Source organism: Poecilia mexicana, unplaced genomic scaffold (assembly GCF_051168715.1).
Source record: "Poecilia mexicana isolate PSO_F unplaced genomic scaffold, ASM5116871v1 scaffold_6, whole genome shotgun sequence".
Lineage (NCBI taxonomy): Eukaryota > Metazoa > Chordata > Actinopteri > Cyprinodontiformes > Poeciliidae > Poecilia > Poecilia mexicana.
The window spans coordinates 4,280,575-4,351,876 of NW_028263375.1; the positions used below are offsets into that span (position 1 = coordinate 4,280,575).

At 41.0% G+C, this 71,302-nt stretch overlaps 3 protein-coding genes across 4 annotated transcripts in view; all 3 read left to right on the forward strand.

The window, feature by feature from the left end:
- Window positions 1-7,841: 7,841 nt before the first annotated feature.
- On the forward strand, window positions 7,842-16,122 carry LOC106926160 (monocarboxylate transporter 13). Of its 2 annotated transcripts, XM_015000880.2 has the most exons (6): window positions 7,842-8,180; window positions 10,794-11,066; window positions 11,973-12,116; window positions 12,189-12,889; window positions 13,692-13,932; window positions 15,372-16,122. In XM_015000880.2, exons 2-6 carry the CDS (start codon window positions 10,820-10,822, stop codon window positions 15,545-15,547), a joined length of 1,509 nt encoding a protein of 502 aa, XP_014856366.2. In that variant the 5' UTR covers window positions 7,842-8,180; window positions 10,794-10,819; the 3' UTR covers window positions 15,548-16,122. The 2 variants fall into 2 exon arrangements, with proteins under 2 accessions (XP_014856366.2, XP_014856363.2); XM_015000877.2 differs by lacking the exon at window positions 7,842-8,180 and having other exon boundaries at window positions 10,519-11,066.
- Window positions 16,123-22,059: 5,937 nt separating this feature from the next.
- wfdc1 (WAP four-disulfide core domain 1) lies at window positions 22,060-37,471 on the forward strand. The gene is made up of 6 exons (XM_015000883.2): window positions 22,060-22,621; window positions 33,259-33,454; window positions 33,528-33,611; window positions 33,896-34,036; window positions 35,527-35,577; window positions 35,658-37,471. Exons 1-6 carry the CDS (start codon window positions 22,529-22,531, stop codon window positions 35,714-35,716), a joined length of 624 nt encoding a protein of 207 aa, XP_014856369.2. The 5' UTR covers window positions 22,060-22,528; the 3' UTR covers window positions 35,717-37,471.
- A 15,503-nt stretch (window positions 37,472-52,974) lies between these two features.
- The window catches only part of dyrk4 (dual-specificity tyrosine-(Y)-phosphorylation regulated kinase 4), a 20,065-nt gene continuing 1,737 nt past the window's right edge, over window positions 52,975-71,302 (forward strand). Inside the window, exons 1-13 of the mRNA XM_015000875.2 lie at window positions 52,975-53,148; window positions 60,338-60,421; window positions 62,693-62,839; window positions 62,948-63,098; window positions 63,582-63,745; window positions 64,788-64,924; window positions 65,424-65,564; window positions 66,788-66,926; window positions 67,018-67,099; window positions 67,718-67,890; window positions 68,088-68,148; window positions 69,170-69,299; window positions 69,375-69,520. Of these exons, the coding sequence (XP_014856361.2) occupies window positions 53,062-53,148; window positions 60,338-60,421; window positions 62,693-62,839; window positions 62,948-63,098; window positions 63,582-63,745; window positions 64,788-64,924; window positions 65,424-65,564; window positions 66,788-66,926; window positions 67,018-67,099; window positions 67,718-67,890; window positions 68,088-68,148; window positions 69,170-69,299; window positions 69,375-69,520 (1,642 nt within the window). The 5' untranslated portion in view covers window positions 52,975-53,061. The remainder of the gene's footprint in view (window positions 53,149-60,337; window positions 60,422-62,692; window positions 62,840-62,947; window positions 63,099-63,581; window positions 63,746-64,787; window positions 64,925-65,423; window positions 65,565-66,787; window positions 66,927-67,017; window positions 67,100-67,717; window positions 67,891-68,087; window positions 68,149-69,169; window positions 69,300-69,374; window positions 69,521-71,302) is intronic.

Here is a 71,302-nt window from a genome sequence, read left to right on the forward strand (position 1 = left end):
TTCTTTATTTTGGAAATCTCCACGTTCTTGTGTGACATTTTTCTAATGAACTGCCTGAGAAAAGCAAAGGTTAAAGTTCTGCTTGATATTAAAGTTATTTGGTGACTTCATTAAATGGAAAAGAAATTAGACACAAATTTTTAAACTATGAGAAATGTAATTTGATTTAAAATCGCGTATGTTCCAGTTTTAAATAAACTATAATGACAGTATTAGTTTTATTAAAAGCTGTGTTCAGACAAACCGGCTGTTCCTGCTGGTCTCCTTGGGACGGATCCCCTGCAGCTTTTATTTTTCCAGCAGGTCTGACGCGACTCGGCTGAAACGACGTCTTCACTTCCCGACCAGAACAGCGCCGACATCTTTCTGGTACTTCTACACAGATTTCTTTAAGTTGGTGTTTATTTTCTTTTCAAACTTTTTATATAATTTAAATGGCTGCTGAGCTGAAGCTGTGAAGTCGAGTCATTTATCAGCGAGTCAAACATGGCTGCACACATTTCAGCCTCCTGTTTGATTAAAATCCAGAGTTTTCCTCTTTCAAGCTGAATGTCTCATATTCAGCTTCGTGCTGCCCACGCGTTCATGATGGCGATGTTTAGGTGGGAGGATTTCCTGCTTATTGAGTCTAGAGGTCAGAGGTCACAGCACAAATATATAGTTCCTGTAATGTGGGTGTAGGGAGGCCCTCTGATTACGGAGATAAACTTGCACATGTTTGTGGCTTTCAGAGAGTTCATGCGGTGAAGAGCTGAGCAAACGTAAATCTGTAGCTGCTGGTTGATCTGCAGCTGCACTGATTGGCTAAAAGCACCGGCGTCCCCCAGGGCCGTGTCCTCTCCCCACTTCTGTTCTCACTGAAGGCAAATCAGATTTAAGACTAAATATGATTGGGGGATCCTGACAAAAGTTGAAAAATATTCAACTTTCATGTGTCCAGTTGTTAGCCTGTGTGTCCAAGTTAAAAATCTGCATGAATGTCATCAGTCGCCTCTTCGCTTCGTAGGAGCTGATCATCACCGCCTCTTGGCTGTCGAGCTCTTTAAGCTCTAAGTTAGCTAGTTAGGCTATATTAGCTGCTAGCTAGCAGCAGCTTCAACCACCTCAAATATCTGCACAACTCAACCTTTGACCTGACAGAAAAGTCCTGCCAGGAAAAGAAACTACATGTGCGACATTAAACAGAACTTAAAACCCAGGCTTGACGTATTTAAGGCCAACCTACATTTTTAAAATTATTTTAAGACTTTTTGAAGATGGACTTCCTGCCTCAGGTCAGCTGGACGGACCGAGGTCTGAACTGAACCCAAATTATGGATTTGCATTAGAACTGTGTCCACTTTAAAAACTCTTATTAAAATAAATTTTTACTCCTTGGCCTTTGACACAATCTGAGACTTTTACTCTTCCTTAAGTTTTAGCATTTCATTGATCTTGTTTATTTTCTTTTGTACTTTCTAATTTGAATGCTTGTTGAATTCTTGGTGTTTTTAACGTGCTTTATGAGAAAGGTAGTACTTGTGAGAGATCATCAAGGCTGACTTTCTCTCCATGAAACTTCTATCTATATGAAAGAGGAGCTAACATTTCTGCAGACCCCACATATGCTGGACATGAACTGTTCAGACTTGAGAGAAGAGGCGACTTTTAGCAGCATGGTATGAGATCATCAGGATTATTATAGTTTACTAAAACTAATGAAGTAACAAAAACTGAAATTGAGAAAATTTTCAACTGAAATAAATAATAATATAACTAACTGGAACCAAATCGTGCGTTTATAAAGCTAATGAAACAGTGAAGTTATAAATATATCCTTCATTTTCATGTTTTATTCGTTTTCTATTTATTAGCCTTTCAAACTGATATGAAGTTGATTTTTTTTCTCTCACACAGTTTCAGCTTATTTCCACTAGTCTGTAAAACGGCGACGGGAAAAGTTTAGAGAAAATGCCAGCCAGCTGGTGTTCAACAACTGAATCCATTTGTTAAAAATGATTTCTCCTGTTGAGTATTTATTACCCAATCGATGTATCACAATGTAATACTTTGAGCTTTTTGAATTCTGCACCTAAAAATGAACCTTTAGTATGAAAAAAACTAAACCAAACCAAACAATATTTACCTAATAACAACTATCAAACTCTAAAAACTAAAACTAACTGATTTAGACAAAAAGTTACAAGGAAATGCAATTAAACTATAATGAAAAACCCAAAGTTATTATAACCCAGGTGTTAAAAAAATTCCTAATTAATGCACTATGATGGAGGAAAGATATAAAAAAGAGGGAGACAGAAGATCTGCGGCTTTTCTGAGCATTTAGGAACAAAGTGAAGTTTGGTTGTGTGCCGCCTCAGAAGGAGCAGCCAGCTCCTGCGCAGTGTGTCTCGCTGTGGCATACTAAGCAGGGAAGGCTGTGTCATCTTTTCCAGCCTAATGAGCATCAACACTGCTTTATTCTCCTCCCTGCTAGCCTTTGTCCACGCCGTTTCAGATTTCAACACAAGGTCACAGTTATGAGGAAACATCAGAAGTGTGAATCTTCACCCAGATTTTACAGCTTTAGTGTAAGCATATTGTGGAAGTGTGTTGAGTAATCTGTTTTTTGTCTGTAATTACTCTTTGAAGTGCTGCCAGTCTGCAACAATCTGATGTCCCAGGAGGAGCGAGAAGCAGCTTTACGCTCAACGTTTAAAATTCACAGCCAGCTCGTCTTTCATCCCGTCTTCCTGGTGGCGGTTCATCAGCAGCAGCTCGGTCTGATCTGAAGGATTCACAGTGAGTCCAGCACTCGACGTTAAGGGCCCTTCAGCCCTGACCCCATGACCCCTGGAGAGAATCGGCCTGGAGTGAAACGTGATGAAGAGCAGCTGCGTCGTTCCTCCTCAAGCTTTTCTTCTGCTGATTAGTATTCAGATGAAACATAATCTTCAGGAAAGTGCAGCTTCACGCTGGTGTTTATACTGGGAATATGGCTCCACACACTAGGAGGCATCACCTGGGGGGAGGCATTAGTGAAACAGTGTCAATTAGATCCAAACAAGCAAATCTGGTCAGCAGGAAGCAAACCCAAAATATGGTTGCTAATGATGCTGAAGTTTATTCTAATGAGAACAATTAGGATGAACTCAAATTCAACGTGTTTAATTTAAAAAATTACAAAAATGATTTGGTTGTAGAACACAGCTCTACAACCAAAACAACAGATTGATTTTTTTTTTTTTTTTTTTGTTAGTTCTTAACATTTCTAATATACACCAAATCCAGTTTTATCCATTTCAATCAAACTCCAGTCCGTTTTGTTTGGGGAGGTCTGAATGCTAATCGAACCAACAAAGTGAACTCTGCTCCGCCTCCAAGCCTCGGTCTGGGTTCGGTTGAAGTGAACTCCGGTTCAGTTTGAATGCATGTGAACGCCAAGCGGACTGGAGACCACTCCAAAAGCAGGACATGGACTACAGCACAGGGCATTCTGGGTAAATACAAACAAAGCTAAAGGGCTAGCCTAGGGCTAGCTAGAAATGGCTCGTGGTTTTCTGCCTTCAACTGCTAAAATCTGATGGTACTCCATTTTAGTGTACATTTCAGTCAAAAATGAGCAATAATTAGCCTGAGGCTAAATATTTAGCTAACTAAATATGTGATTTGAAGCTAAATATTTAGCTAGCTCATTAAGTAAATATTTAATAATCTGATGAAAAATTAATATGGTGCTAATTGGTGAAATTTAAATCATAAAAAATCTTTTTTGATTGCAGGATTGATTTATTTTCCAAAGTAAAAAATCTGATTTTCTCGTCTCATGTTTTATGGTTTTATCGGGAATCGTGTGCAGCCCGGCTCGTTTTGTCCTAGACGTCCTTCGTTTCCTCTCCTTGATGTGAGATACGATCAGTGTTTGCTCTCCTCTGCTGGCTTTGCACTGGACGCACACCGCTAGATTCCTGATTAGACGAGGATCCAATTAAACCACACAGACACTGACTGTCAGAACTGAAATCCCTACAGAGACCATTTGGATCGAGAGCAGGAGGCTTAAACCGAAATGAAGAATTTACTCAGTTCAATGAGTCTCACAGAAAAGCAGGAATGGCCAATTTAAGGAAGTGAAACGGGAGCCTGACACTTCAGTCCAGATGTTGTGACGCTCCTGCAGCACCAATTAAGAGGAGAACAAAGGAAAACAGTTAGTGTTCAGGGGAAGATGTGTAAGTTTGGTAGAAATGCACAAGAAGTGAAGCTAGAGCGCTATAATCTGAGAAACGAGGAGAGGCTGCATGGATTAGCTATCAGGCAGATAAAAGAGGCGGACTGAGTCTCTTTATCTGAAAACATCTGAAGCCAGGGAAATTTTTAGCTTTGTAACAGGAAGCATGATGCGTTTGGATTCAGATCAGCTCTGTTAGTCACGATGGTTTCTCTCTGGCAGCTCCAGTTATCTGAAAACAGAAAGTTCATCTCAACATGAGCGAAGCAAGGCATCCGTTATTAACGATGAGCGCTAACAAAGCTTGAACAAGAGGACAGAAATAACGATGGAACCAGAGAAACTTACAGAATGGATTAAAATTAGTTCTAGAAAATTAGCCCCTTAAATTTCCTGTGACCTTTATGATGAAAGGTTTGTTAGACATTTCATCTGAAGGGAATTTTAAAGCTGCAGATTATGTTGGATTGGAGACGTGAAACTTGTGGACCAAATATTTTGCTGGAGTAGATTAACTGGACCCTTGTGATCCATAGAAGACTGATGTGTAAAATGTATTTGTTCAGATTCTGTTGGGTTCCTCTGATTTCAGAGAGCAGAACCAGAACATCTGGATTAGAACTGAGATTAAATTAAACAATGTACTGATGAGGGACAGCTGAGATAATCTGTTGGTTCAGTTTTAGTAAAGGGTATCTGCACTGACGCCGTCTGTATTGGTCTATCATAAGATAAAATAAAAATGTAGATAAAAGTTAATGTAGTCTCGTCTGTCTATAAATATAGAGGCTCGTTTTGTTTTTGCAGAGTATTGCAGAATGGCTTTATTCTGATCCCTGAAGAGTTAAAATGCTTACAGCGTATCTGGTGTTATTATGATTTGGTGATTTTTAGCGTTGCACCAACATGATGTCCTTCACCTGCGATTTGAAACGATAACCTTCCTTCCTGTTGCCCCTAACGGTGGTGATTGTTAGCAGAAAGACTTTTATTGTTCTGCGGTACCAGAGGGAGAGGACGTCGGGTCGAATCGGTCCCAATGTTATTTTCCTCCTGCAGCCGAGATAATAATGGGTTCAGCCGGGCCGTTCTCCAGAACCTTCCATCTGTGAAAGGATCTGTTCTCCCTCCATATTCTTCTTCTTCTGGTGTTTTAATATAACATCTCATGCAACCAATGTTTCACCTCCAGAAGGTTTCACCTTCTGTTGAGCTCAGAAGCAATTCTTGTATTCAAAACTCAACTTTAAACAGACTGATGTAGAAACTGGTGAAAGGCTGGTGTTTCAGCTGCTCTCTAGAAATATCACAGAAAAATTTGATTCAGTTAGAGATTATTCAATAAACTTACTAAAAAAGAGATATAACTGTGATAAAGAATCACAAGAACAGAAAACAAAACGAAGATAATCTGTAAAATACGACAATTCAGCAGACGACGTCCAGCCGGCTCTGATTTACGCCTCACTGTTCTTTAATCATGACCTTGGATCATCACACAATGAGGAGCCTGATGGTGTCACACACACACACACACACACACACACACACACACACACACACACACACACACACACACACACACACACACACACACACACACACACACACCCCCACACACACACACACACACACACACACACACACACACACACCCTGGCTTGTTAGTGTTCACAGTAATGATCAGGTTGGGGCCTACTACAGTCGGCCTGTTTGGGTTTGTTTCATCCTGCAGGATGTCAGTGTGACGTGTTGCATCAAAACTCAGGTTTGGTTTTGATGACCAAAATGAGTCCAAATGTTTTCCTTCAGCAGAGACAGGGAGGTTAAATGTGTTTTCTGTTGGTAGTTTTCTCTTGTGCTGTTTTCCACATGTGCACATTAAAATACCGTCTCCAAGGCAACGTCAGAAAGCTTTAGGTTTCACACAGGAGATCACTTATAAGTCGTCTATATTTGTAAACATGAACAACCACCGAAAAAATCTATTAATTTAACTGACAGTGTGAACGTCGCCTCTGATGCTTACATTCATTATTAGAAACATCTTTGTTTCTCACTGTTGCCCATAAATCTTTAATTGGTTCAGACATCTGTCAAAGTGTTTCTGTACTGCACCTGCATCAAAAGCAAAACGGTTTAATGCAGCATGGAAACGTCCACATTGTTCTGAACAATGCAGAGAAGGAGGATGAATTATTTTGTCCTGCTTTCCTCATATTTCTGTGTCTGAGTTTCTCTGAGATCTAACAGCTAATCTGAGGCCAGACTGATGAATACTGAGACATAAAGTCGCTGTTAAAACCTCCACAACGCCGTTTTTTGGTCTGGTAAGTGTCTTCTTAACAAAGAGAGAGAGAGACATGAGGATTGATGCCCAGTTCTGATGTTCTGCTGAAATCCAATTTTTCTTTTGGACATTCATTCATCCAGATAATAAAAGTCTGCAGACGCTTTGAAAACTATCATTTAATTCCACACGTGTGACGTACAGCCTGCCTTATGGCCCGGTCCCTCTGGCCCGGTTCTGAGCTGCAGAACTGGACCGCTTCCTCTGGTCAGAGTGAAAAGTTTGGGTGGAAACGTCCTGCTGTGGCCGGCTCCACAGCAGCATGCAAAGCTCGTTCCCAGGAGTTTCTGAGGGCTCTGGATAGATAATAACACAGAATTGAGTCAATATTTAATATGATCAGCGGAGCATAAAGAACAACGTGAAGCTGCTGACTCGGGTTTACCTCCAAACTTTGCCCCAAACCTCTGAACTTCTCATAAACTCACCAACCTGGTAGAAAACAGGTGTTTGTTGTCAGTGTCCTCGGTGAACCGTGACGCTCCGATGCAGGAAGTTCCTGATCCGAGTTAATGTCTTATAAATGAACGTAAACATGAGAGGAAGGCCATGAACCTTCAGTTTCCATGAAAATCTGGATTAATAGTTCAGATCAGAAAACATGTTCATGATTTTCAGGCTCTGAAAGAAAACGGGAAAAATCCTGACCAAGATTATGAACTAAAACTAATAACTAATAAAAATAACAAAAACTGAAAACATTTTAGTTATCTGAAATAAATAAATTAATGGTGAAAAACTAAAACTAACTGTAACTATATTGTGTGTTTCGGAAACCTAACTAAAACATTCTGAAGCTTTAATTTTTGTTTTCGTGTTTATTAATCTATTTTTTAGCATTTTGAACTGATGTGAAACCGATCTTCTTTTGAAAGGAGAAGCAAAAAGGAAATATAAACTGACTAAATCTGTTTTATTTACCTGAACTGGGGAAAAATGGCTCTTTACACTGTAAAAACACAAAAGTGTTTTTGTTGGTTTTATATCTCATTTTACTTGAAAAAAGACAAAATCAGCTTTCAAATAACTTTTCAAATTAGGTCAATAATTCCTTAATATTGATAATTATTGGTTTCATTGGCAGACATGTTTCCATTTTAGTACCGTATCAATTACAGACCTCAATCTCCCACATCTAGCTGAAAATATACTTTTAAGTTAAATTTGTCTTATTTGAAGTATACTCAAACATTTGCACCATAAACTAGACCAAACATACTTGGTTAGATTTAGTGTTTTGCAGTGTAAAGGTTGACCTTAATGATGAGGTTAAACTTTTAATTTGGAGCTGTCAGAGATGATAAAACCTCTTTCTCTTGGTGTAGATCGTGAATCACACACTGCCTGAGTCACCCAAGTTTACCCAGCATCGGTGGGACTTTGACCTTCGCCTGCATGTCGACAGACCCGGGAATCCTGGGAAAAATGGGGTTCAAAGGTCAGACTCGGCTCACATGTTACATCAGCATTTTATTTAACCGAGTTGTTGCTGTCGGCTGACATGTTGCAGCTTCCTGGGTGAGAGACGTCTCTGTTAGTGGAGCCGGACGGACCAACACCAAACCTGGAGAGCTGACTGCTGCAGGAGCAAAATGGCCGCCAAGTGACCCATCGCCGCAGGTAACGACAAAACCACTTAGTATACAGATACAGAGTATAAATCTCTCCAATCAGTTTAAATGCTGTGCATTCAAAGTTTAACTTTAGTTGTTCACTTTCATCTCTTTTATTTATCTATATAAATCTGAATGTGCACCTCAACATTTTCAATTCAGTTTATTTCTATAGAGCAAATTCACAACAAACGTCTTGAGGCACTTCGCGAAATAAAAAGTCATTCCAGTCAGTGCATTAAGTTTAGTTCATTATTTAAATTAGTTTAAAAAGTTTCTATCTAAAGAAACCCAGCAGAGCATCAAGTCTAAATTTTGTTTATATTGTGATGATGTAAAAAACAAAAACAAAAAACAAAAAAAAAACAATTGTGTAATTACAGCGTTTCCATTAAATACGAAACTAAATTAAAATCGGCTGCAAATAAAACTGTTCATGTGAGAAGTCATTAGAAAACATGCGGCGCCATCATCCTTTAACTGCTTCCTGTCTTCTTCTTCTTCATGGTTTTGCCAGTGGAAACATCCGGTCGTTGATCATGAGGGCTCCCACTGCAGTTTTGCAAAATAAATCTGCTCTAGTGCCAAAACCTTTTTCAAAAAATTAGTTTTCTTTAATTGCTGCATTTCCATTAAGAAAATCTATTTTTGAAATGTCAAATTGGGAAATTATGTAAAACTTTACAGCAATTCCTCATAGCCAGCATGCACAGGGCGACAGTGGAGAGGAAAAACTCCCCTTTAGCGGGAAGAAACCTCCAGCAGAACCAGAACACGGGTCAGTACCAGTGGCCGTCCGCCTCGACCGACTGGAGGTCAGAGAAGTCAGACAGGAACAGAAGAACTGAACCAGGAGAAGTTTCTATGTTAGAGAAGTAAAATGCTAACAGGAAGAACGATGAGCTGAAGCAGCAAACAGAAGTCAGACCAGGTGGAGCTTCAGAGAAACAACAGAAAACATCATCAGTTTAAATAACAAATGATGCAAAGTGGAGAGAAGAACGTTTGTCCTCCAGCAACTTGATGACAGGATAACCTGAGCCTTTAATCCTAGTCTAGAAAGTATTCAGAGTATCTGTTTGTAGAACCCCCAGAACCAGCAGTAACCTGTCTGGTACCGGCAGGTTCTGGAAGGAACACCTGGACCAATCAGATCCTCCGATTTTATCCTTTAATTTGGTCAATAATTCTCGTCGTGGTATCTATTTAGTTTAATCGTCTATTTAAAGCGTCTAAGAGCCTTAGCAGCGGTTAATGATTCACCTGGTGTAAATAAAGACGTTTTAGTTTGAAAAGATTGTTTCCTCTCACTACGTTTCGCTGCTTCAGCAGAATCCACTTCCTGTTTACACCGCCGCGTATTTAGCTTTTCTGAAAATTAACTGGCAATGGAAGAGTTCAGATTGTTCCTGCTGGAAAATTTAGATCTGCTTCAAAAGAGAAACATCCAGGAAAGGAAGAAAAAACATTTAAATAATGACAGACTGAATCTCTACTGTGCAGGACGGTAATTACATCAGCAGCAGGTTTACATGAAACTCAGAGTAAAAATGACTCAAACCTGCTGAATTTTACCATATTCAAGCTTTATTGAGATTTTATGTGACAAACCAATAGAAGGCTGCTCATATTTGTGAAATGGAAGTAAGTGATCCACATTTTATTATTTTAATAAATAAAAATCTGAAAAGTGCGGTGTACCTTTGTATAGAACTGCCTTTTGCTCCAGTTACTTCTGGGTTCGTTTCCACCAGTGCTGCATGTCTAGAAATCAACTTTTTTATGGATTCTTCCATGCAGAACCTGTATGGACAGAAATATTCAAGTCTTGGCTCAAACCCTCTGTCAGATTTAGGTCTGTACTTTGACTAGGCCCATTCTTCTGTCTCCCTGGCGCTGTTATCGTTTTCCTTTCTGAGGTTCTTGGCTGGAACGTGATGATGATGGTTTGTGGCAGAACTTTGTTTTCAGAGTCTGTTATTACAATTACAATATTTTTGAAGCGAACATCCCATAATCAGCTCCTTGCTGCTCTGTAAACACTCCTGCAACAACGCTGTTATTCTGATTACCGTTGCCTGGGAAACCCGTCCAGCTTTCAGAGATAGCCTGCAGGGTTCAGGTTTGTTTCCAAACAGACAGAAAACACTCGGATCGCGGCTCTGTGGAGGCTTAGGGCTCATTTTTATTTAAAATCTATTCTTTCTGATCTGATTCTGTGCAGAACTCAGTGAACTGATTTACATTTAATCTGATTGCGTAATAACCCTGCGGTGAGTTCAGAGATCCAGACGGGAGGTGAATGAAGTTTGAAAGTCCTCGCAGGTCATGCTGCTTTTATAAATACCAGCCTGGAGGCGGTCCAGTCCCGCCCCTCGGCCCGCTGGCAGCCTGGCTTGTTGGAGAAGGTGTCCGCTTTCTTCTGCCCCGTCAGTGGGGCGGTCAGATGTCCCTAACGGCCTTCATTCAGAGCTAATGATTCAAAGTTTCTTCTGACCATATGGCGACATCCAGAGGGAACAGAAAGGGCCGAGGGGTGCGAAGGGGACACTTTCCACTCAACGTATTAAAATATGAGCCTGCTGCCCGAGAGATGAAGAAATGTGTTTATGTGTTAAAGTGTTGCAGAAACCCCAGCTGGTCAGCATGGATCCTCCAGAGAAGGCAGGGAAGAGGCGAGGCGCCGCAGCGCCCGCCGCAGCGCCCGCCGCAGCGCCCGACGGCGGCTACGCCTGGCTCATCCTGCTCTCCTGCTTCTTCGTCTTCGGCCTGACCTTCGGTGTGATCAAGTCCTTTGGTGTATTTTTTGTTGAGATCCAACAGTACTTTGAAACCACAGCAGCAGGAACGTCATGGATCACCTCCATCGCCGTGGCGACCATTCACATAGCAGGTAACTCTCCACCAGCTCCTCGCTTTCCTCCAGTAAACCTCTGACGTTTTCATCATCTGAAAATAGAGGACAGAACGGCGGAGTATTAGGGCCAAGACAGAAAAATAAGAGCAAAAGGACATTTCTGCCAAAAAACTCAGAAATGTTTAATTAATCTAATTTTTTTTTTGTCTTTTCAAACTCAGAAAATTCTTCTTTTTTTAAGTTTCTTGGTGAGAATTTACTCCTCCTTTGTTTTCCTGTCCTTAGTGCTTTCCTCACACAGGAGAGCACTGAGGTTTTCATCAATAAGGTCTGCAAATAGAGAAACATTTTATTCCATTTTCAATAGAAAAGGAAGAGTAAATTTATGCCAAAAACTCAAATTCTTTTAGATTTGTCTGAGAAATTTCCTAAAAAAATTTCTAAGTATGAAAAGTTAAAAGAAATTGATGGAAAAATCTCAGGAATTTTAGATTAATTGCAGAAATTTTCTAGCAAAAAACAGTCAAAATATTTGACTTTTAGTACACTAAAAGTATTATTTTAGTACACTTCAACAAACTACTTTTTGCTAAAAGAAATAAAGTAACGTTTAGCGAGTTAGCAAGTCCTAACTTGTTAACTCGGAAAATTATCTCCGCGATTAGCATGCTAGCAGATAAGTTAAATTTGCCCACCACTACATGTTATGGTGGTTTATGATGACAAACTACGTGAAAAGTTTGTGAGTGAATGACTTCTGCAGGAGTCTCTGAACCCAGAGTTACATAGAGTCTGTCAAAGTCTAATTTCGGTCTCTTGAAAGTTTTCTCTTCTTGTTTTTTTAAAAAGAAAAATCCAATAAATTTTCTTTGAGCAGAAAGTCTCACTGCATTCTTCCTACTGTTGAAGTGTAAGCTAAATGTTGGCGTTTCTGTGTTTCAGCCCCGGTCTCCTCCGCTCTGAGTGCGCGCTTCAGCCATCGTGCTGTGGTAATCTCAGGCAGCCTCATCTGCAGCGCTGCCGTCGTGTTCGGCGCTTTGGCCCGCAGTCTGACTGAACTCTACATAACTGTGGGTTTCCTAAACGGTGAGTGAAGCAAACAGAAAGATGAGGAGGTGCTCTGGTGGGTTTGGCTCCTGATCCGTTTGGTTGCTGCAGGTTTCGGCTATGCGCTGACCTGGACCCCCACCGTCACCATGCTGGGCCTGTACTTCGACAGGAGGCGCCCGGTCGCTAACGCCTTGGCTAGCGCTGGAGAATGCATCCTGACGTTCAGCCTCACGCCGCTGTTCCAGCTGCTGATCGACAGCTTCTCCTGGAGGGGCGCGCTGCTCATCCTGGGGGGGCTGCAGCTCAACTTGTGTGTGTGTGGCATGCTGCTCCGGCCCCTGAGGGCCCCAAGAGATGCTAACGTTATCAGGAAGGTCAAAGAAGAAGAGGAGAGCCTCCAGAAAGGAGACCTGGAGGAAACCAAGCTGGGCTTTCGATTGGAAAGTGAGCTGAACGTCCTAGAAATGAACGATCAGGAGACTGTGAAAGATTGTGTTGAAGTTCCTGATGAGACGTCCAGTGTGACCGGGAACTCTTCAACCGGTCCAAAGAGGACCCAACTGAGGACTAGAGTCCAGCACTATGTCGATTACACGCTCATCACTAATGGCCGCTTCATGGTCTACTCCATGTTCGGGGTGTTTGCGGCGCTCGGGTTCTTCGCGCCGTCGCTCTTCCTGGTTCCGTACGCTCGCAGCCAGGGGCTGAGTGAGTACCAGGCGGCGGCCCTGCTGTCCATCTCTGCGGTGCTCGACCTCTTCGGCAGAATCTTCTTCGGCTGGGTGGCGAACCTGAGGCTGATTCAGACGGTACGCTCAGCATCATGGGACAAGCAGAAACAGATCGGGGAGGGGGGGGCACTTTTTCAAATCACTTCTTATCTGTAAACCTACAGAAACTACACTAAATGTTTAGCTCCAAACTAAAGGCTTAGTTATAAAGATAAATATTTAATTTATAGCTAAATACTTAGCTCATAGCTTTTGGTATGTAAATATTACATATTAAACATTTAATATTTAACTACTAAACATTTATCTTCAAACTAAATCTATAGCTCTAAGCTTAGCTTACAAGCTAAATATTAAGTCTGAATTAAACCAAGTATTTCATTTTAATTTAAAAATTTAGTTAACAAGCTAAATAATTAGCTCTGAGCTAGCTAAGCATTTAGTTAGTCCTGAGCTAGCCAAATATTTAATTTGCAAGTTATGTATTTAATTTATAAATTAAATATGTAGCTTTCTCAGAAGATCCAGCTCTTATTTACAGCAGTATTCTTCCGGTTATTGGCAAGTGAATTTGCACATTATCCAAATATTCTAGCTAAATATGCTAGCTACATATTTAGCTTGCTAGCTCTGAATTTATGAATAACATGGTGAAGATATAGACCCTTCCTGTAGCAGATTTTACCTTCACATTAAAATGTTCGTATGTGTTAATATTTACTAAATATATTTAATAATTAATTAGTAAGCTAAATGTTTAGTTAGCAAGCTAAATATCTAGCTCTGAGCTAGCTAAATATTTCATAATCCACTTCCGGTGACTCAAATATTCATACATCATGACAGGAAGTTGACGCGGCTCTGTTTTCTCTCGGAGCAGGTCCAGCAGCTCACCGCCACCGTGGTTCTGCTCGGCGCCGTGTTGCTGCTGTGCCCGCTGGCCTCCACCTTCCCGGAGCTGGTGGCGTTCAGCGCCGCCCACGGCCTGGTGTACGGCGCCACGGTGGCCGTCCACATCACGGTGCTGCCGGAGGTGGTGGGCGTGGAGCGGCTGGGCAGCGCGCTGGGCTTCTTCATGCTGATCCGCAGCAGCGGAGGCCTGCTGGGGCCGCCCATCGCTGGTAAGCCCCGATGGTTGTCTCTTTTATATCGAGCTAAATATTGTTACCTAGTTAGCAAGCTACGTATTTAGCTCCAAACTATATACTTAGTCATCAAGCTAAATTTTAAGTTAGCTTGATGACTAACTTAAGACTAGTCAACAAGCTAGTTAGCAAGCTAAACATTTAGTTCTGAGATAGCTCTTATTTTGGTCGTCCACCGGTTTGGTTGTTTAGTTTCAAACTAAATATTTTTGTTTTGAGCTAAATATGTAGTTGCCTAACTACATATTTAGCTAATTCTGACGTTTATAAATGAATTAACATGGTTAAAATATAACTTTTAAAAATAAAATGGAACTTTTTTTCTTGTCACAAGCCAAATAACCTAAATTACTGCTGTTATTTTTTTACTGTGTACTTTTACATCTCCAGTTCAATGTTTAAAGTACTTTGGTCAAACCTTCACTCTTTTACAGCATTTCGTTGCATTTTGATGGAGTAAATAAAAAGCTTCTTCCAGCTTTTAGCTTCATCGTCCAGTAAAACTCGATCCTGTCGCAGCTCTGACAGAGACTTTTACTTCATGATTCTGTCAAACGTCTCAGGATCGCAGTTTGAAATAATCAAAAGCTGCAGTGTTAATTTCATGGCTGTTGACTTCCTAAATGTTCGCTCATGCTGCTAAATGGATTTTCCCTCCAACTAACCTTATCAATTCCTTTAATTAGAAGTAAAAGTTTGGTTGGGTTTTTAAAAATATGAAGCAGGAAAAAACTGATGAAACATAATTTAAAATTGTTTACATCCTATAATAATAAAGAGGACATCTCAGCATCTCATTGCTCTATTGGAGCAGATTCAATGATATTTAGTATCTTTCTATCTCATTTGTGTTTATGAAGTCACTTTTTATAACTCTTAGCAACTGGAAATTGATCATCTGTATATTAATAAGAAAAAATTACTTATGGTCAACTTCTTCTGCACAAACACTCTACACCTGGAGCATCCTGGCCTGATGGAGCAGAAAGTATCTGAATCAAACAACAGCTGTCATCTCAGCCGCTTTCACCTGGACTTCCTGCAGAAACGCTCCTGCCTCTCATCAGTTTCTCCTTATTTTATTTTTGGCTTTGAATTTTTTCAGAAGTGCTGCACATTTTGATATTTTATTTGAGTCTCTTTTGGGGTAAAACTGATTTCAGATTAATCTGAGTCTGGAAGACTACAAATATAGACAATGAGTTCCTATTTTTAACTCTGTCTGACACAGAAGCTATTTACTTCTCAGACTTTGAAGACAAACTTCAAAGTCCTCCTCATTAAGTAGGACAGCTTCCATCTGTGTCCTTTTTCCTGTTTGTTAGCAATAATATGCAGTAGGTATATTTGCATTTCAGGATTAAATAATTTCTCATAAACTTCTTATTTCTGGCCCTTTTCTGCTTTCCGTTCAGGTTTCTTCATTGACAAGATGGAGAACTACGGGATGGGCTTCCTCATGTCCGGAGTGGCCCTCATCGTGTCCGCTCTGTTCCTCCTCATTCTGCACCAAATGAACCAGCAGAGTCAGAAAACGGCCACCGATGCTGCACTCACAGAGAAAAAGATCTGGAAAAAGTGTTTCTGTTAGAGGGAAAGAACCAGACATGAAGAACTCTGACTGCGGTTCATGTTTGGCTCTAATCTGGATCCAAAAATCAGCTGGTCAGCAGAGGTCAGAGCCGGTAAATTAGGTCAAGCTAATCATAATCTGCAGGATCAGCTCTGTGGTCAGGAACAGAAGATAAACGCTGCGTGAGTCGGTAAATGTTTGGGGTTCTTATGAACTCAGCTTTTTCCAACAATGCTTAGTAATTAATTGTATACTGGACAGTTCTCATGGTCATAGCGGCACGTTCAGACGTTTCCTAACAACCGTGGCTCCACTTAAAGAGAAATAAACAGTTATTGCAACGAATCATCATTACAATAAAATATTCTACCGGGTTTGAGTTTATGTAACTGAAGCAATGCCGTTTCTAAACTGTAAGATCTAACATCAACTTTCATCTGTTTGTAGTTTTTATTAAATAAGTTCAGTTCCCCCATGAGTTCAAGTTTAAGGAGAACTTGGACATTTTTCTGGAGCTGAAAAAAAAAACATTTTTATGCTCATTAAAAAAAGAGTTTTGTTTTCTGTCAATTTTATTAAAAGTATAAAATGTTTCTTAACGTGGTTCTTCCTTTGTTGATTCGTAAAGGTTTACTAAAGTTTAAAGCTCGTCTGTGGCGCCCTCCAGTGTCAGTCTGCTGACATTACAGCATTTATAAAAACAAAGCTGGGATAATCCAATAAGACTGATGATGAAATAATCTACAAAACACATCAAATTAGAAATATTTCCCATCTTGATGAAAAATTTTATAGATATTAAAGGAAAATTGGATCCTGCTGTCCTGTTTTCAACATCTGGGAAAGTTTAACTTCATCTGATGAAGAGTTTAAGATGAAGAAGTTAAACTTCATCTTAGTCTGGTCTGCAAACGGCAATGATTTCCTCCTGGTAAGGAAACATAGAAGAAATATAAAAAATGCCTAGAAAAGATCTGCAAGTCTGTAGAGCAATACTTTATATTTAAAATCAATTCAGTTTATTTCTATAGTGCCAAATCACAACAAATGTCTCTAGTCACTTTACAGAAAAAGTAATTCCAGTTGATTACCAGTTATCAATCAGTGCATTATGTTCAGTTTATTATTCAAATTAGTTTAAAATGTTTTTAAGGAAACTCTGCAGAGCATCGAGTCGTTGACTAGCAGCGTTCACTCCTCCTGACCAGCAGGGGGCGACAGCAGTTGCTTGTATTGTGCCATTGACTTTACATCAATGCCTCATACTGAGCCTGCATGTAGCAACAATAGAGAGAAAAAACTCCCCTTTAACAGTAAAAAGCCTCTAGCAGAACCTGGATCAGTACCAGCAGCTGTTTGCCACGACCGACTGGAGGTTTGAAACGACAGAGCAGAGAAACAGAAGAACTGAACCAGGATTATTTTCTATGCTCATAAAAAGTAAAAGGTTTAGACCAAAACACGGTGACTCTACAGGAGTCGGTCAATGTTGAACTTTGAGTGATTTCCATGCTGAAGGAGAAAGTTAGTGTTGGCTAAAAACAATACAGTTCTCCAAAAATGTTATAACTTATGAAATGTGGGAAAAGACAGACAGTAAGCTGATGTTTGGTGACGGTAGCATTACCACACACTGAAACCCTACGAGCTTTGGAGATGTTCCTCCTCTGCAGCTGAATGTTTGCCACAGTCAGCAAAACTTTCATCTTTCATCACTGAACAATCAGAAGACCCAGACATACAAATAAGCAAATCTCTCTGCATAAACGTACCATCACAAACTGTGGCAGGAGCTTCACAGACAGTAGCTCTCCCCCCAAACACACACACACACACACACGCACACACACACACACACACAGAGAGAGAGATCCATCATAAAGCCAAAGTACTCACTGCAAAAGAAAACCACATCAAAGCCCACAAAGCATTGATTTATCAGACCGGAACAAAAACGTGATCCATGTTTCATCACGGCTCTACGGGAAAACCACACCCACACTCACACACCCACACTCACACACGCACGCACACAGTGAGCATGCCAGGTTACTGCTTGTTTGAACAGAGTTTTTACCTCAGTGAATCTGAGTTTAAATCTCAGCAGTTTAACCCAAATGATTCGGAACCCTCAGAGATTCAGGATGTTTCCCTCCTGCTGATCCGGTAGACTCGGTTCTGTTAGGATCAAACTCCATCATCTGCTCCTCCTCCAGCTGCTGTGGTTCTCTCTCTCTGCTCTGAGTCAAACCAACCTGTTCCCCTCCTGGCCTGTGGGGGCGCTGCAGCAAGATCCACTGAAGGAAATGACAGAAAAACCTCTGAAGACACTGAGAGCAACTTCCTTCTTCACCAGATGGAAACAAGATGGAGGCGTCAGATTTTAGCGGTTAGAGGATTTCTCTTTAGGCTAAAGACCAGGAGCCATTTCTGCTGCTAACGATAGGCTAGCACGTTTATTTTGGTTGTTTTTACCCAGAATGCCCTGTGCTGCAGTGCACTTTCTGTTTTTGGAGCGGTCTCTGGTCCGCTTGGCGTTCAAACCTGTTTTGGTTCGATTCTGTATTCACGCCTCCCCAAACGAACGGGACTTTTCTAGGCAGACGGTCTGGAGTTGAGTTAAAGCGGACCCAACAGGGCCGGTGTGACTGATGCAATCTGAGGCTTAGATTTAACTGAATCAAGGAATTGATTTCTGATTGGTAGCAATGGTTGGAAGACCTCTCCGCCATCATCCCTCCACAGATTCTGTAATGATCCACGAGTCGCTTTATTGGTTTTGGATTATTTTGGGTTGTTAATGGTAGTGGTTCCTTTGTGTTGAGATTCTTCTGTGTTCGGTTCTCTATGTTTTGGTTTAGATTCATACTTTAGTGTTCATCTTTAGCCTTTGGTTAGGATCCTGCTCCATTTCCTCTGTGTTTATTTCCTGTACCTTCCCTCAGGTGTTCCTCCAGCTCCTTTCTCCTGATTGGACACTTTTTGAAGTCCAACTTTCTGCACTCCTGCTGTTCTCCACTCTGGGTGAGTTTTTGCCTTTTTTTTAAATTAAGCACTCAAATAGTCTGCCTTCAACATTTTCGGTTCAGGTACCAAACAATCATGCTATCGTTGGTTCCTGAACAATAAGGCTAAAGAAAAAGAAATAGGGTTGCAGTCCTCCAGTAGGACTTCTTCTTCAGCACTGCATCTAGCTTCTTCGTCCAAGGCTGCACATAAATTAGGTCTTTGCTGAAATCACTCACAACTTCCTGCACTTCTCTGTAACAATCAGCCTTAGCTGTTTACGGTTTGTCTTAGCCTGATAACATCACAAGATGGCGCTGGCATTTGACCTAATTACTGCAGACAAAAACTGTGACGATCTTCAATTCTGTTTAATTTATGCTATTCTGTGAGAAATACTTATTATTAGAAGCCTTTGTGTGCACAGAACAACAGTTTGTCTTTTTAAATTGTGTGTTTTATCGTGTTGGAGTGACTTTAGTTGAGCAGAACTGATTGAAGGTGAACTGAACCGACTCTCTAAGATGCATCACATAAATATGATGAATTAATAATTGCTGTAACACTGATCATGGTTTGTTCTGGAGAGTATTTAAAGCTGGAGCATGGAACATTTTATTGAAAAAATATGTTTTTTCATATTTGTTGAAACTGTCACCATGTCATGACCATATGTTATGAGACATTCATGACGGCAGAGCTGGAAGGGTTTCCCGTTTCTCCTGACCCCCAGGGGTCAATCTGAGGAATGTCACGGTTACCTGAGTCCAAAGGTAGCAGAGAGAGAGACAGGAGGCAGCACAGCAAGCTAACGCTGAGCTAGCTGGGTACAGCATGTGGGCTTTTAAGGATAAACCAAAACCAAATTATGAAGGAAGACCTGCTGGGAACGAGAACCGCTGAACTCTGCAACAAGTGTCTGGCAGAACAAACGAGCCGGTCGCCTCCGCAGCCGAGCCCCGCTGCTCCAAACACAACCGACCGCTAAAAGACTCGCTCTGAAAATGTTTGTGTTCTGGGGGTTCTGGGTGATTTTTCAGAGCTAAAATAAATAACTTGAGCCAAACATGGTTGAAAGGTTAAAGAATGTGCAGACGTGGATCCTGTGTTTAGTGAGAGACTGCCAGCTCAACGTCAACATGCCACTTTCCTGAAAAATGACTTTAATTCTGAAAAAGCTGAAAAAGCTGCAGGGTTTGGATCTTAGGATGAAAAATGCACCAAAGTTAAAGTTTGTTCTGCATTAATTTTGTATTTTCTCCCCCAGTTTGCAAAAACAAGTCATAAACATGTCATCAGCAGTTCAAACTGCCGGAAAGTCATTATTACACCAACCAGCTTCAAAGTTTGCAAATGAAAACCAAAGCTGTGAATTTATAGCACTGTAAACGCAGATATTTTATTGTTTTATTATAAACTCTGAACATTGACTTAGCTGCTGGATTTAAAGGGATTTGAAGAGCCTGATGGAGAGGAAATTTCTCTGTTCTCATTTTAAACTGTGGCTAAATTCAGGAACTTCCACAAACTTTGTTTAAAATTGTTTGCATTAAGTTCTTCACATTCCCACACTTCACAAAATCTAGATATTTTTAGTTTAGTTTTGGTTTTAGGTTTTGTAGTGCAAATATTTTTGTTAAACTTGAATGAGGCTGTAATGTTTTCAACCTTCAAACTGTCTCATACAGATCGATGCATCAGCTGCTAAACATTTTGACACATAAACCTCTCTTGTTATGTCCACTAAATAAATCCCAGTCTGCTTTGCAGTGGGGCGGCCATGTTTTCTGTGATCCAGTGATCTGGAACCCGCTGAGGCCTCCAGATGTTTTGTTCCTGGAGGAAAAGCTGCGATGCGTCTTCGTCTCCAGAGAGGAAAACAACTCAGCTTTCATGTTGAGTTTGTGAAACGATTTTCCATCTGCAGCTTTAATCTCTGAGGCGTTCCTTTATCTTTTGTGTTTGACACACAGACCTGGCTGGCAGCTTCTATGAAACTCGTGTCTGTTACAGTAAAACAGCAGCATGTAGCCTGCTGGGATGTTAGCAGGCTGGGATGTAAGCATGTAGCCTGCTGGACATGTTAGCATGCTGGACATGTTAGCATGCTGGGATGTTAGCAGGCTGGGATGTAAGCATGTAATCTGCTGGGATGTTAGCATGTAGCATGCTGGGATGTTAGCATGCTGGGATGTAAGCATGTAGCCTACTGGGATGTTAGCAGGCTGGGATGTTAGCATGTAGCCTGCTGGGATGTTAGCATATAGCCTGCTGTGATGTTAGCATGTAGAATGCTGGGATGTTAGCATGTAGAATGCTGGGATGTTAGTATGTAGCATGCTGGGATGTTAGCATGTAGCCTGCTGGACATGTTAGCATGCTGGGATGTTAGCAGGCTGGGATGTTAGCATGTAGCCTGCTGGACATGTTAGCATGTTCAGATGGATGGATGGATGGGTTAGCAGAGTTAGCTTTGAGCTTCACTTCCTATCTGACATGAAGAATTTTCTCATGATAAAAACAGTTTAAAGTTGTAAATCAACAAATAGCAGAGCTCTGGAAAGTAGCAATGTTTTCTGCTGCAGTCATGAACCTCAGTTACCCCACCCCACCTCTTTCTGCCCCCTCCCCCCAGCCCCACTCGGTTGGTGGGGGTGGAGCCGGGGCCTCCCAGCAACAGGAGCCCGGCTCCTGGAAAGCTAATAATGACTGAGATTTGTGCAGGCTTACATTCCTTCCCTCCTTTCAGAGGGAGGCGGTGGGGTAAAATCGAGCTGTAGGGGTAAGAGAGGGTGGGCTGGGGGGGGGGTGGCTTGTCCTAGTTTTTTAGAAAAAGCAACTTCAGAGATACTGGAGAAGGGAAACCCAGTGAGGCCCCTTCCTCTGAAACGCAGCACATGCCTCCGTTTAGCTCGGGTCACTGCCACTAACCCCCCATCCAAACACGTTACACAACTGCATGTGTTACCACGGCAACATGCATGTTTTCCTAAAAATTACTGCCTCTAAATAAGAGCTGGAGTTATTTCATAACACTAATCTGGTACATCAGCACAGGTGGAGACAAAGTTTTTATTTTTTAAAAACCTCGCTTTGCTTTTCATTTCTAGAGAACAGCAGCAGATCTTCCACTTTCACACTTTGGCTCTACGAGGATTTACACATTCCTTCCCACACATTCCTCTTTTTCTAGAAAATCTCTGAGATCTCAGAAACTTGCTTGATAAAACTTTCGGACTTTTGAAACTCGTTCCTTTTTCTCTAAGTGTCTCAGATATTTGAACCAAAGGGTCCAAATATCCTGTCATTTCTGGAAAACTTGTGATTAATCACAGACATTTCAAAATCAGGGGAAAAAAAACTTGGAAAGAAAGAAGTTGGAAAATTCGGAGTTCCTTTACGATTTTTAAGCTTTAGAAATTTTTCAAAAGAAAATTTTCAAGTTTTATTAAGTCAATTTCTGAGATTAATTTAAATATTTCTTTTTTTTTTGGTGAAAATTTAATCCTCCATTTTTTCTGTCTACATTGGCTCTAATGTGGCGCTGTAATTTGTAATTTGTAATTTGTAATTTTATTGTAGTTTTGTTGTAGTTTGTACTTTTGTCAGTGCTGCTTTTTGATGGTTAAAAGTCAAAATGAAGACTTTATCTCCCTGGAGACAGGCGTCCAACACGCTGAACTCATGATGTGTCTCCAGAAGGAGCAGCGGTGGGGCGGGTCGCAGTCGCTGCCCCTCCCCGGGTCGCCCCCCCACCAGCAGAGTGGTGCGGCTCTCTGATGCAGACAGCTGCTGCTTCATTTCCTCCTCTCTCTGTCTGGACTTTCCCCGTCTCTGTCTCCGCGTCCCGCTTTGTGATTCGTCGCTGCCTTCAGGACCGGCAGCAGGGAGCGAGGCCGGGATCCGCCGCTTTGGCTGGAAAGTTTGGGACAAGGAGGAAGAGGAGATAAATGCGTGCAGAGGAAGAAGAGGAGGACGGTCTGAAGAGCGAGCATGCCAGGCGCGTTGGAGCTGCTGCTGCTGCTGTCCCTGCTGGTCCTGTCCACAGGAAGTGATGTCAGGAGGAAGAGAGGACTCTCCCAGAAGGTAGGACAGTAATGTCTTGATGAGCGTCACATGATCAGCAGGTGAAAGGTCACCGCACTGCCAGACACTGCTGCCTCTGTTCACTTCTCACTTCACCGTTTCTCTGCAAAGGTGAAAGGTCAGGCTGACCAAAAAACAACAGAAAGGGTTTTGAGTTGCAGGGATCTGGTTCAGCTCAGAGCGAAGACGGGAAATCAGAATCAGGACGAAAAATTCACCTTTTACTTCATAAATTCATAAAATAATTACATTTATTATTTCTTTTTTATTAGAAATATTGCTATTTGTTTCTTACCAACCTTAGAAACCTGTTCATCACTTTACCACATATTTTCAGGTGTCTGGACTTTGACTAGGCCATTGTAACACAATAATAGAGTTTGATCAGAACCATATTTTGGCTGATTTTCCTGCTGGAAGCTGAACTTCCTCTCCAGTTTCAGCTCTTCTGCAGGTTTTCTGCAAACTTCATCCACCTTCCCTGTCCCACAGCATGATGCTGCCCATAGCGCAATGCTGCCCGCAGCATCATGATGCTGCCTGCAGCGCGATGCTGAAATGCCTGAAGACATGTTAAAGTCAGCCGTCTTAGCAGAGAAACTTTTTCCATGTTTTCTGTTTTTCCTCCTGATTTCTGCAGGTTTTTGATCAACAGCTTTTCTCTTTAAACTGCATTAATAATCAGATCTGTACTTTGCTAATTAGGTGACTTCTGAGTTATTTTATTTCTGTTTTTCTAATAATACTTTACTAAAAATAAGAACAATGCGAGTTTCTGTTTGAGTTTTGATGAGTTCAGTGTGTCAGGCCGGAAAAAGCTGCAAGTGTTTGAGTTTCCGTGTGAGTAGCTAACGAGCAGTGTGTGTGCGTGCGTGTGTGTGTGTGCGTGCGTGTGTGTGTGTGTACGCCCTGCTTGTTAGCTCGACTCAGTGTGGCTGATTGATCATCTCTAAGTGCTCACTGTAGCGTGCCGCCTTCTCTCTCTCTCCGTCTTTCTTCTCCTTTTTTCAACCTTTTATTCCTCAATGTTCTCACTTTCTGACTGGTTTCTGCCCTCGCTGGCCTAGAAAACTGGAAATTTGCCCCTTTGCTATCCTTTCTGCCCCCACCCTGGGTTTTCTGCTCTCAGATCTCCGTCTGTCCTGCTGCTTTCTGAACGGAACGGCCGTCCTGGTCTCTAATTGGACCTCGCTGAGACGGAGTCGTTCTTTAAATCGTTTCATCTGCCACGTTTCAGTTTTTTCTCGAGCTCATCCAGGAAAACCAGAGATGTGCAGAAAGATAAATAAATGTGAGCTTTGAAAGAAAAAACACCTTTTGCACCTAAAAATAAGCTAAACCAAACTTTAACCTGACCTGATTTTTTTGTAATTACAGGAGTTTCTGATTAAAAACATGAAAACTGTAAAGTTTTCCGTTTAGATGTTTAATTTCTCTCAGGATTTTATTGTTCTAATCTTAATCTTAAGATGTTTTCACTTGTCCTTCCTGGGAACCATTAGTTGCTCTTTCAGAGGAAAAACTGAACACATCCTGATGGTTTTGGTCATTAATTAAACAGGTCAGCATGTCTTCGAAAGGTCAAACTGCTGTTTGAAAAACCCAGAAACAAGCAGCCAACTCAGATTATTTTGAGATAAATCAAACCTTTTCCACCATAAATGTTTATATTAAGTATGATTTACATTCACTCCTTTGTTAAAATAATCTGTTTTTAACTCTTTAGTGCAGCTGGCATTTTCTTTATGTAACTTATAAACTATAACAGGAAAGTGTCAGTAACTCTAACCCTGAAAAGAAAGAGACAGAAAAACTGTAGCAGAAAATTTATTAGGTGGCAAATAAAATCATTTGTTGCATTTATTTTATTGAGCTTCTCTGGCTGCAAAAGCAGAAATGTGAGTTTTATGAATCAGTATTTCTGATGCAGACAGAAGCAGAACAGTGAAGTGACGATGATTTCAGTCATGAACAATTAAACGAGGAGTGTGAGAGTAACAATCTGGAGAATCGGGAGACTAAAAGTTGCTCATCATTTCTGAAATGTTCAGGTTGTTCACAAAGCGTCTCAGAGCTGCTAATGTGACAAAATGTTGAGCGGATGACCTTTAGTGACCCTCAGGGAGTCTGAAGTAGGAAGATTGTGGACAGAGCGACAGGAAGGAGAAACTTTCTCCATAAGATGAAGCCCTGCCAGCAGCAGGCTCTGCTCCGTCAGCCTGGTTTTCCTCTATTCTATGTTGGTTGTTTTTCCAGATAAAATAAGTTTATGCAGGCAAACATATGACAGTAAAACAACCAGCAATCTGTTTTCTATAAAAAATCTGACCAAAGTGGAGATTTGAGGAAACTCCGTGTTTGTTTGCGTGTATTTAGCGGAAAACTGAGCTTTAAGGTCAAAGACGAATAATGGGCCAATAAATCCACCAACTTGCTTTGACTTGATTCTAATCAACATCGTTCTGTGTTTTATTAACTTTATTTTGTAATACATTATGTAACTTAATTATCTCCCCCCACTAATGAACCTGCAGCGCTATGATTGGCAGGCAGGTTTTAGCTTTGTGCTACACTGCCCCCTATGGGCTTGGCATGATTAAAACGACCTGCAGGTTCATCTGGATGAAAGCTTTTCTGAAACCAGTCTGGAGTCTGTGATGTTTTTTCAAACTCTGTGTGCAGGTGAACTAATCTGAGGGAAAAATCACAAAAAAACCTACAAATCAAGGGAAAAGTCACTGATCCAAGAGAAATAAATCCAAATGTACAAAGAACAAAACACAAGATAAGATACTGAACACAAAAGAATGAGCTAATAAAAAATAAAACTAATGGCTACAAATAACTGAATATGTTGAGACTGTTCCTAACATTAATAAATGTAAAAATACTTAAAAAGGAAGACAAAAGAAAAGCACCAACATGCATTTCAGGATTATTTAAAGATGCTACAGAGACATTAGTCTCAAGAATGCAGCGCGAGCCCAGCCCAGAAAACTGAAGATGAGAAGTTTTTTTTATTTTTAATTTAACATTAACCCAACCTGGGGCCTGATGTTAAACCTCCTGCAGGCGTAGCGCCATCTGGCTCAGGGATCTGCCGCGGCATGCCGCTGCACTGACTGATGCGAGCATCGTGGCTTTTCCCTTCATGCGAAGTGGAGCCGAGCATTCTGACTCCACCTGGTATGAAGACAGAGGGCCTGCAGACAAACAGAAACAGTTGTGCCTCCCTGTCTTTGTCTGACCATCTGCGAATCTTTAGCCTTGGGCTAAAAACATGGAGCAGAGAGAACTGCTGGCACCCAGCAAAGCATCCTGATTCTAATAAATAAATCCTGAATGAGACCTTCCAGGAATCCAGTCTCACTCTGATCTGACTGATAAAACCTGCAGATGAATGGAAACAGACAGATGCTTCAAAGCATGTTTGAAAGGTCCTGATATTTCTAAATATTTCCTCGATCAGGCTTCACAGATTTTTATATTCAAGGAAACCATCTGGCCTGCAGCTTGACAGAGAACCGAGTTATGATGGATGCAGAAGTTGGAGACGTTCCACATGAACTCTCTAAACTTTCTGATTGTTGTCCATGAAACGACACATAATTGGTTACAGGACAGTAATAAACGGGAAGCATTTAAAAGACTGCAGTTTGTCTGTTTGGAAGTAAAAACGCACGAGAGATGAGTGTAGACTGTTGAACTGTTCTCTGTTTTTAGCAAATTAATCAGGCTGATAATCTGGATTTTCTTCTGGAAATTTGAAACAAAAGAAAACAGGATTCAGTTCTGTAGTTTTGGACGTGGCAGCGGTGGGCAAAGCCAACTAAAACATTAACGGCGCTAAACCGAAAGTACTAATCATAAACATTAGTTCTTCTAAAGCTAAAGCGCTATACCAACATGGTATTTAGTGTAAGCTAATGCTAAAGCGCTATACCAACATGGTATTTAGTGTAAGCTAATGCTAAAGCGCTATACCAACATGGTATTTAGTGTAAGCTAATGCTAAAGCGCTATACCAACATGGTATTTAGGGGAAACTAATGCTAAAGCGCTATACCAACATGGTATTTAGTGTAAGCTAATGCTAAAGCGCTATACCAACATGGTATTTAGGGGAAGCTAATGCTAAAGCGCTATACCAACATGGTATTTAGTGTAAGCTAATGCTAAAGCGCTATACCAACATGGTATTTAGTGTAAGCTAATGCTAAAGCGCTATACCAACATGGTATTTAGTGTAAGCTAATGCTAAAGAGCTATACCAACATGGTATTTAGGGGAAGCTAATGCTAAAGCGCTATACCAACATGGTATTTAGTGTAAGCTAATGCTAAAGCGCTATACCAACATGGTATTTAGTGTAAGCTAATGCTAAAGCGCTATACCAACATGGTATTTAGTGTAAGCTAATGCTAAAGCGCTATACCAACATGGTATTTAGTGTAAGCTAATGCTAAAGAGCTATACCAACATGGTATTTAGGGGAAGCTAATGCTAAAGCGCTATACCAACATGGTATTTAGGGGAAGCTAATGCTAAAGCGCTATACCAACATGGTATTTAGGGGAAGCTAATGCTAAAGCGCTATACCAACATGATATTTAGGGGAAGCTAATGCTAAAGCGCTATACCAACATGGTATTTAGGGGAAGCTAATGCTAAAGCGCTATACCAACATGGTATTTAGGGGAAGCTAATGCTAAAGCGCTATACCAACATGGTATTTAGTGTAAGCTAACGCTAAAGCGCTATACCAACATGGTATTTAGTGTAAGCTAATGCTAAAGCGCTATACCAACATGGTATTTAGGGGAAGCTAATGCTAAAGCGCTATACCAACATGGTATTTAGGGGAAGCTAATGCTAAAGCGCTATACCAACATGGTATTTAGTGTAAGCTAACGCTAAAGCGCTATACCAACATGGTATTTAGGGTAAGTTAACGCTAAAGCGCTATACCAACATGGTATTTAGGGGAAGCTAATGCTAAAGCGCTATGCCAACATGGTATTTAGTGTAAGCTAATGCTAAAGCGCTATAGCAACATGGTATTTAGTGTAAGCTAATGCTAAAGCGCTATACCAACATGGTATTTAGTGTAAGCTAATGCTAAAGCGCTATACCAACATGGTATTTAGGGGAAGCTAATGCTAAAGCGCTATACCAACATGGTATTTAGTGTAAGCTAATGCTAAAGCGCTATACCAACATGGTATTTAGGGGAAGCTAATGCTAAAGCGCTATACCAACATGGTATTTAGGGGAAGCTAATGCTAAAGCGCTATACCAACATGGTATTTAGGGGAAACTAATGCTAAAGCGCTATACCAACATGGTATTTAGTGTAAGCTAACGCTAAAGCGCTATACCAACATGGTATTTAGTGTAAGTTAATGCTAAAGCGCTATACCAACATGGTATTTAGGGGAAGCTAATGCTAGAGCGCTATATCAACATGGTATTTAGTGTAAAGCGCTATACCAACATGGTATTTAGTGTAAGCTAACGCTAAAGCGCTATACCAACATGGTATTTGGTGTAAGTTAATGCTAAAGCACTATACCAACATGATATTTAGGGGAAGCTAACGCTAAAGCGCTATACCAACATGGTATTTAGTGTAAGCTAACGCTAAAGCGCTATACCAACATGGTATTTAGTGTAAGTTAACGCTAAAGCGCTATACCAACATGGTATTTAGGGGAAGCTAACGCTAAAGCGCTATACCAACATGGTATTTAGTGTAAGTTAATGCTAAAGCGCTATACCAACATGGTATTTAGGGGAAGCTAATGCTAAATCGCTATATCAACATGGTATTTAGTGTAAAGCGCTATACCAACATGGTATTTAGTGTAAGCTAACGCTAAAGCGCTATACCAACATGGTATTTAGTGTAAGTTAATGCTAAAGCGCTATACCAACATGGTATTTAGGGGAAGCTAATGCTAGAGCACTATACCAACATGATATTTAGGGGAAGCTAATGCTAAAGCGCTATACCAACATGGTATTTAGGGGAAGCTAATGCTAGAGCACTATACCAACATGATATTTAGTGTAAGTTAATGCTAAAGCGCTATACCAACATGGTATTTAGGGGAAGCTAACGCTAAAGCGCTATACCAACATGGTATTTAGGGGAAGCTAATGCTAATACGCTATACCAGCATGGTATTTAGGGGAAGCTAATGCTAGAGCACTATACCAACATGATATTTAGGGGAAGCTAATGCTAAAGCGCTATACCAGCATGGTATTTAGGGGAAGCTAATGCTAATACGCTATACCAGCATGGTATTTAGTGGAAGCTAACGGTTCTCTAAAATAAATAAAACAAAAGCTAAATAATAAAAAGTTCACAACATATAAAAGTTCCAGATCACTAAGATCACATTTTTCCATTTGAAATAAAACGGCCTTATTTGTTCATTTTCAAACTTTTTTGATGAAAATAGTTTTTAATATCCGTTCAGAATATTCTTGTATAACAACAAACCCTGGACTGTCTGCTGTTCACATTTTTTAACGACTGTTTTATTTAAACTGTGTTTTTTTAATTCATCAGTATTTTGATCCGATTATCGTAACTCCTTTCTGTTCGGTTTTACTGCTCACCTTTAGCTCTCCGTTTGTCTCTGTCTGGAAATCTGTTTTTCTCTGTAACTGGATGCAAACGCAGGAGCAGGAATTTAAAGCTGCACTTTTCCTTCTTTAGTGCGGGAGCTAAATGGCTTCAGGTGGAATATCTTTATCTTCTTGTTTAATTTGATTGACTCCATGCTAAACCTTTTAGTTCTTTGTTGTTTTTATCCTTTGCTTTTTCAGTTACATTTTTTGGAGGGTGTATTGTGAGATGAATGAATGAATGACTGCAGAATGATTCCTGTTTCCTGCTCTTCCACAAAGGAAGCAGATACTCTTATCTGAGATCTCGGTTTGGAATCACAAACGATCTGGAGCCAGTCGGGCTCAGAGTAAAGAGAAAATAACCTGCGGAGATCAAATGTTACAGCAAACATCACGCTCCTGCTTTTAACAGAGGATAAAAGAAGCTGCAGATGATGAGGGGCGTGAAAACTGAACAGTCCTGTTGGCGGGGTACGATGAGAGGGCAGGCCGGCAGAACGGAGGGAAAGTAAACACTGGAACATCAGAGAGACGGCAGCCGGATTGTGTGATAAAGCTCCGGATTAAAGCATGGTGGCCCATCTGGCATCCGGCGGCAGGAAAGCACAGGAAGAGACGGAGCAGGAATCTTCACACAGACGTTTAGGTTGGAGGACGGATAGCAAACATGTTTAAAGAACTAGTAGCTGGATGATGATGTTTCCAGGAGTCAGATGTTGGATGTGCTGCCTGTTGGCAAATAAACACAAACTCCCATAAACAGGAAGGAAACACTTTAGCTTCAGGAAGAAACAAAGAACTGATCGGATGTGAGACAAGCAAAGAGGTCAGAGGTCGTTAAGTTATTAAGCAGTTAGAGCAGATTTTACAGAACTCATTCATCAAACCACGGTGGTTTCCCAGGGCTTGAAACTGTCAGTGGGAGGCTAATTATCAGATACTAAAAGATGGATAGAAGTTATCTTAATGTTTTGTTAGTAAAGGAAAGCAAACCAAACGTAGCTTATTGATGCTACAGCAAGCAAATGAAATACTAAATAAAGCTGATTAAACATCTAATAGTTAAAAATTGTTTATTTGGTCTTTAGTGTAGAAGAAGGCCTTCCTGTGATCCGGATCTTACTGCGACTCCTTCTGGGTTCCTGGTCCGCCGTTTCTTCACTTCCTGCCTGATCAAACGTTTATTTCGACCAGAGACGTTCCTGTTAGCTTCTCTTGAAATCTGACCTCTGACCTCTTTGCTTGTCATGCCATGTTGTCTGACTTCGTTCAGCATTTCTCGCCTCATGTGTTTGTTGCATAACAGTACTGTTTGTTTCTTTGCACAAAGTCGACAGCGTGCAGTGGTACGAGCTCTGGGATAAACTTTTACCAGCTGTGACTCGGCCACACACGGCTGTGCAGAGGAACCTGAACCTCCTAAAAGCTTCGGCCTGCTGAGCTGCCAGGCTGAACCGGAGCTGAACCCACGCCAGAGGCCGTGATGCCGCCGTCAGCACCAAACCTTTTCATTTCTCTTCGCGGTTCCTCTGGGATAGCAGTTAGTAATCCTGCAAAATAAACGACACACTTTAACGACGGTCTGCAGCCCACAGACTAATTACATAATTACAATTCTTGGATAAAAAACAAGGATTTCTCTGAGTGAGTTTTTAGGGACGTCCAGGACTCTTAGTGTCAAAACAAAGGAGGAAAATGATTTTTAATGACTGTTCACATATTTTTAAACACTTTTCTCACCTTACAACCAAAAACTTCAATTTATATTTCTGGGATTTTATATCTGAAAAGTGTGGTGTGCATTTGTATTCAACCCCCTTTTTTTATTGTTTCTCTATCAGCTAAAGTTTCCACCTGTTTCTGATTTCTTTAAACGCCTTCAGCTCCGTTTGGTTGAATGGAGAACATCTGTGAACACCAGTTTTTAAACTCTGCTACAGATTCTCAGGAAGATCTAGGTCTGGACTTTGACTAGACCATTCTTACACATGAATATGCTTTGGTCTAAACCAGCAGGTTTTAGCTTCTCATAAACTCTGACCGGTTTTCTTGTTCCTGCTGAAGAAAAATCAGTCACACAGCATCATGGAAGCATGAAACTTATAACGGATTGATTATGTTATTTATTAATTTCCTCACCATAAAAAGTGGAGACTGACCTGATAGAAACACGTTTCTTCTGTTTTAAAGCTGCCACAGCTTGTGAGGTGAATATTTTCAGCAGTAAGACACTTGACTCCCTCTCATCCAACTTGGTGCTGCAGTACAAGTCGTCGTCTATTGTTCTGGATTTAACGCAAATGGATTTTATTACAGTAAACCCTGACTTCACTTTCTCATGTATTTTTTCATAAAGTGTTTTTAAATTCATGGGAAAATCTGAAGCATGGTCACATTTCCATTTTTTCCCCGTTCCATGTTTTCTCCTGTTGCTAAAACAAAAAGTGTAAAAGTTGAAAGTGTTCCTGTTTCCTCACTGGTCTGGTTTAAACTTTATTTCACATTTACAGCCACAAATCTCCAACTGTGCCACAGTAAACTGCAGACAACAGTTTACTTTATTTCTTCGCTGCCTTTTGCTGCCCTCTTGTGGTCTAAAGATAAAATGACCAGAAGTCTGTTAAATACCAACACAGAGAACTGTGGAGCTTTTTATATTTAAATAGCCAATAAAGGATTTTTGTTTTTGTATTCGTCCTCTAAACTCAAAAGTTTTATGTTTTATCTTTATTTTGAAACTTAGAAATAGAAATAAATTGCTGGTTTTGGAAAAACAGTTTCTTTTGTGGCTCTGAATTTGTGGACTGAGGGTCAGAATGGTTGTTTGGGTTGTAAATGTTGCAGATCCCTCCAGGGACAGTCCTAGCCTGTTTGGGGCCCTGGGTGAATAACCCCGCTGCCCCACCCCCCAGACCCCCCCACATTCTCCCTGCCCCTCCACCAGGGGGTGCTAACATGCTTCATCCGTCATAACATTTAAATCAGACAAACTCAAAATTTATTTTAATATTTAATTTGAAAAATGTGAAAGAAACTAGAATAAAAGTAAAAACACCCACAGACACAAACATGTTATATCATGAAGCTAAAGGGTATTTTTATGTAAAATTAACATTTTTGAGGTTTCCTCCATGTTTTTCCCTGATCACAGACAAACCTGGAGTGCTGCCTTGATTCTTTCATGCATGTTTGAGAAATCCTTTAATCACCATGGCAACCATTCAGCTGTATAAAAACGCCTGGGTGGACCTAGCCCCGCCTTCGAGACGCAGCTCCTCCTCCACTCAGCTCCTTCAGACTAGCCAACAGCAATTAGCAAACAGCTGCTGAGGTCCTCATAGGAGCTGCTGCTCAGAGCAACGCTGGTAAAAATGTTAAAGGGTTAAAGAGGAGCCATGTTGGCATGACTTCCTGGAGGCGGAGCTTCAGAAAGAGCAGGAGCTTCTTAAAGAGACAGAGGCCCGATTTCAAGGCTGTAAATTATGAAGTCAAATTTCTTTTGTCATATTTGATATAGAATTTTTTTAACAACTGAAGGTAAAATAGTTAATTATGCTACAAAATGGTGCATAAAACTGTCTCTTTAAAAGTATGCAATACAAATACAAAAACTATAAAATACAAAAATAAATACTGTCGAAAATAAATACAATTACAATCATTTATTTTTAAATTTAACCAACAGTTAAATATTTATGAAAAGTGTACTATCGTTGTGGTGTTGATGTTTTTAAATGGGCTGTACTGGTGCTGAAATAAATTTGTAATTCAGCACTTTATGCTTAAAAAAATAATGGTTTGAGTCAGTTCAGCAGTTTTTCTGTATCAGCCTCAGATATCGGTATCAGAATTGAAAATCGGTGCATCCCCAGGTCCAGGAGCTCATGCCGCCCATCAGAAACAGCTTCTTCCTCTGACCTAAGGAGGTCCAACCCTGAGGCCGGGGGTCATCATGGAAGACAAACAGCTTCTCAGTCCAGCGTCCGTCTGTCTTTCAGGACTACGAGTACCCGAGCCACCCGCAGTCCGCGCAGCACCAGAAGAACGACCGCTGCCCGCCGCCGCCCCAGATGCTGCCGGAGCGGGCCTGCGACGTTCCCGGCTGCCGCTCCGACTCCGAATGTGAGCGCCACAAACGCTGCTGCTACAACGGCTGCATCTACGCCTGCCTGGAGTCCGTCCAGCCCCCACCGGGTCAGCATCCAGCAGCTTTCAGCCGGTTCTGATTCACAGTGGCCGGTGATAATCAGCTGTTTGTTTTGAGCAGTTCTGGACTGGCTGGTTCAGCCCAAACCTCGATGGCTGGGAGGAAACGGCTGGCTACTGGACGGACCGGAGGAGGTTCTGCAAGGTGGGTCCAACAGGAAAACCGCTAAGCTCAGTAAAAAACTGGAAAACTGGGCGATAAAATCAGTGCAGCTTCACAATCACATTTCTGAGATTTTTTTGGTTGAAATGTCCTCCTTTTTTCAACCTGCCCTAACACGCCGTCATATATTTCAGCTAATAATTTAACTAAATGTCTTTGCTTTGAGTGAATGTGTTTGTGGGTCTCATTCACCCAGATCTGACTCATTTTTTAAATCACTGCGTCTTTTCTCAAATAAAAACTTGTTGTGCGCGTCTGTCCGCCAGCGGAAGCATGCAGCACCACGGAGGACGGAGACGAGCCTCTTCACTGCCCCACAGGCTACGAGTGCCACATCATCAACCCCGGGAACCCCGCCGCTGGCGTCCCAAACCGGGGCCAGTGCATCAAGCAACGCGCCAACTCCGGTACGACTTTACTGCCCCCTGCTGGCTGGACGGTCGAACTGGAGATGCAGTTCACACTAACAGATAACGATATATCGATAAAATAAGCAACATTTTCAACTCAAAACCCGGAGTTTCAGGAAGCCCTGATCATGGAGCTTCTTTAGAAATGTGCACTGCATTAGATGCTACATATTTATCATTGAGATGCTATTTTAGGCTTGAAGCTTCACTGATAGACTAACCGCTTTTAGCACAGTGGTTTTTAACCTTTTTTGAGGTACCAAACCCATGCGCATTCACTGAACCCTTCTGTAGCGATAAATAAAATATGAATTTCCCCCCCAAATTCAAGACATAGGGGTGACCCAATTAGAGTCTAGTTGGGTCACCCCATGATCACTAAGTCTTCTTAAGAGGTAGAGTCTCTGAGAACAGTTGTTCAAAATATAGTCAGTGTTTTCAGCAAAGCTGAGCTGACTGTCCAGGCTTGGGTCGTTCTGCCACAGTTTCAACAGGTTGGCCATCGAGAGAAACTGGAACCACTTTAAGGTCTTGTTTACATCATTTAATTAGCTCCACATTCTTAAGAGAATGAAAAATTAATAATAAATAATAAAGACTTTGCGGTATTCTGATTTAGTAATGTAATTATATTAGTTGTGTTACCACCCCCACGCTACTAGAGGCAGTAGCAGGCCCGAAAAGATGCGACTAAGGAGCAGATTTAGAAGTACAGCGAAAGCTACAGAATTTGGTAAAAACGGTGAACTTTGCTGAAGTAATTAAGGACACAAGTTCAACGTGATCCTCTGCAGCAAGTGATGGCAAAGCGGGGCGTCATCACGACTTTACACAGTGTGTCTTTACCTCCACGGCATCGGCTCCGCCGAACCCCTGGGGTTCACCGAACCCCTGAGACCGACTCGCCGAACCCTTGGGGTTCGATGAACCGGTGAACCCTGGGGTTCAGTGAACCTGACAGGATCCAGGTTCACTGAACCCCTGAGGTCCCATCGAACCCCTGGGGTTCCATCTAATGTTTTCCTGACAGGATCCAGGTTCACCGAACCCCTGGGGTTCACCGAACCCCTGAGGTTCCACCGAACCCCTGAGGTTCCACCGAACCCCTGGGGTTCCATCGAACCCCTGGGGTTCCATCTAATGTTGTTTTCCTGACAGGATCCAGGTTCACCGGAACCCCAGGGGTTCGGTGAAACCCCTGGGGTTCCGGTGAACCGGTGAACCCTGGGGTTCACATAAAACCAGATAAAAAAGCACATTATGCTTGGTGTTGTGGAGCAGAATGTTTTTTTTTATTTTAAATGCCTCAAACTGGAACAACATGGAAAACAAACAAAATGAGCTGATGATTGATTTCCAAAAGAAAGAAAGAAATATTAAATTCTCGTTTTGAAGGAGAGAACACCAATATTTCTAATTCTAGTTCAGTACAAGTCATGAATAGAAGATATTTAATGCAAGGTTTTGTTTTTGCTGTCTGCCTGCAGATGGACGAGGTTTGAGGCATAAATACTTTAAGGACTACAAGGACTACTTGGGTGAGACGACTTAGAGAGTTGGAACAAATTCAAGCTGGTAAATGAAGCCGACCTGCAGCTGAATGTTGTTTTCCTTACAGGATCCAGTTCCAACAATGCAGTGGGCTACGAGAAGCATCATCACAAACATCTCGGATGAAGACACGTCGGATTTGATCTTCTTACAGTCAGCATGAAAAAGCTTAAGACCAAGATTACAGTTATTATCTTGTTTATTGTAGCCGTGTTCCAGAGCTTGAAAAGGCAAAAAGACAAAACAGGGAAAACAAAATACTAAAACCTGTTCATCAGCTGACCAGAGGTTTAGTTTTAATACTCTCCACATAAATCAGTTGTAATATCTTCTGCTGAAGCGATTAATCAGATTTATTGCAATGAATTTATTATTGAAATAAACGTTAACTGATAATTAACTGGAGTAAATAGACTCTAAAAAAGGCTGCTTGCTGAGAGAACAACAGTCAGAGCAGAACTGTACAAAAAGATCAACATTTTGCATTAAATATAAAAAACTTGCTTTGTCTATAAATCTGGCAATTTTAGCTTCACCTGGTTCAGATTTCATACAAATATTAGAAGGATTTTTTAGTTGCAGATGCATCCTTTGCTTCATATGATCAAGTGTTTACTAAAGGAATGCTGTTATTGAGTTTTAGGTAATAAAATATTGATTTTCTTATTCTAAAAAGAAATTTAATTATTTGCTTATTTGCAGTTTTTAAAGTATTTCTAATATTGTTTAAAATAAGCTTAAGAGGTGAAATGAGAAATATGCTGATTGTGACTCGATTAATCAACTGAAACAGTTCCATGAATAAAAACCTGAGAGCAGCTGATGAACATCCTGTTTAGATTCTGCTTTTTGCAGCTCTTCTTTCAGCCCTGAGATTTTAATCTGTTTATTCCAATCATCATCTCCTCCTGCTGTTAAAACAGGATGTTTGTCGTCAGATGACTTTAATACAGCCTCAGATGTTGACCCGGTCCAGTTTGATCTCCTCCCATCTGATCAGATCTCAGGTTTTTCACTCCGCCTGCCTCCTCATCGAGCCGTCCCTGGCGTCCTGCTATCCGACCAAAGAAATGCTGAAGGTGTTCAGGAAAACAAAGGAGAGGCCCGATGTGGACCAAAGCTGTTTGTTAAAACTTTTTTTGTGTTTTCTCATTTTTTTCCCGACAACAATCCAAACAAACTGGTCATCAGAGAGAACCAGGACCATGTGGCGCTCGTCCTCGTTCTGCCCAGAGTTCGTAAATCTGCGAAGCGTTTAACGAACAGCGAGTGAATGAATCCAGCTGCAGGGCTGACATTGCTGCTTTAAACCCCAAAATGATCTCGGAGGCAAAATAATTAGCAGAATAAATCCCAGATGAGTGAAGGCTGGAACAGAGCAGCTGTATATCAGTTACGAAAGGTTTTTGGGTGTAGTAAATAATAAAATATTAGTTATTAACATGCATGAATAAAAGTCAGCATATATCCATAGTTTTGTTTTAAAAGAAAGTAGGTTGAATTAGTTGCTAGACCAAAACAAGCTGAAGTAATATTTTAGCAAACATCTGATCAGTTGTTTACGTTCCAACAAGGACATAAAAGCTGATATTATTTAGTAAGACAATAAAACTTCTGATAGTGTTGCTCAGAAAAGATGACGGAGCAGAGGGGATTTCAGTAATAAATCTGAGCATTTATTTGCTTTTATTTGCAAACTGAAGCAGCTTTATGCTCTGTTCACATGGTGCTCTGGTTTTTACTGCCTAACAGAAGAATAAGCTGAAAACTAATTGAATGTTTCTCTCTGACTGGTGCTACATCGATTCCACTTTAATAAACCTTATGACTCAAACTTGTCCCTTTTGTCATCTTCAAAATAAAATGAAATCTGTTTTTTCACCAGTTGATTACTTCATTTCTAACAGGGGATTTAAATGTAAATCATATCATCAATCAGTTGTGATGGGCAAGAAGTTCACAGCAGGAATGTTATTTAAAATGAGTCAAACCTGCAAATACCAGCATGTTTGTAAACCTTTTCAGGTTGTTGGAAGCGATGATCTGTGGAAAAAACTACAAGTTGTTTTTTTTTTTTGTACATTTATATTTACAAGAAAAAGAAAATCTGAGCAAAATTAAAGGAATGAAAACTTCCTGGATTTGCTGTGAGCAGAGATGGTTATAGAGCTATAGAGGTATCACTCCTTTACTTTCTCGCATGACTTCAGATGTTTTCTCACCACTTAGCGTTTGTATTTATAATAATTTGAAGACTGAATGAATAATAGGAGGATTGTGAAAGCCAGGACCTGCTCTCCTGCTGCGGCAGCATGCGGGAAGCATAGACCCCGGTGGGGGGTGGGACTCTCCGTCACACCTGCGTGCACCTGAGCACCTGGCTGAAAGCTGCGTCAGCATAAAGGTGAATCAGTATGAGAGCGGGTTGCTCACTGCGCCGCTGGGTTTGGGTCCAGCTGTCCGCCGTGTGCCGGTTCTGGTGTCCGGTTGACCTTAGCTGCGGGTTATCACCATGAACACACCGCGCAAGACAACAGAGAAAAGGTCAGGCAGTTTTTATCTCGTTATTTAAGGTTTGTCTGTAATTAGGGGGGAAAAAACTAAAACTTTATGCTGATATGAATTGTGTTGATGTTAGAGGCTGGCAAAATTAGAAACAGCAATATTTTGAGGTACTTGAGATTACTCAAAGAAGTGTGATTTACATCACTAAACTAACGCATTTAACCATTTTTTATTATTTTATTTACTAAAATTAATTTATACTCTTCTGGAATAAACAGTAGAAAATATCAAAAAATTCTGATCAGACTGTCAGTTTTGTTTTCTTCGTTACCAAATAACTAAAATATATCATGATAAATCAAAATTCTTTTGATACGATTTTCTTTTTCATGATAAATGATACGCTAAATGCTAACTCCTGGTTTATATTAACAACTGAGTCCAGAAGGTGTCACTGTTCAGAAATCCAACTGAAGACCAGTTATGACTCAAAAACTCTAGATAATTTCTTTGTTGCTGTTTATTTATTCCAGAATGCATATTACAGAACTAACCATGGAGAGTAGTTTTTGTCTGGAGTTTCTAAAATATAAATATTGTTTCTTAAATTCATGTCAATAAAAGCAGGGACAGTTTTAATGCAGCAGGTTTTGAATAAGTTATTTTGTGTTTGCTTCACTGAAACATATTCACTGTATTTTTTGCAAACTCACCATATGCTAGTTTTTCTTGACAGATTTTCATCAAAGATAAGATATAAAAAACAATTTAATTAATTTATTAAAAATTGACCCTGTCCACAGAAAATTCTCCCAGAAGTCTTCAGGATTATCACCATGTTGCTTTTTAGACTGGCCTTTGTGTTCTTTTGGGCCAGCAGCGGTACTTGTTTTGGATCTTTCCCTTTGAGGCCATTTGTGCCCAGTCTCTCTATTTTATGGTTGAATCATGACCTCTGACCCGGAACTTGACTGAGCTTTAGATGTTCTGGGTTCTGGACCTCCTGGATGAGTCGCTGAAGTGTTGTTGATTGGTGTGCCAAAACATTGATTAACATAAGAATCTTGTTTGCTGCAATTTAGAATCAACATAAAATGACCCAAAACTGACATAAAAAAATGCAAAGAAATCCACTTCTTCAATTTTATTGGCAGTTGGCAAGAAATGTTTAGGTTGCATTAAAGCCACCTTCTGATGTAGAGTGTGACTCAAAATGTCTTAATTCATACGAGTACTATCATATTATGTCAATCAACTTTGTTTTCCAAAAAACCCTAAAATGTGAACACTTTTGCTATCTGAATATTAGAGAAATCCTCCAGGACGTCCTGACGTCGCCACGCAGCCGGTACAGGAACGTGCGCATGCGCGGAATGCACCACAATAAAGCGGAAACTACAAAAAGTGACAGATTCCACCGGCTCCGTCGACATTGTGGCCAAACATTTTTTTTATTATCAATTTTTTTTTTTTTTTTTTTTTTTACCAATTTCCCAGCAAGACCGAGTTCGGAATGGGCTTCACTGTGTTCAAGGTTCGCAAAATGAAGTCTGAGCACACCGCTAATACTATAGTAGCTTAGCTACGCTACAGCAGAGCTAAGCTAATGCCGTAGCATCGATACGAGCTCTGGTGAGCAGTTTGTGATTGGTCAGAAGTTGGTGGCAGAAATTAGCTCAGATAACAATATTGATATTAGCGGACAAGTTGTTTGGTTTTAGTAATCTCATCTAAGCATGAATTAATAATTAAAATTGTATTTATTCATTCATGTATCCATCCATTATCTTGCACGCTTAGTGTGGTCGCGAAGGGAGCTGTCAGACTGGTTCAATTGAATTAATTCTGCAGGGTAGTAATTAGGATTGGCTGTAACTAGCGAAACAATGCGGTTAACCACATCTAGTTAATGATTTAACAGGACGGTTGATCACGTTTTCACAGAGGGGACTTCTGCTTCTTAATAAATCAACATTTGAAGAGTATATGTTCTTTTTTACTCGCATTATCTTTGATATTAAATTTACTTTATCTGAAACAGTTGCTTAATTAAGTGAAACTCGGGTTTGCTTTTTCCTCAGAAATGCCTCCAAACACAAACTGGAAAAGCATTTAAAGGAGAGAAAACGGACATTTCCGCTGCTTATCAAGGTACTGAGATTACGTGTTAATTTCTTTGTTTAATTCTTCAACTGAGTTTTTATTCTTGCCTGTCAAACAGTTTATTCATTATTATAAATTATAGAGGTTGGCATGTTTTTGTGATATTCGTCCCCAAAGCGACCAACTCTATTTCCATCAGCAGCCTGTAAAATAAAAACATTATTTGGATGATTGTGATTTATTAGGGACATGTGCTATTCCTGCACCAGTAGAGAGTGTTGTAGGGTTCCTGTTTGTCTCTGAGAGCATGACTTCTTAGCCCTGGGGCCCTGAGGCCCCATGCTGTGAGGGGTCCTCTCCTCTGACACCCAGGCTAACCCGTTGATGAGTCTTCCTGGAAAGTACCACAGCTTTCAGCTCGCCACTAAATGGAGAAACACTTTGCAGCAGCACTCATGTTTCTAGTGGACATGAATATTAGAATATTGCACAAAAGTTCAATATTTCTAGACAGTCGTCTCAGAAAATAAACCTTAAGGTGATTTACTCCACGTTTTTGTTTCATAGAAAATGAAAACCCATAATTCAGCGTCTTAAAAAAATTAGAATACTGTGAAAAAGTTAATTAATGGAAACTCATGGTGTTATTTATTAAGTGAAAACACCTGCAGAAGTTTCCTGAGCTTTTAAACTGTCTCTCACTCTGCGTCAGTCAGGGGAAGACTGCTGACTGGACAGATGTCCAGAAGACAGACATGGACGTCCTTCACAAGGAGGAGAAGACACAAAAAGCTGGTTGCTTCACATTTCTACTGGATAAAGGATTAATTTAGGCATAATTAGTGATACGTAGGTCATATTTTGTTTGTCTGCAGTTTTAATAACTACATAAGGAAAAAATGTTGCAAAGTAATAAAACCAAGCTGTGGTCTTGGTGCTGCTCTGCTAAACTTATCGATCTGCCATTTCTATCTTTTGATCGCTGGCTGGAGGAAAACCTCTTCAAACACACATTCTCTTTCATTAACCTGAGAACTGCAGCCTGTCTGAGGCATTAACTGAAGATGTTAAAGTGCTCAGAAGTCCCTCCTCACTTTCTAAGTTGGGACATCAATGCACCTGCGTCATCACAGAATGAAATGCAAGCAGCTGCCTTGAACTGACGCGTCACAATCCTGAACAGCAGAGGGGATTTTTCTTTGTGTTTGTTTTTATGTAATATGACTCACTGCTGAAGCTCACATTCAGCCTTTTACACCACAATAGGCATAATTCCCTGTTTCAGGACCTGTAGGTATTTCATGCTTTCAGCTAATCTTTAAATTTATTATTTTTTTCCCTCATTAATGCGCATTATAATATGTCTTAATGCTTCTAATGATGTAGCGCTTATAATGTTTTGATATCTAATCTGTTTTATGCCCAAAGGGGATGAAGTGAAGCATATTTTGTTAAGCATTAAACTTTATACAGTCTCTTATGTTGCCACTGCAAGAGGTGAAACATTTTAGTTGTATTAACTAGTGAATAAATCCAGATATCGTCTGCCACTTCAAGCATCTAGCATGCCGATGTGAGCCGGTCTTCATCATAACATTATATGCAGTAATGAATATATATGTCTGGTATTTCATAAGCTAAGTTCACACAGCAGATCTTGATGGTTATGCGTCTGACTCTTTTTTTCATTGTTGCTGAAATCCAACTTCTGTGTGATCGTTCATGCTGCTAATTAAATGAGGCAGCAGTCGGACTTCTGTGTGAACGATTTCTGACCCCAAAACGACCTGCAGAAGAAGGACTTAAGCGTTCCTCAGCATCGCTCTACTTGTTGTAGTAGTAATGGCCGCTGCTATCTATAAATAGATTTTAACAATTAATCAATTATTGAAATAACCGTCTTCTAGTTTAGTAATCAATTAACTGTTAACTGGAATACAAACAGAAAAAATGGCCATTGCTGTAAGATCAACACACTCAGAGCAGTAAATAAACCAAAACTATACAAAAAAATTTATACACTTTGCATTTAAGATTAAAAAAATCTTTAAATTTGTTGTATGTTGAACTCTCCAAGTGACAGTTTTAGCTTCATCCGGTTTAAATTCTATAAAAGATCATTTTAAAAATCTCCTAGTTAGCACCACTATTCAGATATTAATCAGTAAATCAATAAAATAATCCACAGATCATTTCTACACCGTATTGATGTTAAGTAAAGCTGAAAGGCCTGAGATTTTCACATGTTGATGTTAAGGATTTATTAGCTGCAGCATCCTTGTGTTCACTACAGGAATGCTGTTAGTGCATTTTAGGCAATGCAATGTTCATTTACAATTTTTAAAAAATTCAGTGAATTATTTGTTTATTTGCATTTTTATCCGATTTATCGATTAAGAATAATCGATTACTAACATGACAACCTGCAGTCATGTTTTGGACTGTGGGAGGAAGGAGGAGTACCCAGGGAGAGTCAGGTTGGGATTCAAACCACCGACTCTGTAGCTCCAAGCTAGCAGCGCTACCATCTGTTTATTTTTGCAGGCAGCGCCGCAGCCAGCCTCTTGCCCCCCTGATGGTGGCGTGTCGCCCTGTTATTCTGTTGAACCCTGGCCTGATAGAGTTACTCATCACAGCTTTGTCCCACGCTGACACCGGACCCTCCGAACTGAAACGGGTCATTTAGAGGGAGCGCTCGCCTTTGCTGACACACATTCACATATCGGTGTCACTGAGGTTACCACGGCGACCTCACCGCCCATCAGGGGCTTTTTGTTAACCGACGATGGTCCGCTGCAGCCGTTAATCACCTTTCTACTCATTCAATGTGTGTGTGTGTGTGTGTGTGTGTGTGTGTGTGTGTGTCACAATTTCAAATTTTGCTGTGCGATAAATTGTCCCAGAACTTATTGGGATAATTGATAATATTGGCGTTTGAGACCATTTCTAAGCAATTTAACAGTAACGGCATAAGATTGCAGGAAGACATTCTCAAAGATCAGTAAACTTTATATTCTAATAAACATTTAAAACTGGAACTGGAAGACATTTTAAATATCTAAAATAAATAAACAACAGAAACAAGAAATAAAATTAATGATGAAGTCTCCGTAAATGGAACGTGTCCTTCATAAAAAGGGTTAATTGATACAAAATCCCCCAGGAGACATGACATTTTTAGTTAATTTCATGGAGTAATTGAATCATCTGACTGTTTTTAGTGTCCTTTTAATTTTGGCAGGCTGACTGGTTAATAAAGGGACGTTTCACGAGCAGTCTCATCTCCACCTTACACAAACAAACGCAGTTAGCAGATCCATTTTCAGTTTCTGCAGCAAAGAGTTGGGCATGTAGAAACATCTCACTCAGGCTTTTTAAAGGTGCAAATATGTGCAATTTTAAATTGACATTTGTTTTCTCTATGACAATATAGACCAGGTTATATTTGCTAATTTATTGCAAAAGAAAAAAATTCCCATGTCCCTTAAGGGGCTCCGTAGGTTGAGACCTCAGCACCAAACTGAAGACTTTTATTATCCAGTTTTTGGTAGATAAAGAAAAACAATAAATCATGCAAATGGAAATTATTGAGCTTCTTTTAATTTGTGATGTGATTAATTGATTTATTGCTTATTCTGGTAGGCCTGTGTGTGTGTGTTGCCGTGGGTTCGGTTTTAAATAAATTTGTGAGCCGTCTTTGTGCCAACAGAGACGCCTGTGGCTCTGTTTTAGCGGCGCCCTCGGCACCGTGGGCGCCGCCGACCTGGTGTCTTCCTCCAGGCCGGGTCGTTTAGTGCGACGCCTTCAGGTTGCCATGGCGACTCAGGGACCCTTTCAGCTTGACAAACATTAATTGGGTGTGAGAGGAATGTGGTTTGGACAGCCACCCAGGGAGTTGAGTTAATGAGTGGCTGGCTTCAGGCCGTCGGTTTTTCACGTACTCCCCCATCGCTCTCTCTCTCTCCATACAGGCCCAGGGGCGTTGTTGTGTAATCTGGTCAGATCTAAAATACAGTTATTATATAAGAGGAGCTGACTCACAGCTCGCTGTGTTTCGTTATTTCCTACAGCATAATTTAAGACTTAACGTTTACGTAACTGTTTTTGCACCTTCAAGCTGCCTACTGCCATCTTGTTACTGAAATATAAAGATGCCGCCCTGGGTGGTTGCCCATGTCAGCCATATCAGAAACTGGCGCTAAGCTAACGATAAGCTCTGCTGTTGGTGGAAGTGTGCAAACACTATGTCAAAGTGTTTAACCTTTGACATAGTTTCTGTTTAAATCTACTGTCTGAGGTGTTAATAATTGTAATAATACCTTAAATAACAGAAAATTATAAATATATTTGTTAGAGGTGTGCCGATCGATCGGTCACCGATCATAATCGGGCCGATTTCCGTGAAAAAGTGCATGATCGGTGATCGGCGATCATTGGCTCTTGTTGCCTATACCGATCATCTCATTTCCAACCTGCCTGTGCAGCTGGTCTCCTCTTTCCTTCACTCTGCGCAAACGCGGAGCAACAAATCCTAAGCGATGTGGAACTATAACCACTGAGTGAAAGGGGAAGTTTGCGTGTTGCGGCGGAAAATTGAAGCAGGTCAAAATGCATCAACACAACGAATCTAATACGACATAAAAACAATGCCATACTTGACGGAGGTTGGCTACATCGAGGCTCACTGCAGTAAAAAAGACATACGGAGGATCAGACAGCAGGTAAAGCAGCGCACAGCTACAAACACTCACCAGGATTAGCATGACGGTCAGAAAGCTAAACAAATAACCCGCAAAATTATTTAAGTCTTCGAGCTGCGATGTCAGACGCTGGTTCTGCTCTCCTGTTGAACCGCTGCTACGCTACAGGTAGTAATATTTCACAGACGGAGCTTCGCTTCTGCTCCACCTGGTGGTGACTCTCACACCGAACCTGCTTAAAGCTGCAGCATCTAACCTAAAAAAATAAATTTTACATTCGTATTAAAACTTTCGCTGTCCTAACATGAGACAGATAATCTCTAAAAAAATAATCGATCTCCTCCCTGATCTGCATAATTACTCCGCTCAGTCAGAAACAGCCAATCAGAACTAGCAGTAATCAGCTAGCCGCCATGCTAACAGGAAGTTTTCATTCAGTAACTCTGGATTGTTTATTGTAATGGAACCTGTTTTTGCCTTTGAATGTTAAGTTTTATACTTGAACTTCTTGGCAATGTTGAGAGGTTTTATTTTGGCTCTTTGCATTATTTAGCCTCTTCAGAGCCTTCATATGTTATCAGTCTGTTAAAGATAGTATTATCAATAGCAGTACAATTTGCACAATGCCCGTTTTGTTTAGTTTTCTTCTTGGAAAAAGTTATTAAAAACAAGTTTTTGTCTAAATTAAGGTGAATTCATGGTTCCTTTTTCCACATAATGTAACCGGTAGGGTTTATGATAAAAAATAAATAATAATTATGTGATCGGTATCGGTGATCGGTATCGGTGATCGGCCCTCGTGGGTGATCGGTATCGGTATCGGCAGGAAAAAACCTGATCGGCACATCTCTAATATTTGTTGTTGAGCTCCTATGTCTATTTATTCAGTAATTTAGAAGTAATGATTTTTGGATTGAAAATGTTGCTTATTTTGTCGATTATGTAGTTTTTGATTGACTCCCATCTCTAGTATAAATTAGTGAAGGGGTGAATTGATCCTCAAAAATAAAACGGATGATTAATTATGGCATTCACGTGGTTTAGTTTACATTTACAGCCTGAAACCTGTTTTTAGTTCCAATAAGTCACTAAAAGTAATTTCATTCAGTAATTTTCATTTATCATCCTCCTGAACATTAACTGTCTAAATATAGTCAATTTAAAATTGCAGCTGATGACATTTTTCATGTCTCATACGATGCAGTTAATATTTCAGTAAAATGTTGGAATAAGATTTAGAAAGTGCTTCTTCCTCCTCCTAATTGGATTGCATAACCATGATGAATAATCAGGATTAACCTTTAAGCCGTGCATGGGGCTCTCCGGCTGGAATTAATTAGTATTTACCTGCAGCATCGACCCAGAAGAATCTTACTTTTCTCTTGTTGTTTACATCTGCATCAGATAAGTGGCAAGAACCTAAAGCATGGTGCCTTTTGCTAACGCTTCACCCAGAGACTGTTAGCTTGTTGTCCTCATTGCCTGTGATGGAAGATGATTGGTTGACAAAAGGCCTAATGGGTGAAGATGAGGCTTAAGATGCTCATGTTACCTGTGTGAGCTGGCCCACCAGGTCATCACCCCAGTAAGACCAAAGAGACTGGAAACTTCATCACACTGGGATGAGGAAGCAAAGAGGAGGTTAGGGAGTTTGCAGGCCTCAGCAAGTCAAATAGAAACATCGGCTTCTGTTTATCAAACCCTTTAAAAAACTAGCTAGCTAGCAAGGTAGCTACCGGTACTAGCTGCTAATAATAGCCTCACCTGATTCGAGTCACAGAACTGCTCAATGTGACTTAATTTTTTGCCTGACAAAAATGTCCCGCAAGAAAAACATTTATACAATTGTAATTAGTTCTCTTGGACAAAATTTAAGACGTTTGATTAACGTATTTAAGGCCAACTCGCATTTTTTCACATTAATTTACAACTTTTTAAGGCCTTAATTTTAGATGTGTGAATTTAAGATCTTTTAAGGGCTGCAGTGTTTTAAAACTGCTCAGCCGCCCTGTACATGAGGAATCTGGTGACCCCAAAGTGGCCACCAGGGGGCGCTGAGGGGCCTCCGAAACTTGAAGGGAAAATGAGGAAAAAGGCAAAAATATAAAACTTTTATCAAATAAATGTTTTTATTATAATTTTTGATACCATAAGATATAATCTGTTGTTGAATCATTATTATAAAATATAAGTTAAAATAACTTATGTAATAAAATTTATCAACCTGCTTCGATCCTCAAGCAGAACGAAATGAGAAGTTTCTCACTATAAAGAGCAAAGGAACGTCCAGCAGCAAAATGCTGCAAAACCCCTAAAACCTGAAATCAGAAGTTATGAGGCAAAATAGTGAATAAACATGAGAAAAAACAAGTTTCTGTTTCTGTATGTATTGTGTAGCGTTGTCTGTGTGTTTGCAGTGAGCTAATTCAGTTTGGGCACCCCTGACCAAGGCCCACATCGTTCGGTTTGGAGCTTCACATTCTGTTGAGGCAATATTTTAACCATTTGCAGAAAAGCCACAGCACACGAGACATAGTAGACATGGCCCGTTGTCATCACCCACAGCGGCCTGCTGATGCATGCAGTCGCCTCCGTCCTCAGGTTCTGAGGCCAGAGCCGGGGCATTCAGGTCAACACCTGCCCCGCTCCCAGCAGGCGCTGCAGCTGCCACTCCTTGGCGCATTTGCAGCAGTTAAACTTTGCTTTCTACACGAGCACCTGCACAGCTCTAGCTCTGAACCGGGTTCTCTAGAATCACGGAGACATTCTGCGGCCGGCTGACCCAGACATGGGGCCCTGGATCCAGTCTCATTCCAGGAAGGGAAGGCAGCAAAGCCTGGATGAAAGAATGATTAATGAGGTAAGACTCTGATAACTGTAAAGAGGAACACAGCTGACCAAAAGGTCAAAGTTCAACTATCCAGGAACCGCCTGCTAACCTGCAAAACACTGAATATCTTCTTGTCAGTTTTTCACTTGATCTGAACAGAATATGAGTAAATATGATCATTTGTTTTAGTCATGAATTAGCTGCCGTGTTTCAATGACAGTAAACTGTTAGGAATCCTGTTTCCATCTGCAGGTTTTTCATTGTAAGACGATTATTGTTGATTAGAATATAACATTTTTTAATTGAAACCTTTATTACAAGTAATACAATTTACCATAAAGCTTAAATATATTTTGAACTGCATTAATAGTTCCCCAAATAATAATTTAATCACATTAACACTGGATATTTTTTATTCTTATTATGAAAATGAGGCATTTTATGGTCTAAATATCGACATGCACTCGTCCTAAAGCAACCAAACTATCCCAGAGTGGAAATTTATTTTAAACAAATTAGTCCACATGAACAGTGCTCTGTAAATTATCCTTCCTTGTCTGCTAATTTAGTTTTAAATGCTGCGTTTGAGTGTCCAGGCATTAAACTAACATTATTATGGCCTTCAAGCTAATGAGTGCAGAGCTTTAACTGGAAATGACTGCTCATATATTTCTGCATCTTTCTGTAAGATGCAGAAATTCATTCTCTGAGCAAATGACATTTTAATCAGCCTTAGATTCATTTTTGAGTCCGATTTTTATTTTTATCGTCCAGCCATCTGGTAATCGGGGCCACATGAAGCGACCCGTGGCCCAGTTCTGGTTTTTCTGTCAGTCTGGGTCTGAAACAGGACGCTCTTCTGTGTTCATGGATTTTACTAAACCTGGAATGATGAGTAATGCATTATAGAGAGGATTATGCTCTCTATGTAGGTGGTCCCGGCGGGTCAACATGGCTGACACAGATACTGCATGTAGTAGTAGGTCAGCCTCCGTCTCCTGCCACCGCCCCGTTTTATAAAAAATACACAAATCCGGTCGGGTCGTGATTTACCTACAGACTGAGAACTGGGCCCAAACAGAGAGACGAGTTCATCCATAACACCGCTCACGCTCAAAGCTAAAGGACGTTATGAGAAAATGAAGGAAAGAATAAAAGAGAAACTCTGACAAAGTGAGGCAGCGCTTGGTTGCTGTTCTCCTCAGATCTGAAACAAACTCCCTGAAAACCTGAGGAGTGCAGAACAGAACTGAACCGTTTCCAGTAGCCATCAGCTTGTTTACTGCAGCTTTCCCATAAAACTCAAAATTATTTTATCGGTTAATATTTTATCAAATCTTTTAGAGGTGCAGAAAAAAATATTCTATGGACGACCAGAAGTCCTAGTTCTGGGAAATCTGAATTGACTCAAATTGATTTTGAAGAAATATTTAAGTTGTATGTCTTTGCCGCTCCTTTTTGCATGTCGTATTACTCGTCCAGTCAGTCAGAAGGCCGTCCAGCTCGTCGCAAGTTTCCCTGAATAACTATTTAGGAATCCTCTGTATCCACCTGCCATACGGATATTTCGTACTTAAGAAAAAGTTAGACAGCTAAGCTTACCTAAAACTTGTAATTTAAGTTAGAGCTGTTTCAAATATAAACTGATGTAATTTGATAGAGAACTTTACGGAATAGTTTTGAATAAATGTTCCTCTTGTTAATGCCACCTTTTCCTCTTGTCTCATAATTTAGACAGACCATTTGAATAGAGGAATTGTTTCTGAATCGAATTGTGACCCTAAAAATCAGAATTGAATCGAACTGCTGGACACTGAAAGATTCTCTGTTTTCAGTTTTTGTGGCTGTTTGCTTCTTCTGTACGTCAAACCGAATCTAACGGACTGATGAGTTGCTGTTGGGCAGATAAGCATCATCCTGCAGAGAAATTCCTTCATTTATTAAACTAACGTCTAACTTTTCCCTCTTTCTGGTGGAGGAACCATTCCTCATGGATGCTATAAGTTGCAGCTTCATTTTCAGCTGCATCCTCAACGAGTCGCAAATTTGCTCAAAATACCCCCCAAAAATCACACATACTCACCCACTCCACCGATGCTGAATATGATGATGACATTCTGGGTTTGCTTTAAATTGGGCTTTTTAACAGCTTGTCAGATGTTCTTGGGTTTATATGAGAATCTGGGTTGGTATCAGTTTCTATTGTTGCAAGAGTCCCAGTTCAGTCAGTTATATCCTCACAAATAAAAAGTCCAACTGATGATGAACCACTTTGAGGAGAGAAATGATCTGGTTTCCAAAAGTGGAGAGAGGATTATTCTTCAGTTCTCTAAAAGGCACGGTCACATGGTCCCATTTTATAGCAAAATCTAGTAACTATGTTACCCACAGTGATTATTAGTTCTGTATGCATAAAACATGACTTAAAAAATTTGATGCCTTGTCAGTGGCGCCCCCAGAAAATTTTCATAGGGGTGACCAGGCCAGGACAAATAATGGGGGGGCAGATAAAAAAAAAGACTTTCAGTTGTTAGCTTTTTTATTATTTAGCTTTTATTTATTATGTTTACGGATTAGTGGCTCTGAAGTGTTAGCTTCTGCTAACATTTTTGTTGGTATAGCATTTTAGCGCTAGTGTCTGCTAAATATTGTTTTGATATAGCGCTTTAGCATTAGCTTCCACTAAGTACCATGTTGGTATAGCATTTTAGCGCTACCGTCTGCTAAATATTGTTTTGATATAGCGCTTTAGCATTAGCTTCCACTAAGTACCATGTTGGTATAGCATTTTAGCGCTACCGTCTGCTAAATATTGTTTTGATAGAGTGCTTAATTTCCCTGGGGGCGCCATTGAGCTTTGTACGAGCAAGCGTTTAGGCGCCCCAGTGGCTGCCAATGGAGACTGAAGGATTCCACAAACATGCATGACAGAATCAAGCAACACTCCAGGTATGTTTTTGGTTAGGAATGATATTATAGCATGATGTAAAGCCCATTTTCCCCCCTCTTCAGACCTAGAGTCAGTAAAGGTTTTGTAGAGACGGAGTAAAACGTTACCATAAACACTGCGTCGGCCTAATGTGAGCGCCATTAACATGCGAGTCACAATTGATCCTCTGAGTGCGTCAACTTGTGAACTTGACCTACATCTCAGATGGTGTAACGAAGAAGCTGCTGGGCCTCTAAATGTGCAGATGGTGCAGAACAGCTTCCAGGTCAGGCTGCCCGGCTGCTCCCTGCTGGACAGACGCTGGTCGGGTGGCAGAGTTTGGCCGCTGTGACACCTGCCGGCCCGGCAGAACCGCTCCCATCTGGCCCGACGCAGCATGTCCAACCACCTGCCGCGCTGACCTCCTGGCTTACACTCGAGCTTTACTCCTCTCATCCAGGATGTGTTGTTTTTAAAGATGAGCAGAGACAGAATAAAGGAGCTACTGTCCTACAGCATGCCGGACCCGGCTGACTGGGCAGTAATGAAATACAGAACACCCTCTGGGGCTTCATGCTACAGAAATAGCAACATTTTTCCTGTCACCAAAACATGTTGATTTACAGATTATATTTTTGGTGGCTGGGCGAAACTGCTGTGAGCAAAGATACTTGTGCTTATTTCTGATGTGTCTATTGCTATCAAAACAACATGTTAAATATGAAGCGCTGCACTTTAATCTGCCCAATAACTGGAGGTTAAACAGACAAGTGGCATTTAGTCCCTTCCAGTTTGTCTTTTATTAACCAGCTGAGAGTAAAGCTGTAGGGCAGCGAGGGCCGGACCAGCAGGGTCAGGTTTAGTAGCACGTTCCAGCAACATGCCACTTCAAAGGGCTTTACATGAAAAACATAGCAGTAAACAACCAAAAGAAAACATTGCACAACAATGAGGAGAAGTAAAAAGTTGTAATGCAGGATAAAATTAATCAATGTTTTAGTTATTATAAATCTAAGGCAGCTCAAAACAGGCGGGTTTTTGCATTTTGCGTCCAGGCAGCTAAGTTAACCTAACACTGGTCATTTAAGTTACAGAATTTTATGCACAAACATATTTTTGTTTAAATATAAACTGATGGAAACGTATAGAATTGTTTTAAATAAATGTTCTATTTGTTTACAGTCTTTTCCTGTTGTCAGTTATACATAAGCTATCAAGAGTATCTTGCTAGTTTGAATAGAGAAATTGGTTTCTGAATTGAAAATCATTTATGAATTGAATCATGACCCTAAAAATCAGATCTGAATCACTAGATACTAAATCCTAGTTCACACGGTACAATTTTTTATTCTGATTTTCCCGTTCCACCTATCTTAGAACATTTGGTGTTCTAAGATAATCACTTAAGATAATTATAATCGATCATCCTGACAGTCACACCTGAACCTAACCCTTCTGTCGGAACCAGAACTCCATCATCTGCTCCACCTCCAGCTGCTGGAGCGACCCAACTGAACCTAGATAAACAAACTGGAGTTTGATTAAAGCGAACTAAACAGGGCTGGTGTGAATGCACCCTTAAAGAGTCACATCTCTACTATATAAAGTAATTATAATCTAAATGTAACTTGTGTAGCTCTTTGTTCTGTGCGGTTTAAGCCTCACTGTGTCGGTATAAAAGGTGTAGGATGAGATGAGGAGAAGCAGGCGGGGGGCGTAGCGTCCCACTAGCTTTGTCTCCAGGATACAGTGGCAAGTGTGAAGGAAGAGGAAAGTTTCAGGCGCGTGTTGAGCCACACGGGAGGCCCATTAAAGCAGAACCTCCTCCCTGTCTGACTTCCTCCGCCCCAGGAGGAGCTCACCTGGGAGCGTGATGGGATCTGCACCTCCTCCTCCACACATCCACCCTACAGGAAGTGCCAGGCCCCTGTTGCTCTGTCTCCGGCTCAGGATGGCAGGACGGGTCCCCAGCTGAATCCATACGTCAGCGGCAACCGCCAAGACGAGGAACACTCCCTCACCGCCGCCATCGCTTCTCCTCTTTGTCTGCTCGATGCCAAGCCGTCCTCCTACATCCAGAAACAGAGAAAAATAGTTTGCAAAGGCGCTGAGATGTAGGTATCTATAAATAGACGATGCAGATGGAGAATCCCAGGAAGTACTGAGTTAGGATCTGCTTCTTTGAAGAAAAGGAGGAGGGAGAGCTTCGCTACATGAAGAGGACCAGAGGAGCAAAAGTTAAGTCTCGAAGGAAAAAAATCTGACCCAAGATTTCGATGACCCACATCCCAGCTCTGCAGACAACCAGGTGTTTGCTTTACTCCCTTCCCTCTGACTGGAGATGCTGTTTGGAGGTTGAGGTGGTTCTCAGGCTGCGCTGGTGACAGAATGGGGGAGACCCGCCATGTGGGACGACGGGACCTCACCTGCCTGCTGTGGATTTAGGCTCCTCCACTGCTGCCTGGGCCGGAACAGGAGGGTCCAACCGGAGGTACGTTTGAAGGCCAGTCCTCGTCGCTGAACCAGTTTGTTTTACAGGGAGTTTAACAGCTCATAGTTCGGCAGACTCGGTTATAACTGCTGTGGTTCTCTTTCTCTCTTAACCAACCTGTTCCCCTCCTGGCCTGTGGGGGCGCTGCACCGAGAACCACTGAAGGAAACACAAAAAGCTCTAAAGAAGAAACTGAGCAAAACTTCCTTCTTCACCAAATGGAAACTCAATGGAGGCGTCAGATTTTAGTCGGTTGGAGGATTTCTCTTTAGTCTTTGGCTAAAGACCACGAGACATTTCTCCTGCTAGTGCTAGGCTAACACGTTAGCTTTGGTTGTATTTACCCAGAATGCCCTGCGCTGTAGTCCACTTCCTGCTTTTGGAGCGGTCTCCAGTCTGCTTTGCATTCATATGCATTCAAACCGAACCAGAGTTCACTTCAACTGAACCCAGACCGGGGTTTGTAGGACTGCAGTCACTTTTCTGGTTTGATTCTGGGTTCAGCTGTGGTGAGATGTTTGTTTTCTGCAGCTCCTGTCATTACTGCTCAGGGAAGATTTAACGCTTCCTTATTTAACACGGGCTGCATGTGTTATTATATCAGAAATGTTTTTATTGCATTCTGCAGGGAGCACAAACACTCCATTCAACCGTACAGGTTGGTGCATAATGACAAATTTGACCCTGTGGATTTACTGCGTTACACATGCAAACAGAGAACATGACTGCGTGTTCTCTGTTAAAGACCTACTGAAGTCCCGACCTGGAACTGGACCTTCTTGCTGCAAGGCAGCGATGCTACAGCTGAGCTGCAGCCGTCTGTTGTGTAATTCATGTCAGTATAAAGATTTAATTTAGTTTTTTATTGTGAAACTTGTGTAATTTAACTGTAGCTGAAAGGTGTAAGGAGGAGCGGATTTGTTTCATTAGTGGTTGCTCATCCCTCAGTGTGACCAGGACCGTTACATAACCGCATCATCATCAGATTCATCTGCTGCTCCTACTAATCATCACATGGAGCCACTGAGCTGTTTTCCTCCTGCAGATACAGATTAGTCACTTCAAAACAACTTCTCCATTTATGTAATGATGTTGAAGTGAGTCGATTGTTGTTTTCTTGGAGCCAATTAGATAAAAGCTGCAGATTTAAAAAGTTCAGAGTTCTGCAGAAAAAGCTTTTCTACTTTTTGGTTCCAGAAAATCTTGCAGTTTTTTGTTGGGTTTTAGGTGACAAAGCAGATAATAATCATGATGTGGAAGAATTTATATTCAGCCAGCTTTACTTTGATAAATATAAATGTAATTGAATGAAGCAGTGTATAATTTAATCGCAGTCTAAGCGCAGCTGTTCTGTTTCTGGCCTTGGAGAACAAACTGCGTGTATTTAAAGCGTTTTGACGCAGCAGGAGGATCCGGTGCAGAGCTGGGAGATCCTCACAGGTGGAGGCTGATTCAGTGCCGCTGGATCGCCTTCTACGTTATGAAACCACAAAATTCAGCTAAATATAGAACATTATGACTGGTGGAAAACCAACGTGTCATCTGGACTCCGTTTTAGAAGAATAGATCTAGAAAAGGTGTTTCTGTTCTATTTTCTATTGACCAATGAGCCTGAGTACTAATGTCAGGTTAAGATGTTTATGTAAAAATGTTTAAAAACAGTGCATCTTTTATATGGGTTGCCATTTGTTAAGTTATACATTCACAAATTTAAAGAAATATGGATTATTTGGCATGTAGTAATGTAGTAAGGAAAAAAGGGGGATTTATTTTTCAAAGTCATTATTTCATTCATTTATAAAAGTAGTTTCAAAGCTAATGATTTAGTATTAATTAGTATTTTTATTATTATGATTATTATAATGTTTTTATTTAGTTAACAAGCTAAATATTTAGCTAAATAAAAATGTATTTGCTTACAGAATGGTTAGTTAGTATTTTAGTTTGGAAACTTAATATTTAGTTTAATAACTGAATATCTAGTTTGAAGCTAAAACTTAAGTTAGAAAATGAAATATTTTGTTTGGGGCTAAATTTTTAGTTGACAAAGAAAATATTTAGCTCCAAACTAAATATTTAATTAGCAAGCTAAATGTTTAGTTTCTAAACTAAATATTTAATTAGCAAGCTAAATGTTTAGTTACTAAACTAAATATTTAATTAGCAAGCTAAATGTTTAGTTTCTAAACTAAATATTTAATTAGCAAGCTAAATGTTTAGTTTCTAAACTAAATATTTAATTAGCAAGCTAAATGTTTAGTTACTAAACTAAATATTTAATTAGCAAGCTAAATGTTTAGTTACTAAACTAAATATTTAATTAGCAAGCTAAATGTTTAGTTACTAAACTAAATATTTAATTAGCAAGCTAAATGTTTAGTTACTAAACTAAATATTTAATTAGCAAGCTAAATGTTTAGTTACTAAACTAAATATTTAATTAGCAAGCTAAATGTTTAGTTTCTAAATTAACCCAAACTAAATGTTGAATGTGGAGCTAAATATTGAGTTTGCAAATTAAATATTCCGTTTGAAACGTTTATTAATGAATGAATAACATGGTGAAATGTGAATGAAAAATTAACCCCCATTTCTTCTGATTACAGGCTAAATAACCCAAATTATTGCTGTTAATTTCTGATTGTGAACTTTACAAACGGCAGCCTTTCTTTGCTTTGTCCTTCAGTTCTGCTTCAGTTCTTCATAAAACTTCCCGATTTTTGCGGTTGTAACGTGATGCACCAACTGCATCCTTCCTCATTGACGTTGAAAGCTCACATTACAACCATTTAAATCAACTCATCGTGTTGATATTTTAAATTTTCCATTTAAAACATGTTTTTACAGCTTTTCCTCTAATGTGACCATGGATTCAGTTTCCTCCACTGAAAAACATCCAAAATAGAAACTATTTCACCGAGAACGATTAGATTTACAGCTTGACTACATGAGACGCCTTGCTTGGGTCGGAGGCTCTCAGTCATCTTGAGAGCGATCTGTCTGCGTGTTATTTACTGTCTTGGTGCGCTGCGCTCCGCTCCGCGCTGCGCAGCGCTCCGGCCGTGCGTCAAGCTCTCCTCTCTCTCTGCTCATCGCTCTCACAAAGCGCCTCGGTCATAATGGGCTGGTTGGAGGTGGACGGACTTTAAAAAACAGACCTATATCAGTCCCTCCCCAGCTGTCAGCGGGAACCCGAACAGGTGGCTCCTCCAGGCACCCGTCGACAGCTTGTCGCTAATCTCCGCTGTGACGACAGCGCATTACCCGGTGCGCGTAAAACCGGGAGTGCGGGAGGTTTGGGTTGGGATTCTCATCAGTCACCAGGATTTTACTCATCGCTGCGGATTCGCCACAGAGACGGATTTCTGGAAACTCTGCACCTGAGCCGGAAATGATGAGTCTTTGTTGGATTTTATAAAGTTTGAGCTGCCAAAACAGAGGAAACAGCATGTTACCAGAAATAAACAACAAGGTGAGGCAGTTCGGGATAAACTGTATTTCATAAGAATTTTATGTTGGGTGAAAAGAATAAAGTGGATAGCTGATAATTTAAGAAATATTCCACACCTCATAACTAAGCCTGAGTGGGATGCGGATGTTTCTGCCTGGATACAAACCCAAAATTTAAATTCATTTTTAGATGAACTTGGAAATGAAGCTGCAGCTGGAATTGACCTCTGGCTTTATATTGATCTGATTTCTGGGTTTATAGAGTTAATCCTTGAAAAGTTTGGGAATATTTCTGGTTTCTGGTCCTTGTCCAACCTGCACCCCGATTTCAAACTTCTGCCTCTTTGCTCCTGAACGCATGCCAAGTTCTGATGAAAAATCTGATCCATTTCTATTTCAGTCGTTGTTTCGGCCCATTTATTTCAGTGTTTGTTGTGCTGACAGATTCCATAAGTCTAAATGCGTTGCGGTGTGTTTTTCACTCCGTACATGGGGACTGATTAAATTTAACCGTTGCTGCTCCGGGATCATAACGAACTAAAAGTCGTGGTATTTGCTCATCTTTGTGTCGGTGGCCTCCTGGTTGGCAGCGGAGCGCAGGTCAGGATCTGCAGCAGAGATGACAGGATGTGCTGATTTTACCCTGATAATTAACCGACTGACAGATGAGGGTGTGAGCGGTTTACAGTTTGTTGATGTTTACTCTGGTTGCTGTTTTATTGCCTCGGTTTGACCCTCTGACCAACTGACCCTCCTGGAGATGAAGCTCCTCTCACTCATTTGCGAGGATCAAGCAAAGCCCTGCAGCTGCATGGACAAAGTCAGCATTACTGCAGGCTTCGGTTGCACCTGTTCTCCGTCAGCAGCTGTGCATCGCACACCTGGAATCAGCAACTTGATTTGTTCCAGTTATAAACTCTGGGATCGTTTTTCACTGCTTTTAGCTGCAGATCTCACTTTGGACAGATTTGGTGCTAATGAAGACTCATATCAGCTGATGTTTGGTTGAGTTTGATTTACCTGTGACACGTTTTCACCCATCTGGTGCTCATGAGCTTACAGCTGATCTCCACAGCCGGCCTGCCACAGTGACCTACATGCTGTCACACACTGAACCTCAGAGGTCAGACTGCAACCAAACCGCATGAACTTTAACCTCCTGAATGAACAACAGGAGCTTCCACAATTAATTACAATATAACTAAACTCACACGGGAAAACTCAGTTACTAAAAAACATCTTAAGTGACTGTTTTATAAAAGAGTCAAACAAAATCTCTGCAGAGGAAGAACTCGTGCATGCAAAGATCAAAACTTATTTGTTTACAGCAGATATAGTGGCTTGCCCCTCCTTTTCTCAAACGGGGGATTGAGTTATAATCTGGTAGTAAATCATAAACGGTTGTCTTGTAAAATTCAACACGGCGTCAGATGAGAGAGTCGCTTTCTGTTTACTTTATGTCAGAGATGTCGGGCTGACCACCTGAGGAGACAAACAAAATGGCCGCCGGCAGCGTCTAGAAAAACAACATTCTCCAGTACGACATGATTCCTGCTCAACGTTTGGCTCACAGAACATTCAGCTCAGAAAATGGATTTTAGTTCAGAAATGTTGCGTTATGATCACTGACCACACAGAGACCGACTCTAAATCAGCTGGTACACACAGGGCTTTATGGCAGTACAGTAATGGAAAGTTGAGTGGATGGAAAAAGTGTGGTTAACAAAGGTGCACATGCTTTCATTTAAAAATGTGGAGCTGAGAGAATGAAGAAACAAATCTGAGTTTATTGAGGTCTGAATTTTGGATTCATTAGCTGTTAGCAGAGCACCAATTACAATTTCCACCAATATTTAAAAACCCGACCTGCCGATTCCGATTGTTTTTTGGTTTTTGTCTGAAAAATTGCTACATGCAGCAGTCAATCCCGTCAATCCAGCAGAGCAAAAGGAGAAAAACATTCCCATTTCTAAAGCTTGTTTTTTTAGGACACATTAAGAAATATGAGTGGCTATATTTCCAAATTTATTGGTATTTGTTTAATATTTTACTGAACAAATGGAGAAAATTAATAATTAATTAGAATTGATCACGATAAATCAAAATTCTTATCGATAAATGATCAACGATACGATAAACGCCCTCCTTGTAACAGAGCCGTTCGGAGGTTATTTCTGGTTTAGGATGTTTTCCCCTGGTGGAGTGCAGTTTGCTTCGCTCCTCCAGTCGGTCAGAAACGCTTTGAGATTACGATGTGGAAGCTGCACCTGTAGCAGCGCCGCACTCATCCTGACCAGGCTTTAGAGCAAATCTCCACCTGAAGATAAGCCGTTATTCAGCCACGCTGCAGAGGCTGATTAACGGAGCACGTGTAAGCTGGCTCTGAACCATTCAGGTGAGACCAGCTGGCCACAAGGCTGGGCTTCCACTGTAGGTTAGTTTGATTATGTTAGGACTTTTTGTCTAATTCATTTAGTTTTAGTTTTAGAGTCTGTTTGATAGTATTTAAATATGGTTTAGTTTTAACTTAGTTTTTATTATAATAGTAGTTTTAGTTTTTCAAACTTAAATTCAAAAAGGTCAAAATACTGTATTATGATTATGTGTATATCCATTGGGTAATGAAAATATAATTTTCTAAAAATAGATTTAATTATTGAACTGACTTTTGCTGCCACCGTCTTGCGGACTAGCATGTTGTCTCCTCACGGTCTGATACTTACAGATTATTTTTAAACTACATCAATAGAGTCTAACTTAAAATACTAGTTGTTTTAAAATGACATATTTTCCTAGACAATGTTATAATTCTCTAAATGAATTCTGTCATAATTTGGTTAAAAGATTTTAAGTAGAAAATTGTGTTTTACTTACCGGAGTGTTAGCTAGTAGCCACCGTCAGTGCGCCCTCTGGTGGACTCATCGCGTACAACAACCCCTTTATTTTTACAATATTATATTTTATGAGATTAAGTGTGTTATCATATTGTATAATGCTATATACCATGCATATCGTCTTATACATGACAGGAAGAATATGGTACGCCGTAATTTAGTAACTGCTTGTGTGGGAGAAAAAAATCAATTTTACATCAGTTCATAAAGCTAATAAGCAGATTCATAAACACAAAATTTCACTATGTTTTAGTTAGATTTTATAAATACATGACATTGTTCCAGTTAGTTACAGGTTTTCTGAGTTAATTACTGTTTTAATTTATTTCATATAATGAAAATGTTTTCTCGGTTTCAGTTTTGGTGAGTTTGGTGAACTATAATAACCTCGTTGTGCTGCAGCCTTTGTTTTCTGGGACATTGGGAGTTTTTTGCGTCCTGATCTCCATTGTGCTCCGCCTCCTGCAGGGACGCGGACACGCTCACTGGAGCGCACCTGCAGAGAGCAGAGGGAGCATGGAGAGCGCCGTTGTTGCTGGGTTTTTGCAGAAGAGATCTATTTTCGGATCACTGTGCATTATTTTTACTAGCCTGGTTATAACCCGACTCAGATGCCCAGAGGCTGTGGGTTGCTAAAGAAGCTGGAGAACTGAGCCAGCACAAACAAGCAGTTTGATTATTTTACTCTGCTGCTGCCAGTACTTGCATTCAGATGAAAACAGGCCATTAAAGTCGCTATAATGCATCATTCTTTATTGCATTCTGTAAAGCGATAAAAGTCACAGTTCTTTTTTTTCTTGTTTTGTTGAACATTTTCATGAAGTTTGTCTCGTTTCTCCTGCAGGCGTCCCGGCCAGAGGCGTTCCCTCACCCCCACAGACTCCCAGTGGAAGGCAGCCGCATCGGAGCAAACCGACCCTGTTCACAGGTCAGCGCTTCCTCCCCGCATGATGCTGCAGCAGCAACACAACCTCACATGATGCTGCTGCAGCAACACAACCTCACATGATGCTGCTGCAACAACACAGCCTCACATGATGCTGCTGCAGCAACACAACCTCACATGATGCTGCTTCAGCAACACAACCTCACATGATACTGCTGCATCAACGCAACCTCACATGATACTGCTGCAGCAACACAACCTCACATGATGCTGCTTCAGCAACACAACCTCACATGATGCTGCTTCAGCAACACAACCTCACATGATGCTGCTGCAACAACACAGCCTCACATGATACTGCTGCATCAACGCAACCTCACATGATGCTGCTGCAGCAACACAGCCTCACATGATGCTGCAGCAGCAACGCAACCTCACATGATGCTGCTGCAGCAACACAGCCTCACATGATGATGCTGCGTCAATGCAACCTCACATGATGCTGCAGCAGCAACGCAACCTCACATGATGCTGCAGCAGCAACGCAACCTCACATGATGCTGCAGCAGCAACGCAACCTCACATGATGCTGCAGCATCAACGCAACCTCACATGATGCTGCTGCATCAACGCAACCTCACATGATGCTGCTGCATCAACGCAACCTCACATGATGCTGCAGCATCAACGCAACCTCACATGATGCTGCTGCATCAACGCAACCTCACATGATGCTGCTGCATCAACGCAACCTCACATGATGCTGCTGCATCAACGCAACCTCACATGATGCTGCAGCAGCAGCAACGCAACTTCACATAATGCTGCCGCAGCAACGCATCCCCACATGATGCTGCTGCAGCCTTGCAACTTCACATGATGCTGCTGCAGCAATGCAACTTCACATAATGCTGCTGCAGCAACACAACCCTGCACGATGCTCCTGTAGCATCTTTTCCTGCTGGCGCTGAAACCGTCAGCAGAAGCCTGAATCCTTGTAATACATTTCTGCTTAATTGCAAACTAAATATTTAAGTTTCAAACTAAATCTTTAGCTTGCTAACTAAATTAATGTATATTTTGTCTGAAACTGTGACATTTATGACTGAATGAAAAACTTGGTGAAAATGTTAAATGTTTCTTACGACAGGCTGAATAATCCGCCGCGTGGAGATGTGTACATGCTCACGTCTCGCTGCCTCTGATTCAACAGCATCAGATTTAAACGTCTTGTTCCCTCAGTCAGGTGGCCTGTTGTGGCATGTGTCTGTGGCTATATTTAGCCTTATCTCCATGCATCATAACCAAGTTAGCAGATCTGCTGCAGCAGATCACATCAAATTAAATAGTATAAATATCTACTGTATAGAAACGACTCTGAGCAAAGTATGCAGCAGTTTACTACAGCTGCAGACATTGGGAGGTTTTGTGTCGTGGGACAGACAGGAGGTTAATTTTGTCCGTCATTGTAGGAACTGAGCGCCGCATGGCTGCAACACATGTAATCGTGCTGCGAGAGCAATCACAGTGTCAGGCAGAGAAAAGCAGGCGGCGCAGCTCCTGCTTCCCCACAAAGACCCCGCAGACAGGCCCTGTCAAAGCCCGCCGCCAAGGCCGTCCTGAGCCGTAATTCCAGCCGCTACCTGCGGGGGGTCCTAGACACCTGAGCCGCCATGACGGGTGGAAACTGAGAGAGAATTAACTGATGAGAAACAACCAGAACCAGGCTCCTTATAGAGAGAGGACATTCTGCAACTACAGTGTCTAAAAACAACTGTGTAAAGTTTTTCATTTATTGGTCAATGTTTAAGTTTTTGTGTGTGTAAAAGTTTCCCACCATCCCTTTGTTTTTTTGTCACAATTTAAATGTTTAAGATGATCAAACTAGTTTTAATAGACAAAGAAAACCTGCCGTAGTGAAGGTCAGAGGTCACAATTCAACGGTAAAAAAGTGAGATTAGACAACAGAATGAGTCGTTTTAATGACGACACAGCATCAGTTCACCAGCAGGAGCTTGGTAATAAAATATTTAATTTAGTAAAAATTTAGTCTAACACAGTCAGAATTAACTCCCATTTTCCTTCCTATCAGAGGCTAAATAACTCAAATGACTGCTGTTAATTTCTGACTGGTTCCCAGTACAGTTCCAGTAACCGACCAGTGATTCAGTTACAGCGCTAACAAATTCAGTCCATCTGAAGTTTGATTTGTTAAATATATTATTTTCTCATCATGTCTGGTTTTTCTGGAACCGGTATAAATGTTTGATTCCAGTGATTCTTAAAGTGAAACCAGTTTTCTGTGAATTGCAGAAGTTCAGCTCTGGTTTGGGGTCGCTGCCGCAGCTGGAGACCCCCGTGGTCCAGGTGGTCGTCAGCAACGCCAAAAACCAGCAGCAGCAGTCGGACAACATCCTGCCGCAGATCACCAACAAAGGAGGTCAAAACAACTACCAAGCGGTGAGCCCGGCATTCACAGCTTCACCTGCAGAGGGCAGCAGCAGATCCATTTCTAAACACTTTCCGCTGTCTCCTAGAAAAACAGAAAGTTTTCTCTTTTTGCGGCAGGTCGAGAGGTCAAAGTCAACTCAGCAGTTCACGATGCGTTACGGCGCAGCGACAGACAAGGCGGCCATGTCGCGTAACGGGAAGGCGCTCGGAAACAAGATGGAGAAGGAGCGAGCGTACGAAGGACAGCGGCTGCCCATGTCGCCTGCAGGTGAGTTAGCTTCATGGGCCTCCAAACTGTGGCTCCAGGGCCATTTGCGGTCCCTGGACTGCAGTTCAAGAATAATACAGATTTCGACCCCAGCACAGATGGGAGCTTTTTATTTTTAATTAAAGTAGAACTATTTGAGACAAATGTTTTACAGGGCTGCACCGATTGGAGTTTTCTGGCCAATCGCTGAAAGATAACCGGACCTGTCGATTTCGATTTTGGCCAATACTGATTTTTTATGTTGCCTATTGTTGACATGCTAACATGCAGACATGCCCTGGTGGGCGGGGCCACCCTGGTGGGCGGGGCTAAGAGTCAACCCTCTGTCACATCAGAGTGATTGACTGTTAAAACCACAAACCAAAATCTCACCATCTAAGATGTTCTGGCCCTCAACTCCTTCTGAGTTGATGATTTTGACCCGTGAGACATAAAGTTTATGATTTTAACGTAGCGGTGCCTCCTCCCGTTGTCCTTCCTCAGAGGCGCTCAGTAACTTCCGGGAGCGGCTGACGGAGTTCGAGCAGGAGGAGGTCAGCGACTACGCCGAGCTCTGGTTCCTGGGTCTGGGCTCGCAGAAGATCGAAGGATCCCAGGGAGCGGCGCAGAACAACGGATACGACGACGAACACGGGAGCTACGTCCGGGTAAAGCTACCGAAGCTTCGCTAGCGGGTCGTCCACAGGTCAATACGGCTGACGGGTTAGGATTCAGGACGGCGCCTTGGCAGGGGATGCTGCAGGTCGCTCTGAGCCTGGAGTCCTGACACTGAAACCTCGTTCTGTGCGGCTTTGCTCCTGGATGCAGAGCCTCGCTGTGACCGACGGCTGGAGCCGCCAGATGATCCGGACTGAACCGGCTGACCCACTTTGACTTACACTTTCAGTGTCTTCTGACGCCTGAGAGCGAAGCCAGAGGCCAGTTTATCCTGGAGCTGCACCAGCTGAACATGATATTAATATCACATTACACTTACAGGCTGGAATAAATGCATTGTTCTGGGTTTGCTTTGCAGGTTTTGATGAAATTCTGTATTTATGTTTTTTTCAAAAGCAATAATTCTGAAGATTAAATGATTAGTCAAATTTAAGAAAGAAAAAAACAAATTCTACAGATTTTTAATTTAAGCCTTTTTATGCAAGAATAAAAATACATTAAAAATCATTTAATTTTCCTTTGGGATCAATAAAGTATTTTTGAATTTGAAATAAGCAAATAATTATTTTTTAAGATAAGAAAATAAACATTATTTCCTAAAATGCAGCAGCGTTCCTGAGTTTGACCGGCATGAACCTGTGAAGCTCTGCAGCCGTTCTGCTGGACGAACCTCAGCAGGCCTGATCTGCTGATTATTTTTACTGATGATGGGATGGAAAAAGCAGCTCAGTTTATTTTAGTTTAGTTTCTTTACAGAACCAGAACCAGGAGAAGCTGCAGCTGGAGGAGTTCTGGTTTACAGACAAACGTTTCTTCTTCTTAGATGTAAAATGTTTTTACTTTTGTGTAGTTTTGGTTTCATTAATGCTCTGAGCGTGTTGTTCTCTCTGCAAATGGCTTTTTTAAAGTTCTCCAGTTATTGATTGATTGATTACTAAATTAGTTGATGGTTATTTGAGTCATTGATTGACCATGTTTGATCTGATTAATCCTGCTAAATGGACTTCATGTTGTCGCCTCTGCTGCCTTCAGGTGCTCCATGACCACATCGCGTACCGGTTTGAAGTTCTTGAAGTGATCGGGAAAGGTTCGTTTGGCCAGGTCCTGAAATGTCTGGACCACAAGAGCAACGAACTCGTCGCCATCAAGATGATTCGCAACAAGAAAAGGTTCACACTTCCTGCTTCTGTTCCCTTCATTTCAGTTTTATCTGCCAGACCTTTAAAATCCTCTCCTCTGCGCTGCAGAATAAACGACTTGAGGCCAACCGGCAGCCATCTTTTGGCATTTATTCAACATCTGATAGCGTTGTAATATCCTCCCACATGCTTGCACCGTGATCGGTTTACATTTTACGAGTTTGCCAATTTGTTGAGACCAGATTTAGCCTGGTGGAAGTCAGCGCTGCGTGGTGTTAGCTTACCTTTCCTTCCCCACTGAGAGGCACAGTTGGATATAAATGCCTGATAGTTAAAGCCACGAGTCTTTGGGGTTTTCCACCACTTCAGAGATGCAGAAATAAAAATGGATGCAAAGTGCCGCAGATTTCTTTCATCAACTTTGTCCTAAAACATCCGCGTTCAGGCGCCGCAGCGTTAACTCTGAATAAATCACATTTTCCTTTAGTTTTGGGGTTTTAACGGATTTCTGCGTTTTCCTTTCCTGCAGATTTCATCACCAAGCTCTGGTGGAGCTGAAGATTCTGGAGGTGATAAAGAAGAAGGACAAAGACAACCTGCACAACGTGATCCACATGAAGGAGCACTTTTACTTCCGGAACCACCTCTGCATCTCCTTTGAGCTCCTCGGGTCAGTACCAGCAGCAGATGATCAGCTCTGATGAATAATTGATCCTCTAATTGGAGGCGTGTCACCTTTAACACATTCAAGCCCCAACCTTGAACCCGACTCTCTGGACTGCTAGTTCCACTGGCAGCTGGACGGACGGAGGAGCTGAGAGATTTCCTTTGTGTGTAAACCACTGATCTGCATTTGAAGGGAAGAAGTTTTATGTGTGGCTCAGTCCGAGTGACCTTTAGGGGACGCCTTGGACTAGCACCTTGTCTAACATTACTGTCACTGTATCCTTTAGTTAAAGCCTTGATCAGGGCCCATCTCTCTCCCATCATGCTTCATGGTGCGAAGGCTCCAGTTGCATTTACTCTGAAGAGGTTTATGCTTATCACAAGAAGCAGGAAATAGCAGCAGATCCAGTCTGTCAGCTCATTTCCAGGCAGTCCAACAGAAATGCTCAGCTTATTGTTCAGATTACTTTAAAAAGTTTCTATCTGAAGAAATCCAGCAGAGCATCGAGTCAGGAGCCGTCATACATAAATGCAAAATGTTTAAAACAATTTGGTGTTTTCATTAAATAAGAAATGCATTTAAAATCACTAATGAATCAATTAATCAATCAAGTTTATTTGTAAAGCACGTTTTTGTGTCATGACAGTTAAAAGTGTTTTACATCATGTAAACGTAATGCTAACTAGCCTAGCTGTTAACGACAGGCTATGCTAGCTGCAGTGTAGCAGAGATCAAGGGGTGGGAGCGTGAGCCTGATTGACAGCACTAAGCTCCGCCTCCTGGCTCTGATTGGTTGTTTCTAGGTCACACTGGCAGGAGGCGAGGAGCTCCATTGTTCTTCTACAGATTATCAGTCATTAACTGTCACAACATGGCAACAGTTTCAACAAATACGTGAAGCGTTTAAAGTTGCAGCTTTAAGCCAATCAGAACCCAGACCAGGTGCAGCTTCTGCTGGGCCGAGAAAACTGAGAGAAAACATAAAATAACAGCAAATAATGCAAGTTGGAGAGTAGTAGGAGAAGAAAGTGAGGAAAAGTGGTGAGTCTGTCCTGCAGCAGCATAACTACAGACATAACTCAGGGTAACCTCAACCCTCTACATGAGGCAATGTTAACTTTTTATGTTCTTTCACAAATGACATAAAAAATTTAAAGAAGTGATTTAATAAATCCTGTGAATGTTCTTCAGCAGTGTGATGAATCCTGCCTTGTCCCCTCTGACAGGGTGAACCTTTATGAGCTGATCAAGAAAAACAACTTCCAGGGCTTCAGCCTGGCGCTGATCCGGCGGTTCGCCCACGCTCTGCTGCGCTGCCTGCAGATGCTGCACCGGGAGAAGATCATCCACTGCGACCTCAAACCGGTACGGAGCGGGTCAGCATGAGAGCAGGGAGCTCCCTCCTGTGGACAGCAGCGGTACTGCAGCCATCTAACGTGTGAAAACGTTTCAACAGGAGAACATCCTCCTGTCTCAGCGCGGGCCGGGGAACATCAAGGTGGTCGACTTCGGATCGAGCTGCTACGAACAGCAAAGAGGTAAAAATAAATAAAACACGGCAAAGATCAAACTGTTATTTAAACTATTTATATGGTCACTAATTTATTAGAACTGAAAATAATTGATCAGAATCACTTTATTTCCATTGCCAGTAAACAAATTCACAGGCTGGGAAATTGTTTGATATAATAACAAAATAAAAATATACAATATGTATACATGCAGCTGATGTTACACCAGTCATTCATAATTAAATATATTTATTATATTCATTCATTCATATTAAATATAGAATTAATTATAATTAACAACCAACATCCTATGAGGATGTAGGGAGTTGTTTTCTGGTTGAAGCAACCAATCACACGCCAGGGTCTCCATAGCAGCAGCCAATCGGATGTCGAGGTCTTAATCCTTTGACACTTGACAGTTTATAAATTAATTCACAATGAGCTTCAGCACAGGAGTATAAAATAACTTATTAAATAATTAATGCTAATTTTTAAAATGAGAAAATGGAGGCACAATTCTGTTTTTAATAAATTATTTCTGTATTTTCGGTTTTAATAAACTAAACATTTAAATAATAATGTTATTTATTGTAATCTGGCTGTAATGGGTTGTTTTCTCTCTTCTTTCCTCTCTGCCGTCGTCAGTGTACACCTACATCCAGAGTCGCTTCTACCGCTCCCCAGAGGTCATCCTGGGTCACCCCTACAGCATGGCCATCGACATGTGGAGCCTGGGCTGCATCCTGGCTGAGCTCTACACCGGCTACCCGCTGTTCCCCGGGGAGAGCGAGGTGGAGCAGATCGCCTGCATCATGGAGGTGGGACCCAGGAACTCAAACCCTGACACGCTCCAGCAAACAAAACCGTCAAAAACACGTTTTCCAAACCAGCTTTCACTGATGTGGAAAAGATTTTCTAATAAATTTAAAAGACAGAAAAACCTGAAAAGGAGGAAAATACTTCAGAACATGTTATTTCTTGTTGACTTAAAGAGTTCTGGGTTTTGAACTCGCAGGTTCTCGGGACGCCTCCAAATGATTTTGTCCAGTCGGCATCAAGGAGGAAGTTATTCTTCGGTAAGAATTTCATTTCCTGTTCAGTCCAGCCTGTTTTTATCCAGCTGTCTGACCTGTTCTGTCAGTTATGATGCTGCATATCCTGAAGTCACAAAGCTGCACTGTTTGCTGCACTTTTAATGGTTTTATTTTGTTTATTGAAACATATTCATACACCTTGTTATGTAATTACTTAACAATTTGTTTGAAAAGAAGGCAGGCAAATAGGAAATGCTAGATTATTTCTCTGATGAGTACGGAAGAAGATTAATCTCAAAATTGAGACTTTTTTCTCAGAACTCTGAATTTTGATCTCAGAAGATTAACGTCAGAATTATGAGGAAATAAATCAGAATTATGAAATTTTCTGACTTCAAAAAGTTAAAATTCTGAGGAAAAAAGTATTTTTTCTTCTTCCGTAAAATAGTCAGTATATGAAAAAGAGTGTTGGGAATCAAAATGTGCATCAATTTTTGTCTTATGTAATTATTCATAATTATAATTAGTAATTTATTATTAATTAAATGATTAACAATTAGCTAATGTAACATGTCAGCCATCAGATAGACATGTTACTGTGGAGTGAATACTGACATGTGACGGTCTTCAGTCAGAAGCCTCTTCAGATTCCTCGGCAGACTGACTGCTACTGGAGATCCTTCCTGTTCACATCATCACTAATGATGACTCCTTGGAAATATTTAGATGATTTAACTTACCTCCAGGGAGAAGTGAAGTATGTTTTAATTTGATGCATGTAGGAGATCCTGTTCACAGCTGATAACAAGTGAAAACAGTTAAGAGTACAATATATAGATGACTACCTCTAGTTTCTTCAGACCAGCTTCAGGGGTTTTCTCTCCATTCTTAATGTCATCAGAACAAACGACCAACATCTCTCACCAGAGAAGTTTCTGTTGCGGTGAATCTTCAGGATTTTTCCAAGTCTTTCTTTTGCAGTTGTTCCTTTATTTGTCCGTTCACCTTGACTGAATCCTGTTTATGAGTCTGTTTTTTATGCACGGCTGCATTATGACTGCAGACTCCAAAGGAAACCCGAGGAACATCACTAACAGCAAAGGGAAGAAAAGGAAACCCGACTCCGTCGAGATGTCAGCGGCGCTGAAAACCAACGATCCGTTGTTCCTGGACTTCATCCAGCGCTGCCTCGCGTGAGTTTAAGCGTTTCTGGACTCCACAGACCTTCTCTTTGCTCTCTGGATGCAAAACTTTGCTTTGCTTTTCAGTTGGGATCCAGCGAAGAGGATGACTCCTGATGAAGGGCTGCAGCACCAGTGGATCCTGGAAGGAAACTTCAACAAAGTGAGATCCAGAACCAAGCCGACAGCGAAGAGGGGCGCGGAGAGCTGCAGCGGCGCAAACAGCAGGCCTGGTGAGAGGAACGCACGCTGGGGAGTAAACGCAAGAAATGCATCAGGTCACGTGTTTAAACAGTAAAGACTGAAACTGACGAATCATTTTCATTAACTGACATAAATAAAAACCAACGGGCAAAACTGTAACTAACTGGAACGAATAATGAGTTTGTAAAAACTAACTAGAACATACTGAAATTATAGATATGCTGGTTTTGTGTTTATGGATCCATTTATTACAACCCCTGGCAAAAAGTATGGAATCACCAGTCTTGGATGAGCACTCATTCAGACATTTCATGCTGTAAAACAAACTCAGATCAAAAACATGATACAATATTAAGGTCGTTCCAAAGTGCAACTTGTTGGCTTTCAGGAACACTCAAAGAAATGAAGAGAAAATATTGTGGAAGTCAGTGAATGATACTTTTATTGACCAAACACAGGGAAATAAATATGGAATCACTCAATTCTGAGGAAAAAAGTATGGAATCATGAAAAACGCATAAACAAAAGACCATTCAAAATACATCACTAGTATTTAGTTGCACCACCTTTGGCTTTTATAACAGCTTTTAGTCTTTGAGGCATGGACTTGATGAGTGACAAACAGTATTCTGCATCAATTTGGTGCCAACTCTCTTTGATAGCAGTTGCCAGATCAGCTTTGCTGGTTGGACCCTTCTTGTGGACCATTTTTTTCAATCTCCACCACAGGTTTTCAATTGGGTTGAGATCTGGACTATTTGCAGGCCATGACATCGACTGAATGTGTCTTTCTTCAAGGAATGCCTTCACTGTTTTTGCCCGATGGCACGATGCATTGTCATCTTGGAAAATCATTTCATCATCTCCAAACATCTGTTCAATTGAAGGGATGAGAAAACTGTCCAAAATGTCAATGTAAACTTGTGCATTGATAGAAGAATTAACCACAGTCATCTCCCCAGTGCCTTTGCCTGACATGCAGCCCCATATCATCAAGGACTGTGGAAATTTGGTTGTTTTCTTCAGGCAGGCCTCTTCATAAATCTCACTGGAACGGCACCAAACAAAAGTTCCAGCATCATCACCTTGTCCAATGCAGATTCTTGACTCATCACTGAAGACAACTTTCATCCAGTCATCCACAGTCCATGATTGCCTCTCCTTAGCCCATTGGAGTCTCGTTCTTTTATGTTTAGGTGTCAATGCTGGTTTTCGTTTAGCTTTCCTGTATTGAAATCCCATCTCCTTTAGGCGATTTCTTACGGTTCGGTCACATACATTGACTCCAGCTTCCTCCCATTTATGCTTCATCTGTTTAGTTGTACTTTTTCGGTTTTCAAGACAAATGGCCTTAAATTGTTTGTCTTGACGCTTTGATGTCTTTCTTGGTCTACCAGTACGCTTGGCTTTAACAACCATTCCATGCTGTTTGTGTTTGGACCATATCTTGGATACAGCTGACTGTGAACAGCCCACATCTTTAGCAACCATGCGTGACGGGTTACCTTCTTCAAGAAGTTTCACAATCCTCTCTTTTGTTTCAAGGGACATTTCTCTTGTTGGAGTCATGGTTCTCACCACTCCACTTCGTCCAGCAGCCCTCCAAGGTGTCATGACTGCAGGTGTTTTGAACTGCACACTAACGGGCACATCTAATCTGGGGCAGGTGTCCATTTAGGGAAAGGAAATAGACTGGGTGTGTCCTTTTTTTTCTACCTCCAATTTGAGTGATTCCATACTTTTTTCCTCAGAATTGAGTGATTCCATATTTATTTCCCTGTGTTTGGTCAATAAAAGTATCATTTACTGAC

What these genes read in the sequence shown, in the direction of transcription:
- wfdc1 (XM_015000883.2), top strand. Translation starts at nt 22,529, where the DNA reads ATGCCAGGCGCGTTGGAGCTGCTGCTGCTGCTGTCCCTGCTGGTCCTG. An exon ending in ACCGGAGGAGGTTCTGCAAG is followed by an intron (nt 33,612 to 33,895) that starts GTGGGTCCAACA and finishes TCTGTCCGCCAG; the next exon opens with CGGAAGCATGCAGCACCACG. An exon ending in GGACTACAAGGACTACTTGG is followed by an intron (nt 35,578 to 35,657) that starts GTGAGACGACTT and finishes TTTTCCTTACAG; the next exon opens with GATCCAGTTCCAACAATGCA.
- LOC106926160 (XM_015000877.2), top strand. Translation starts at nt 10,775, where the DNA reads ATGTGTTTATGTGTTAAAGTGTTGCAGAAACCCCAGCTGGTCAGCATG. An exon ending in GGCGACCATTCACATAGCAG is followed by an intron (nt 11,067 to 11,972) that starts GTAACTCTCCAC and finishes TCTGTGTTTCAG; the next exon opens with CCCCGGTCTCCTCCGCTCTG. An exon ending in GCTGGGGCCGCCCATCGCTG is followed by an intron (nt 13,933 to 15,371) that starts GTAAGCCCCGAT and finishes CTTTCCGTTCAG; the next exon opens with GTTTCTTCATTGACAAGATG.